We start from the raw sequence: 70,737 nt of genomic DNA on the forward strand, positions 1-70,737 counted from the left end.
CGGCCCCCGCGGCCCCCCGCACCTCCCGCGGTCGCCACCTGGGGGTCTCCGGCAGGGGGCGGGAGAGAGCGGCCCCCCGCAGCCCCCCGCACCTCCCGCGGTCACCACTCGGGGTCTCCGGCAGGGGGCGGGAGAGATTGGCCTCCGCAGCCCCCCGCACCTCCCGCGGTCGCCACCTGGGGGTCTCCGGCAGGGGGCGGGAGAGATTGGCCTCCGCAGCCCCCCGCACCTCCCGCGGTCGCCACCTGGGGGTCTCCGGCAGGGGGGCGGGAGAGAGCGGCCCCCGCGGCCCCCCGCACCTCCCGCGATCACCACGCGGGGCCTCCGGCAGGGGGCGGGAGAGAGCGGCCCCCGCGGCCCCCCGCACCTCCCGCGGTCACCACGCGGGGCCTCCGGCAGGGGGCGGGAGAGAGCGGCCTTCCTTCGGCCCCCCGCAGGGGATCCGTGTGGTTGCGGGCTCCGCCGCTAGGGGGCCCGCGGCCGGCGGGGCGGATGGTGCCCGTGTCCCGGCTTCATCCATTCATCCATCCATCCATCCATCCATCCGTCCATTCATTCATTCATTCATTTCTATAGATTGATTGATTTCTTTATTTAGAGTCCCGCTCCCGCCGCCCCCGCCGCCGGTCGCCGCCGGTCCTGCCGGCCCCTTTGCCCGCTCCATCCCCCCCAGCCGCCGGCGGCGGGGGCGGCGGCGGGCTGAGCCCCGGGACCCCCCGGGACCCCCGGGCCCCCCGGCGGAGGGAGGGAGGGTTCCGGAGGGGGGGGCGTCGGGGTCCGTCCCGGGATGGGGGGAGGGGCCGCGGCGGCCGCCTGCAGAAGCAGCAGCAGCAGCGGGAGGAGCCGTCGCCGCCGCCGCCTTAGCGGGAGCAGCAGCGGGAGGAGGAGGAGGAGGAGGAGGAGGAGGAGGAGGAGCAGCGGGAGGAGGAGGAGGAGGAGGAGGAGGAGCAGCGGGAGGAGGAGCAGCGGGAGGCTCGGCCGGGCCGGGGCCCGACCCCCGACCCCCGACCCCCGACGCCCGGGACCGGGACCGGGACCGGGACCGGGACCGGCCTCAGCCGCGGCCCAAGGACATGGGTGAGTCACCCAGACCGACCGCCCCCCCCGCACACACACACACACACACCCCGCACGCACACACACACACACACCCCCCGCACGCACACACACACACACACCCCCGCACACACACACACACACACACACACACACACACAGACCCGCGCTCACACCCCCCCCCCCCCCGCGCTCACACACCGCGCACGGGCCGGGGCCCGGCCTCCCCCGCCGCCGCCCAGACACACCTCCAGCCCTGCATCCCTCCAGCCCTGCATCCCTCCTGCCCTGCAGCCCTCCAGCCCTGCAGCCCTCCATCCCCCCATCTCCCCTCCATCCCCCCAGATCTCCATCCCCCCTCCATCCCTCCATCCCCTCCTGCATCCCTCCGTCCCGACCTCCCTCTCTCCCTCCCTTCCTCCCTTCATCTCTCCATCCCTCCCTCCATCCCCCATCCCTCCATCCCTCCATCCCTCCCCCATCAGTCCATCCCTCCCCCATCCCTCCATCCCTCCCTCCATCCCTCCCTCCATCCCTCCATCTCCCCCGCCATCCCTCCCTCCATCCCCCCCTTTCCCTCCCTGCCTCCATCCATCCCTCCCTCCATCCCCCCTCTTTCCCTCCCTGCCTCCATCCCTCCCTCCCTCCATCCCTGAATCCCCCCGTCCCTCCCCCGCCCCCCAACCTCTGCCCGGGCCCCGGCCCCCCTGACCACCCCCTCCGCTCTCCTGGCCAGAGCCCCGCGTCCATTCCCCTCCCCCCTCCGCCCCCGGCAGATTTTGGGGTGAGGGGCTGAGCAGAGGGACGTCCTCGGGGTAATCTCTCTTCTGGGGGTGCAGGAAAGGAGGACAGAGGGCTGGGCCACACTGGGGCCGCCCGCCGGGGGAGACCCCCACCCCACCCCACCCCAATCTCTTCCTTTTTCCCCTTCCCGCGGGGGTGGGGGGGAAGGGGCTGGAACCCCCCCCCCCCAAAACCTCCTCCCCATTAGCTGCTCCGACCACCCTCCCGGGGGTGGGGGGCTGTTCCTGGGGGAGACCCCTGACCAAACCGGGAAGAAGGGGAGGCTGGTGTCGACCCTCGGGACCCTCGGGACCCCCAGGCCTGGCAAGGCGGTGAAGCAGCAGCAGCAGCAAGGCCCGAGGGCCCCACACCTGCAGGGCTGCCAAGCCTGCAGCATCCCACGAGGGGCCAGGGGACCGGGGGAGGACAGGAGGACAGGAGGAGGGTCTCCGGGGAAACTGGAGACCCCCAACACCTTCACACCTTCCCCCATCCTCTTGCCCCTCACTGCTTCCTCCGCTTTCCGGGAGAGAGCGAGTGGTGAACCCCAGGCCTGGAGCCAGTGGGGTGAGGGGCAGTGACAGGGACTCATTTGTTGTATATCTACATTTACATGCGTATATATGCATATATATATATATATATATATATATATAGTTGTTCTGTAACAGGCTGTGTGTTTGTGTGCATGTGTGCGTATGACTCCCGGCGTCGCGAGAGCGAGGTTTGGGGTTAAAAGCTCATGAAGTAGGGGACCCGATGAGAGCATGCACGGGCTGGGGCTTGCTGGGGTTGGGCAGGGGGCCCTCATAATCCAAAGGCTGGCCAGTGAAGGGAAGACCCCTTCCCCACCGCCCCCCACCTGGACAAGGGGACGGGGGAGAGCCCAGAGGGGAGCGCAAGGTGCCCAGAACCATCTTGGAAACGGATGTGATCCAGGAGGGCGGGCCACCATCATCATCATCAATCATCAATCGTATTTATTGAGCGCTTACTATGTGCAGAGCACTGTACTAAGCGCTTGGGAAGTACAAATTGGCAACATCTAGAGACAGTCCCTACCCAACAGTGGGCTCACAGTCTAAAAGGGGGAGACAGAGAACAAATCCAAACATACTAACAAAATAAAATAAACAGGATAGATATGGACAAGTAAAATAAATAAATAGAGTAATAACTATGTACAACCATATATCCATATATACAGGTGCTGTGGGGAAGGGAAGGAGGTAAGATGGGGGGGATGGAGAGGGGGACGAGGGGGAGAGGAAGGAAGGGGCTCCCCTCCTCCAACCATCCTGGGCAGTCCGACCCCGGTGGGCCTCTGGTCTGACCCGCTATATCACTGCTCGTGGCCTCATCTATTCATTCATTCAATCGTATCTATTGAGCGCTTACTGTGTGCAGGGCATCTAGACAGCCACGGGTCTCTTCCCCCCTTCCACCCACCCCCCACATAACCATCCCAACCCTCCTCAGGAATAAGACCCCGGGGAAGGGATGAACTGTCCTCTTCCCGGAGGATGATACTTGCTGCTACTTGAGGATGAGGATGATGGCATTTGTTACGCACTTACTATGTTCAAAGCACTGTTCTAAGCGCTGGGGGGGATCCAAGGTGATCAGGTTGTCCCAGTCTTAATCCCCATTTTACAGTGAGGGAATTGAGGCTCAGAGAAGTTAAGTGACTGGCCCAAGGTCACACGGCTGACAAGTGGCGGAGCCGGGGTTTGAACCCATGACTCTGACTCCAAAGCCCGGGCTCTTTCCACTGAGCCACGCTGCTTCTCAACCCTAGAGGTGGCTGCCACCAGTCAGTCAGTCAGTCAGATGTATCCCTTCAAGGCCCTGCTGAGAGCTCACCTCCTCCAGGAGGCCTTCCCAGACTGAGCCCCTTCCTTCCTCTCCCCCTCGTCCCCCTCTCCATCCCCCCATCTTACCTTCTTCCCTTCCCCACAGCACCTGTATATATGTATATATGTTTGTACATATTTATTACTCTATTTATTTTACTTGTACATATCTATTCTATTTATTTTATTTTGTTAGTATGTTTGGTTTTGTTCTCTGTCTCCCCCTTTTAGACTGTGAGCCCAATGTTGGGTAGGGACTGTCTCTATATGTTGCCAATTTGTACTTCCCAAGCGCTTAGCTCTGCACATAGTAAGCGCTCAATAAATACGATTGATGATGATGATGATGATGTATTTATTGAGAGCCTACTGTGTGTGGAGCACTTGGCGCTTGGGAGAGTCCGGTATAACCACCACGTCCAGGCCCTGAGGTCATTCTCGCCTGTCCCACTGTCGACCCCTGGCCCGCGTCCTTTCCCTGGCCTGGAATGCCCTCCTTCCCTCTGCACATCCGCCAAGCTAGTTCTCTTCCTCCCTTCAAAGCCCTACTGAGAGCTCACCTCCTCCAGGAGGCCTTCCCACACTGAGCCCCCTTTTTCCTCTCCTCCTCCCCATCCCCCAGTCCCACCTCCTTCCCCTCCCCACAGCACCCGTATATATGCTTGTACAGATTTATTGCTCTATTTATTTTACTTGTACGTATTTACTGTTCTATTTATTTTGTTAATGATGTGCATCTAGCTTTATTTCTATTTATTCTGATGACACCTTTCCACATGTTTTGTTTTCTTGTCTGTCTCCCCCTTCTAGACTGTGAGGCCGTTGTTGGGTAGGGACCGTCTCTATATGTTGCCAACTTTTACTTCCCAAGCGCTTAGTACGGTGCTCTGCACACAGTAAGCGCTCAATAAATGCGATTGATTGAATGAATAAATGAATGAATGAATGAATGAATGAATGAATTATCCCTCCTCTGGGGGCTGAGCGGAGCCAGTAAACCCCAACCATCCCTCCCGCCTAGGAACTTACCCTCGGAAATGGTTGATGCCAGCGTGCTCAGTTGTAGAAAATTGACCCCAGGAGATGCCACTTTAACAATTAGGCACAAGAGGCAGCTCCTCTAGGCCCTCTCCCTCCGAGGAGGGAGACTGTGAGCCCACTGTTGAGTAGGGACTGTCTCTATATGTTGCCAACTTGTACTTCCCAAGTGCTTAGTACAGTGCTTTGCACACAATAAGCGCTCAATAAATACGATTGACTGACTGATTGATTGATTGAGGGGCACCGGGGACCGCCCCCCTCTCCCGGGCATACTGACGTCTTTCCCCACCTTTACCCATCCCGCAGGCCCGGCCTTGTGCAAAAAATATCCCCAAACGGTCTTGGGGAAGAGGAAAGGCAGGCTCTGGAGAAGGTGGGAAGCGGCCCGGCATCTCGGTGTGCAAAAAGCGTTTTACTCCGAGACGCCTGTGAGTATCCTGCTCTGGTTGCAAAGACGCAGGGGCCTTCAGGGGCTCAGAAGGGAGTGGATGGACGGTGAACCCCAGTCATCATCATCATCATCAATCGTATTTATTGAGCACTTACCATGTACAGAGCACTGTACTAAGTGCTTGGGAAGTACAAACTGGCAACATATAAAGACAGTCCCTACCCATCAGTGGGCTCACAGTCTAAAAGGGGAAGACAGAGAACTAAATCAAACATACTAACAAAATAAAATAAATAGAATAGATATGTACAAGTAAAATAAATAGAGTAATAAATATGCACAAACATATATACATATATACAGGTGCTGTGGGGAAGGGAAGGAGGTAAGACAGGGGGGATGGAGATGGGGACGAGGGGGAGAGGAAGGAAGGGGCTCAGTGTGGGAAGGCCTCCTGGAGGAGGTGAGCTCTCAGTAGGGCCTTGAAGGGAGGAAGAGAGCTAGCTTGGCGGATGGGCAGAGGGAGCAGGGCATTCCAGGCCCAGGGGAGGACGTGGGCGGGGGGTCGATGGCGGGACAGGCGAGAACGAGGCCTAACGGTGAGGAGATTAGCGGCGGAGGAGCGGAGGGTGCGGGCTGGGCTGGAGAAGGACAGAAGGGAGGTGAGGTAGGAGGGGGCGAGGGGATGGATGGACAGCCTTGAAGCCCAGGGTGAGGAGAACCCCAATCCAGCGTGTTCCTGAGCTCTGGAGATGATATTGAGTAAGGGTACGCTTAGTGCAGTGCTTTGCACGCAGTAGGAGCTCAGCGAATTATATTGGAGGTGTGCAGGACAGCAGGTCAGGAAACCCTCCGGGCCAGGGGAGGTTCGGAGTCCTGGCGGGGGCAGGGGTTGCCCAGGGCGTGAGAGAGGTTGTGCTGATGCAAAGGTAATATGGGGTCCCCCTTTTCCTCTAGAGGGGAGGGCTTTTTTGATCCCGAGCTGCCTGCCAGCTCTATATGTTGCCAACTTGTACTTCCCAAGCACTTAGTACAGTGCTCTGCACACAGTAAGCGCTCAATAAATACGATTGATTGATTGATTGATTGGGGACGTACCTAGAGACGGACAGACCCCCGCTTATTTGTCCCGGTTGTCGACAGACCTTGATGTCGGTGTGACGGAAAGAAAGTTTTCTGGACCTTCAAGCCTTGAGAGTTCCATCCGGCGTTCCCACCCCCACTCCCTTGAATTTTGTTTCACGCTTTCATCTTTCCAGAGCGCTTTCCCACTGATGATCTTAAATTATCCTCCCAACATCCCTTTGGGTAGAAAGACGCAGTCATCATTGTGCCCGTTTTACAGATGAGGAAGGAGAGGCACTGAGAGGTTGTAGGTGATTTGGCCAGAGTCCTTCGGGAAAGCAGATCAAAGTCAGGAGTGATAGTAACGATGGTAAGAGTGGTATTTGTTAAGTACTACGTGCCAAGCACTGTACTAAGCGCTGGGGTAGAATCATGTTTGTACGTATTTATTACTCTATTTATCTTATTTGTACATATTCATTCTACTTATTTTAATTTGTTAATATGTTTTGTTTTGTTCTCTGTCTCCCCCTTCTAGACTGTGAGCCCACTGTTGGGTAGGGACCATCTCTATATGTTGCCAACTTGTACTTTCCAAGCGATTAGTACAGTGCTCAGCGCACAGTAAGCGCTCAATAAATACGATTGAATGAATGAATCAAGAAAATCAGGTCAGGCCCAGTCCCTGTTTCACATGGGGCTCCCAGTCCAAGTAAGACTGGGGCGGGTGTTGGGGTGGTGGGGGGCAAACGGTATCTTCTACCCTCCTCCTCACTGCAAACGCAAACATGGTCAGGGGCCCAGCTGTGTGTGGTGGAATCCAAGATGGTGTCCCCGTTCATTCATTCATTCAGTTGCATTTATTATTATTATTAATAATAATAATAATAATGATGATGATGGCATTTATTAAGCACTTACTATGGCAAAGCACTGTTCTAAGCGCTGGGGAGTTCACAAGGTCATCAGGTTGTCCCACGTGGGGCTCACAGTCTTAATCCCCATTTTACAGGTGAGGGAACTGAGGCCCAGAGAAGTGAAGTGACTTGCCCAAAGTCACAGAGCTGACAAGTGGCGGAGCCGGGATTCGAACCCCTGACCTCTGACTCCAAAGCCCGGGCTCTTTCCACTGAGCCACGCAGTGCTTTATTGAGCGCTTACTGTGTGCAGAGCACTGTACTAAGCACTTGGGAAGACCAAGTCGGCAACTTTCATTCATTCATTCAGTCGTACTTATTGAGCGCTTACTGTGTGCGGAGCACTGTACTAAGCACTTGGGAAGTACAAGTTGGAAACATATAGAGACGGCCCCTACCCAACAACGAGCTCACAGTCTAGAGGGGGAGACAGACATTAATACAAATGGAATAAACAATCAATTACAGATAGATATAGATAGATACATATGTGCTGTGGGGAGTCATTCATTCAGTCGTATTTATTGAGTGCTTACTGTGTGCGGAGCACTGTACTAAGCGCTTGGGAAGTACAAGTTGGAAACATATAGAGACGGTCCCTACCCAACAACGAGCTCACGGTCTAGAGGGGGAGACGGACATCAATACAAATAGAATAAACAATCAATTACAGATAGATATAGATAGATACATATGTGCTGTGGGGAGTCATTCATTCAGTCGTATTTATTGAGCGCTTACTGTGTGCGGAGCACTGTACTAAGCGCTTGGGAAGTACAAGTTGGAAACATATAGAGACGGTCCCTACCCAACAACGAGCTCACGGTCTAGAGGGGGAGACAGACATCAATACAAATAGATAAAACAATCAATTACAGATAGATACATATGTGCTGTGGGGAGTCATTCATTCAGTCGTATTTATTGAGCGCTTACTTAATGGCTGCGTGGCTCTCAACCCTGTTTTCATCCCCACCGCCACCACCAAGTACTCTTCCGCATCCAGTCCTCCGTTGGATGCTGAGAAGCAGCGTGGCTCAGTGGAAAGAGCCCGAGCTTTGGAGTCAGAGGTCATGGGTTCAAACCCCGGCTCTGCCAACTGTCAGCTGGGTGACTTTGGGTAAGTCGCTTCACTTCTCTGGGCAACGTATAGAGACGGTCCCTACCCAACAACGGGCTCACAGTCTAGAGCGCTTCCCCTCCCCAGCACCCCAGGAGTCAGAGGTCGCCTCCGGGGACCCCGGGAGTCAGAGGTCGGCCGTGGTGACCGTACCATCATCATCATCATCATCATCATCATCATCAATCGTATTTATTGAGCGCTTACTATGTGCAGAGCACTGTACTAAGCGCTTGGGAAGTACAAATTGGCAACATATAGAGACAGTCCCTACCCAACAGTGGGCTCACAGTCTAAAGGAGAGCAGTTTATTTTGATCCCTAAAGATATACGACTGCTGAAGGAGCTGCCCTAATGCAAGAGGGACTGTAAGCTCTCTGTGGGCAGGGAATGTGTCTTTTTATTGTTATACTGTAGTCTCCCCAGCGCTTATTAATAATAATAATAGCAATGACTTTTATTAAGCGCTTACTACATGCACAGCGGTGTTCTGAGCGCTGGGAAGGTTACAAGGTGATCAGGTTGTCCCACAGGGGCTCACAGTCTTCATTTTCCAGATGAGGCCCAGAGAAGTGAAGTGACTTGCCCAAAGTCACACAGCTGACAATCGGCAGAGCCGGGATTTGAACCCATGACCGCGCTCTTTCCACTGAGCCACGCTGCTTCTGTTATTCTTAGTACAGTGCTTTGCACACAGTTAGCGCTCAGTAAATTCAAGTGAGTGAGTGAGAGTCGGCTGTGGTGACCCTGGGGGTCAGAGGTCGGTCATTGGAGGCCTTCCCAGACTGAGCCCCTTCCTTCCTCTCCCCCTCGTCCCCCCTCCATCCCCCCCATCTTACCTCCTTCCCTTCCCCACAGCACCTGGAGGAGGTGAGCTCTCAGCAGGGCCTTGAAGGGAGGAAGAGAGCTAGCTTGGCGGATGGGCAGAGGGAGCAGGGCATTCCAGGCCCGGGGGATGACGTGGGCCGGGGGTTGATGGCGGGACAGGCGAGAACGAGGTACGCTGAGGAGAACGAGGTACGGTGACATATAGTACTTCACTTCTCGGTGCCTCAGTTACCTCACCTGTAAAATGGGGATTGAGACTGTGAGCCCCACGTGGGACAAACTGATTACCCTGGATCCACCCCAGCGCTTAGAACAGTGCTCGGCACATAGTAAGCGCTTAACAAATACCAACATTATGATTATTTTTATTATTATTCCCCGCCTTCGCTCCCACAACCCACACCCTTTCTCCCACTTGGAATGCCTTCCTCCGTCGTCTTCCTACTTGCCCTCACAATTTCATGGGTGGATTTTTGCTGTGAGTCTCCCATTTTGGTTGTGTCTCGAGGAGAATGACCATGTTGATTTAATAATAATAATAATAGCGGTATTTATTAAGCACTTACTGTGTGCCAAGCACTGTACTAAGTGCTGGGTTTCTCCTTTCGTATGTCCCCCCAGTGCCCGGGATGCCTCTTTAGCCAGACAAAATTCCGAGTTTGATGAGGAGGGAGCGAAAGGAGGTAGCCTTCCCCTAAGCCCTGCCCCACCAACCCTTTTTATGTTATTCTTTAAGCGCTTACTATATGTCTGGCACTGTACTAAGCGCTGGGGTAGAGACAAGGTACTCAAGTTAGATATAGCCCATGTCCTACATGGAGCTCACAGTCTTAATCCCCATTTTACAAATGATGGAACTGAGGCAAAGAGAATGGAAGTAACTTGCTCAAGGTCAAACAGCAGACAAGTGACATGTCCTAGTGGATAAAGCCCAAGCCTGGGAGTTAGAAGGTCATGGGTTCTAATCCAAGCTCTACCACTTATCAGCTGTGTGACCTTGGGCTAGTCACTTCACTTCTCTGGGCCTCAGTTACCTCATCTGTAAACTGGGGATTGAGACTGTGAGCTCCACTTGGACAGGGACCGCGTCCAACCCAAGTTGCTTGTATCCACCTCGGCACTTATACAGTGCCTGGCACATAGTAAGCGCTTAACAAATACCATCAGAGAAGCAGCGTGGCTCAGTGGAAAGAACCTGGGCTTGGGAGTCAGAGGTCATGGGTTCAAATCCCAGCTCCTCCAATTGCCAGCTGTGTGACTTTGGGCAAATCACTTCACTTCTCTTAGTTCCCTCAACTGTAAAATGGGGATGAAGACTGTGAGCCCCCCGTGGGACAACCTGATCACCTTGTATCCTCCCCAGCGCTTAGAACAGCGCTTGGCACATAGTAAGTGCTTAACAAATGCTATCATTATTATTATTATTATTCTCTGTGCCTCAGTGACCTCATCTGTAAAATGGGGATGAAGACTGTGAGCCCCCCGTGGGACAACCTGATCACCTTGTAACCTCCCCCGTGCTTAGAACAGTGCTTTGCACATAGTAAGCGCTTAACAAATGCTATCATTATTATTATTCTCTGTGCCTCAGTGACCTCATCTGTAAAATGGGGATGAAGACTGTGAGCCCCCCGTGGGACAACCTGATCACCTTGTAACCTCCCCCGCGCTTAGAACAGTGCTTGGCACATAGTAAGCGCTTAACAAATGCTATCATTATTATTATTCTCTGTGCCTCAGTGACCTCATCTGTAAAATGGGGGTGAAGACTGTGAGCCCCCCGTGGGACAACCTGATCACCTTGTAACCTCCCCTGCGCTTAGAACAGTGCTTTGCACATAGTAAGCACTTAACAAATGCTATCATTATTATTATTATTATTCTCTGTGCCTCAGTGACCTCATCTGTAAAATGGGGATGAAGACTGTGAGCCCCCCGTGGGACAACCTGATCACCTTGTAACCTCCCCCGTGCTTAGAACAGTGCTTTGCACATAGTAAGTGCTTAACAAATGCTATCATTATTATTATTCTCTGTGCCTCAGTGACCTCATCTGTAAAATGGGGATGAAGACTGTGAGCCCCCCGTGGGACAACCTGATCACCTTGTAACCTCCCCAGTGCTTAGAACAGTGCTTTGCACATAGTAAGTGCTTAACAAATGCTATCATTATTATTATTCTCTGTGCCTCAGTGACCTCATCTGTAAAATGGGGATGAAGACTGTGAGCCCCCTGTGGGACAATCTGATCACCTTGTAAACTCCCCCGCGCTTAGAACAGTGCATTGCACATAGTAAGCGCTTAACAAATGCTATCATTGTTATTATTATTATTCTCTGTGCCTCAGTGACCTCATATGTAAAATGGGGATGAAGACTGTGAGCCCCCCGTGGGACAACCTGATCACCTTGTAACCTCCCCCGCACTTAGAACAGTGCTTTGCACATAGTAAGCGCTTAACAAATGCTATCATTATTATTATTCTCTATGCCTCAGTGACCTCATCTGTAAAATGGGGGTGAAGACTGTGAGCCCCCCGTGGGACAACCTGATCACCTTGTAACCTCCCCTGCGCTTAGAACAGTGCTTTGCACATAGTAAGCACTTAACAAATGCTATCATTATTATTATTATTATTCTCTGTGCCTCAGTGACCTCATCTGTAAAATGGGGATGAAGACTGTGAGCCCCCCGTGGGACAACCTGATCACCTTGTAACCTCCCCCGCGCTTAGAACAGTGCTTGGCACATAGTAAGCGCTTAACAAATGCTATCATTATTATTATTCTCTGTGCCTCAGTGACCTCATCTGTAAAATGGGGATGAAGACTGTGAGCCCCCCGTGGGACAACCTGATCACCTTGTAACCTCCCCAGTGCTTAGAACAGTGCTTTGCACATAGTATGTGCTTAATAAATGCTATCATTATTATTATAATTATAATTACTATTATTATTATAATTAGAATACAGGTCTTTCTGACTCCTGAGCCCGAGCTCTACCCATTAGGCCACACCGCTTCAGCTCCTCACAGCCCGGCTCTGGTCTTGACTCTGATGGGGCCCGGAGAGGAGAGCCCCTTCAGCCCCTAAGGACTTTCCAACCAGAGGGCCTGGAATACTATTGGGACTTCCCAGTCCCGTAGGGAGGATGAGGCCAACCTGATTCCTTGTTTGCTTTAAATAAGTGTAGGGGCTCTTGAATCTAAAAAGTGGGTTTTTTTTCCCATTCAGAGTTTGCCGTGACCCGGTACCTGAAGTTTTAGTTCTCCATTCTGAGTCAGTCAGCCGTTTCCCTCCTCTCCCTCAACCACCAATCAGGGCTGGGGGTTTCCAGGATTTCGGGTCCGGTACTGGGAAGCAGAAGGACGTGGGAGTCAGAAGGCCTGGGTTCTAATCCTGGCACAGCCACTTCTTTGCTCTATGACCTTGTGCAAGTCACTTTACTTCTCTGTGCTGGCATTTCCTCATCTGTAAAAATGGAGATCATCATCATCATCAATCGTATTTATTGAGCGCATACTATGTGCAGAGCACTGTACTAAGCACTTGGGAAGTACAAATTGGCAACATATAGAGACAGTCCCTACCCAACAGGGGGCTCACAGGCTAAAAGGGGGAGACAGAGAACAAAACCAAACATACTAACAAAATAGATATAAGATACCTTGTTCCCTCCCACTTAGACCGTGAGAGCCCCAAATGGGTCAGGGACTGTGTCCGATCTGATTGCCCTACGTGGGACAACCTGATGACCTTGTGTCTCCCCCAGCGCTTAGAGGAGTGCTTGGCACAAAGTAAGTGCTTAATAAATGCCATTTAAAAAAGATAAACGACACAAAGAACCCATCCGTGGGCCTGTCCGGGCTCCTTTTCTTCCCCACAGCACCTGTATATATGTTTGTACATATTTATTACTCTATTTATTTTACTTGTACATGTTCTATTTATTTTATTTTGTTCACATGTTTTGTTTTGTTCTCTGTCTCCCCCGTCTAGACTGTGAGCCCACTGTTGGGTAGGGACCGTCTCTATACGTTGCCAACTTGTACTTCCCAAGCGCTTAGTACAGTGCTCCGCACACAGTAAGCGCTCAATAAATACGATTGAATGAATGAATTATATTGTATCTATCCCAGTGCTCTGCTCAGTATTCATTCATTCGATCGTATTTATTGAGCGCTCACAGTGTCCTAAGCGCTTCGAAAGTACTTAGCATAGAGTAAGCCCTTAACAAATACCACCCAGTAAGTGCTTAACAAATACCCAGTCAGCCAGTCATTTGTATTTATTGAGCGCTTACTGTGTGCAGAGCACTGTGCTAAGCGCTCGGGAGAGGACAATCCCACAAGAAACAGACACATTACCTGCCCACAAGGTTATTTTGTTAATGATGTGCATCTCGCTTTGTTTCTATTTATTCTGATGACTTGACACCTGTCCACAGGTTTTGTTTTGTTGTCTGTCTCCCCCTTCTAGACTGTGAGCCCGTTGTTGGGGAGGGACCGTCTCTCTGTGTTGCCGACTTGTACTTCCCAAGCGCTAAGTACAGTGCTCTGCGCACAGTAAGCGCTCAATAAATACGATTGAATGAATGAACGAATGAGCTTACAGTCTAGAGCTGGGGGGAGACAGACATTAATATAAATAAATAAATTACAGTTATGCACGTAAGTACTGAGTACTGAGTCTTCTAGACTGTGAGCCCACTCTTCTAGACTGCGAGCCCACTGTTGGGTAGGGACCGTCTCTATATGTTGCCAACTTGTGCTTCCCAAGTGCTTAGTACAGTGCTCTGCACACAGTAAGAGCTCAATGAATACGATTGAATGAATGAATGAATACTGAGAGGGAGTGGGAGGAGGGGTTACCATTATCATTATTAGCACCAATTGGCATTATTAGTATTATGATCCAAGGACGCTTGTTGTCTGTCTCCCCCTTCTAGACTGTGAGCCCACCGTTGGGTAGGGACCATCTCTATATGTTGCCAACTTATACTTCCCAAGCGCTTAGTACAGTGCTCTGCACACAGTAAGCGCTCAATAAATACGATTGATTGATTGATTGATTGATTGATTGATTGAGAGGCAAGAGGAGAGGAGCAGAGACCCTTTCTCCTTGCCCCTAACTTCCTCTGGCCCGATAGCAGTTTGCGTGCTCAGAGTTATTTATTTGTATATAGAATTTGCGTCTCCCCCTCTAGACTGGGATCTCATATTGGGTAGGGAATGTGTGTTTTTATTGTTGTTGTAGTGTACTCTCCCAAGCACTTAGTACCGTGCTCCGCAGACAGTAAGCGCTGAGTAAATTCATTCATTCATTTATTCAATCGTATTTATTGAGCGCTTACTGTGTGCAGAGCGCTTGGGAAGTACAAGTTGGCAACATATAGGGACGGTCCCTACCCAACAGCGGGCTCACAGTCTAGAAGGGGGAGACAGAGAACAAAACAAAACGTATTAACAAAATAAAATAAATAGAATAAATATGTACAAATAAAATAAAGAAATCGAGTAATAAATACATACAAACATATATGATTGAGTGAATGAATGGCCCAGCTGGTTTTGCTCAGCAGATAGGGCTCCCACAGCAAACTGCAGCCTTCTGGTCTCCGGGTTGGACCGTGGAGTTGGCCAGGACCAGCCTCGCCTCTCCAGTGTCCCAGCCCCGAAGTTTTTTCGCTTTGTTTTTGGTTTTTATTTAATGGTATTTGCTGCATGGCTCAGTGGAAAAAGCGTGGGCTTGGGAGCCAGAGGTCATGGGTTTGAATCCCGGCTCCACCTCCTGTCAGCTGTGTGACCTTGGGCTTGCACTTAATTTCTCTGTGCCTCAGTTACCTCATCTGTAAAAAAAATGGGGATTAAGACTGTGAACCCCCCGTGGGACAACCTGATCACCTTGTAACCTCCCCAGCGCTTAGAACAGTGCTTTGCACATAGTAAGCGCTTAATAAATGCCATTATTATTATTATTATTATTATTATTATTATTGTATCCCCCAGTGCTTAGAACGGTGCTATGCGCATAGTAAGCGCTTAATAAATGCCATTATTATTATTATTATTATTATTGTATCTCCCAGCGCTTTGAACGGTGCTTTGCACGTAGTAAGCACTTAACAAATACCAGTATTATTATTATTATTATTATTATTATTATTATTATTACTATTATGTGCCAGACCCTGTGCTAAGTGCTGGGGTGGATTACAAGTTGATCAGATTGGACGGGTAGGGACCATCTCTATATGTTGCCAACTTGTACTTCCCAAGTGCTTAGTACAGTGCTCTGCACACAGTAAGTGCTCAATAAATACGATTGAATAAATTGAATGAATGAATGACACAGTCCGTGTCCCGCGTGGGTCTCACGGTCCTAAAGCCCATTCTTCAGATGAGATAACTAAGGCACAGAGAAGTGAAGTGATTTGCCCATGGTCCCACAGCAGACAAACGTCAGAGTCGGGATTAGAACCCAGGTCCTAATGACTCCCGGCCTGTGGACCATCCACTAGGCCATGCTGCTTCTCAACTCTTGACTGTAAGCTTGTTGTGGGCAGGGAATGTGTCTACCAGGTCTGATATATTGTACTCTCCCAAGCGCTTAGTACAATGCTCTGCACACAGTAGGTGGTCAATAAATACGATTGATTGATTGGAAGGCCCTGGCAGGGCCAGGATTATTACTATCCCTTCTAGACTGTGATCCCGTTGTTGGGTAGGGATTGTCTCTATCTGTTGCTGAATTGTACTTTCTAAGCGTTTAGTACAGTGCTCTGCACACAGTAAGCGTGGCTCAGTGGAAAGAGCCCGGGCTTTGGAGTCAGAGGTCATGGGGTCGAATCCTGGCTCTGCCAATTGTCAGCTGTGTGACTTTGGGCAAGTGACTTCACTTCTCTGTGCCTCAGTTCCCTCATCTGGAAAATGGGGATTAAGACTGTGAGCCCCCTGTGGGACAACCTGATCACCTTGCAACCTCTCCAGCACTTAAAACAGTGCTTTGCACATAGTAAGCGCTTAATAAATGCCATTAAAAATAAATAAATATGATCGAATGAATTTAATGAGTGAATTATTATCACCATCATTATTGTTAATAGTGATGATAATAATTGTGGTATTTGTTAAACACTGTGTGCCAAGCACTGTTCCCAGCACTGGGGTAGATACAAGGGAATCGAGTTGGACACAGTCCCTGTCCCACATAGGGCTCACAGTCTTAATCCCCATTTTACAGATGAGGTAACTGAGACCTAAAAGAGTGAAATGATTGCCCCAAGATCACACAGCAGACAAGTGGCAGAGCTGGAATTAGAACCCAGATCCTCTGACCCCCAAGCCCGTGCTGTTTCCTCTAGGCCACACTGCTCCTCATAGAAGCTCTAGAAGCTCTAGACTGTGAGCTTCTAGACTGTGAGCCCACTGTTGGGTAGGGACTGTCTCTATATGTCGCCAACTTGTACTTCCCAAGCGCTTAGTACAGTGCCCTGCACACAGTAAGCGTTCAATAAATACGATTGATTGATTGACTGATTAAAAGCCAGGCGCCAACCTTCTGCTCCTTGGTTTTGGTGCCAGGGAAAGGGTCGTTGGGTAAGGACCATCTCTCTATGTTGCCGATTTGTATTCATTCATTCATTCAATCGTATTTATTGAGCGCTTACTGTGTGCAGGGCACTGTACTAAGCGCTTGGGAAGTACAAGTTGGCAACATCTAGAGACAGTCCCTACCCAACAAGTGGGCTCACAGTCTAGAAGGGGGAGACAGAGAACAAAACAAAACGTATTAACAGAATAAAATAAATAGAATAAATATGTACAAGTAAAATAAATAAATAAATAGAGTAATAAATCCGTACAAACATACATATTCATTCATTCACTCAATCGTATTTATTGAGCGCTTACTGTGTGCAGAGCACTGTACTAAGCACTTGGGAAGTCCAAATTGGCAACATATGGAGATGGTCCCTACCCATCAGCGGGCTCACGGTCTAGAAGGGGGAGACAGACAACAAAACAAAACATATTAACAGAATAAAATAAATAGAATAAATATGTACAAGGAAAATAAATAGAGTAATAAATACGTACATTATTACTACATGGGGTGGGTCGCTTCTCTGTGCTGCATTTTCCTCGTTTGTAAAATGGGGAGTAAATATCCATTGTCCCTCCCTCTTACACTGTGGGACAGGGAAAATGTCTCATCTTGGCTGCTGTATGGACCCCACCGCTCAGCACAGCGCTTGGACGAAAGGAAGCGCTCAAATACCAATATCATCATCATCAATCGTATTTATTGAGCGCTTACTGTGTGCCGAGCACTGTACTAAGCGCTTGGGAAGTACAAGTTGGCAACATATAGAGACAGTCCCTACCCAACAGTGGGCTCACAGTCTAAAAGGGGGAGACAGAGAACAAAACCAAACATACTAACAAAATAAAATAAATAGAATAGATATGTACAAGTAAAATAAATAAATAAATAGAGTAATAAATATGTACAAACATATATACATATATACAGGTGCTGTGGGGTAGGGAAGGAGGTAAGATGGGGGGATGGAGAGGGGGACGAGGGGGAGAGGAAGGAAGGGGCTCAGGATGGTAACGACTAAAGATCAAACAAACAGGCATACTATATACAGGTGCTGTGGGGAATCAATCAATCAATCAATTGTATTTATGGAGCGCTTACTGTGTGCAGAGCACTGTACTAAGCGCTTGGGAAGTACAAGTTGGCAACATATAGAGACAGTCCCTACCCAACAGTGGGCTCACAGTCTAAAAAGTGGGCTCACGGTCTAAAAGAAGGGAAGGAGGTAAGGCGGGTGGGGGGGGGGGGGATGGAGAGGGGGAGGAGGGGGCTCAGTCTGGGAAGGCCTCCTGGAGGAGGTGAGCGCTCAGTAGGGTCTTTGTCCTTCCCAAGCACTTAGTACAGTGCTCTGCACACAGTAAGCGCTCAATAAATACGATTGAGTGAATAAATATAGGAGCTGGCTTCTGGAACAGCTGGTCGACTAGGGTGCGGGGAGGGGTGACACTGGGTGTTAGTTGTCAGCCGTGCAAGGAAGACCACACATGCGGGGAGCCTTGCCCTTCTAGGGGCTCTCCCTGCCTGTGCCTGGACGTTGGCCTGCCGTATGGGCATTTGCCTCGCCATCAGGGGGGTGGGAGGGCAGGGGAGCAAAATGGCTAGCAGTGAGCCTCACTTGCAATCTCCACCTCTCTTTCCTTTGTCTGCCTCTCGGCATCTCCGTTGCCCCCCTGCTCCTCCTCCGGCCCGGGGATTATGTGGGTGGCAGAGCAGGATTCTCCGCGTGGCTTTCCCGCCCCCGAGAAGGCTCTCACACTCTCTCTCTCTCTGTCTCCCTCTCCCTTCCCTCTTCCCCCCTATGATGGCAATTTTCAGCTTCTTCTGGTCCCCAATGCCCCCCTGAGACCACCGGACCGAGCCGACAGAAGTGGCGAGATCTGGGTGATGGGGGGGAGGTTGGTGGCGAGGCCAGGGCCTATCTTCCCCCGAGCTGGCCCGCTCGGAGATGGAGTGGCCTGCTCTCAACGAGCCCTTTGTACCGGGTTGGAGCCGGTGGCCGGTGCCCAGGACGGGCAGCGGGAGGAGGAGCGGAGAAAGGCTGGTACCGAGGGTGGCCCTGGGTCGGGGGGAGTCCTGGGGGGTATCGGCTCCCCCCGTCCGGATCCAAACCGGCCCCCGTGGCCCCCTAGGCCTAGGAGGGCAGGGTCCAGGGCCTGTGCTTCCCGTCCCGGGACCACTCCCCTGCCCCCTCCACAGTGACTGGCCCCGGCAGTCCCTGGGGGCCGGATCCTCCGAGGCTGGTCGGGGGCTCCCCAAGGAACCCCTGGCCTGGCTGGGAACAATCCAGGCTGCCCCGGTTTGGGTGTGACTAGGGGGCCCTTCCCCCCTCTCTGCCCCCCAAGAGAATGCCATCTGTGGTCAAGCAGTGCCCCAAGGGCTGGGGAAATGGAAAAATTCTTTCAATTGAGCCATTGAGGTCTCCAAACAAAGCTTTGCACACATCCTATCCCCCCTCCTCGCTGCCCCACACCCCCGCACTTAGTCTGTGTCCATTGCCTGGTGGGTCAGACCCTCAGATCCTCACTCCTGCCTCTGCCCTGGGGAGGATCCATCTTTCCCTCCCCGTCACCGGCCAACCCCTGGCCGGACTGGCGGCCTCTCTCTCATCTTCATTTATAATTTCCCAGCGGTCACGACCCCGGGGAGAGCAGCCGAGGCTCCGGCTCCTCATTTCCTCCACCAGCCATCCCTGGGTCTCAGGGGGAGGCCCCGGACCCCCACCTACAGAATGGGGGTCACAAGAAGTGGACGGGAATGATGGGAAGAAGTGGGGTCCGTGCGACTCGGCCAGGGCTCCACGCGGCCGGTTGTGAGGGGCCGGGGGCTTTCTGTGGGGAATGGTGGGTGTGGGGGCCGGAGATGAGCGCGGCGGGGACCCTGGGAGAGAGGGGGGCCGTTTTCACCGTGAATACCGTGCACGTGCTTAGCGTGAAGCTGCCGGGTGGGTCGCCTGGCCTCCCGGGAGCCTTTTAGGGTGGTCATCATCATCATCATCAATCGTATTTATTGAGCGCTTACTATGTGCAGAGCACTGTACTAAGCGCTTGGGAAGTACAAATTGGCAACATATGGAGACAGTCCCTACCCAACAGTGGGCTCATCCTTGGGATGGGGGCGGCAGGTGAGGGTGAGGAGGAGGATGGGGTAAGCACGACCATCCAGCACGAAGTAGCGGCTGAAACAAGGTTGCAGGCTGATGGAGGGTGGGGCAGCAGGGCCAGAGTAGCCAAGACTACTTGGTTATTTACTTTAATGGTATTCGGTAAGCACTTACAAAGTGCCAGGCACTGTATTAAGCATTGGGGTAAATACAAGATAATCAGGTTGGACACAGTCCTATGCAGATAGGGCACACAGTCTTCATTTCCATTTTACAGATGAGGTACCTGAGGCACAGAGAATTTAAGCGACCTCCCCAATGTCACACAGCAGACACATGGCAGAATTGGGATTAGAATCCAGGTCCCTTGACCTCCAGGCCCAGTCTCTTTCCACTAGGTCAGGCTGTTCCTCCTTTCTCACCAAATTCTATACTCCTTGAGTATAGAAGAAGTGCTGCCTAGTGGTTAGAGCACGGGCCTGGGTTCTAATCCCGAGCCCGCCACTTCTCTGCGGGATGACCACAGGCAAGTCACTTCTCTGAGCCTCAGTTACCTCATCAATCAATCAATCATATTTATTGAGCACTTACTGTGTGCAGAGCACTGTACTAAGCGCTTGGGAAGTACAAGTTGGCAACATATAGAGACGGTCCCTGCCCAACAGTGGGCTCACAGTCTAGAAGGGGGAGACAGAGAACAAAACCAAACATATTAAGAAAATAAAATAAATAGAATAGATATGTACCTCATCTGTACAATCTGTAAAATGGGGATTAAGACAGTCAGTCATATTTATTGAGTGCTTAGTGTGTGCAGAGCACTGTATTAAGGGCTTGGGAGAGGACAGTAGAACAATTAACAGGTACATTCCCAGCCCACAATGAGCTTACAGTCTAGGAGACATGGACTGGGGCCAACCTGATCAGCTTGTATCCACCCTGGTGCTTAGTACAGTGCTTGGCACACAGTAAGCGCTTAACAGATGCCTTAAAAAAAATCAGAATTGCCATCAAGCCGAACAGGGGTGGGGACGGCTAGGCCAACCAGGTCAGAATCCAGTGGTCCCAGGGGGGCTGAATAAGTAATAAATAATAATAATAATAACAATGGTATTTGTTAAGTGCTTACTATATGCCAAGCACTGTTATAAAGCACTGGGGTAGATACAAGGTTATCAGGTCATCCCATGTGAGGCTCACAGTCTTAATCCCCGTTTTACAGATGAGGTAACTGAGGCCCAGAGAAGTGAAGTGACATGCCCAAAGTCACACAGTGGCAGAGCCAGGATTAGAACCCACAACCTCGGACTCCCAAGCGCGTGCTCTTTCCCAATAAGCCACGCTGCTTCCCAAGAAGACCAGGATCTGTTCTCCTGGTGGACACGTTCTGGGATCAATCAAATCAATCGTGTTTATTGAGCACTTACTGTGTGCAGAGCACTGTACTACGTGCTTGGGAGAGGACAATATAACAGATTAATTCCCTGCCCACCACAGGCTTACAGTCTAGAGAGATGGGTAGAACCAGGCTTGCTGCCTTAGTTTCCCCCCTGGACTTCTGGTGGGCCTTGGGGAAGTCACTTGGCCACTCCGGGCCTCAGTTATCTTGGCTGTAAAATGAGAAGCTATTTCCTCCCTGGAGGCAAAAGAGATTATAATAATAATGGTATTTGTTCAGCCTCTTCTATGTGCTGAGCACTATGCTAAGTGCCGAGGTAGACAGAAGGCAATCGGGTCGGACGCAGGCCCTCTCTCACATACGGCTTGCAGTCTAATGGGGACGCAAAACAGGGGTCTTATCCCTGTTTGTACAGAGGAGGAAACTGAGGCACAGAGGGGTGAAATGACTTCCCTAAAGTCACCCAGCAGGGAAATGGCAAATGGCGGAACCAGGATCAGAACTCAGGTCTCCTTATCCCCGGGTCCGGGCAGGGAGAAACAATCAATCAATCAATCGTATTTATTGAGTGCTTACTGTGTGCAGGACACTGTACTAAGAGCTTGGGAGAGTCAGATATCGCAGAGTTGGTAGACATGTTCCCTGCACACAATGAGTTTGCAGGCTAGAGGGGAAGACAGACGTTAATATAAATAAATAAATGACAGATATGGATATAAGTGCTGTGGGACTGAGGGAGAGGGGAATAAAGGGAGTAAATCCAAGCGCAAGGGTGATTCTTTCTTTCATTCATTCAATCGTATTTATTGAGCGCTTACTGTGTGCAGAGCACTGTACTAAGCGCTTGGGAAGTACAAGTTGGCAACATATAGAGACAGTCCCTACCCACCAGCGGGCTCAAAGTTGCAGAAGGGAGTGGGAGAAGAGGAAATGAGTGTTTTCAGGGAAGTCCTCTTGGAGGAGATGTGCCTTAAATAAAGTTTTGAAGGTGGGAAGAATGGTCCAAAGTTTTCCAAATGCACCCCTTCAAATGAGAGCCCACCGTATCCCGTGATCCTCTGGGATGGAGCAGGGCGGGCTAGTCAATTTAGGGGGTGCCCAAGTCAAGTAAGGAGGGAGGCTCCCCTGGAAGCCTGATGGGTTTTCAGTCAATCAATCAATCAATCTATCAATCAGTGGTATTCTCATCCCAGTTCCCCTCTGTTTTGTCTCCTGAGGGCACGTTTCTGTTCCTCGCTATGGGCAGGTTCCACCTCTGTGGGCCAAGTTGGCAAGAACTGACCCCTGCCAGGAAGTGGGGCCTTCAGTGGGCTTTAGGAGAAAGAAACCTCCTTCTTTAGAGTGTTCAGGAGAGAATCAACCCTCCCTGGACCTATAAGGAGCTTAACAGGTAACCACAATTATTATTCTAGACTGTGAGCCCATTGTTGTGTAGGGAGTATCTCCATCTGTTGCCAGATTGTACTTTCCAAACGCTTAGTACGGTGCTCTGCACACAATAAGCGCTCAATAAATACGATTGAATGAATGACTTTCCCCACTTCAGGAGGAGAGATCTTATCTTGATCTCACCTGTTGGCACTTTCCAGCTGTGGATGAATTTATGGTGCCGTCTCTGACCGGAGATAAGGGCCCTGGTGAACTGAGAGATGCGGGTAGGCAGATGGCAGCTGAAACGGGGCTTTGCCTGGGTGGGGCCCTGCCCTGTTGAGGTGGGAAGAGCCAAGAAACCTTGAGCACAGAGAGAGAGAGAGACAGAGAGAGAGAGAGAGAGAGAGAGAGAGAGAGAGAGAGAGAGAGAGAGAGAGATCCTGCCTTCCTCCTCCTGGAGAATCCAAGAGACAGTGATGGCCACCCTGGGCTCTGTGAGCACCTAGTTGTGTCCATTCGGGGTTGGCCCTCCCGGGCACGAGGGGCCGAGCGGCAGAGGATTTATTTGCCCTCTGTGGCACCTGGCTGTCACTGTCCATCCTGGGGAAAGGGTTGGGAAGACCAAATTCAACGCTACAGCTCCTGCAGCTGCTCCCCGGATCCTCCATGCTGCTTGACAAGTAAGCCAGGGATGTTTCCCCCCCTTCGCCCCATCGCCTGCTCTAATTCAGTCAATCGGATTTATTGAGCGCTTACTGTGTGCAGAGCACTGTAACAAGCGCTTGGGAGAGTACAGTACTACAATAAACAGACACATTCCCTGACCAAGGTGAGCTTAGAGTCTCTTCTCTGCCTGCCCCGAAAATCCCTCCTGTGGGGTTCCAGACGCATTCCCCTTTTCCCCGGAACCCACTCTCAGTGCCCGGCCCGGGCTCTGGTGACCTGGAAGGCCTTCCACCTCCTCCAGGAGGCCTTCCCAGACTGAGCCCCCTCCTTCCTCGCCCCCTCGTCCTCCTCTCCGTCCCCCCCGCCTTACCTCCTTCCCTTCCCCACAGCACCTGTATATATGTTTGTACATATTTATTACTCTATTTATTTATTTATTTTACTTGTACATATCTATTCTATTTATTTTATTTTGTTAATATGTTTTGTTTTGTTCTCTGTCTCCCCCTTCTAGACTGTGAGCCCACTGTTGGGTAGGGACCGTCTCTAGATGTTGCCAACTTGTACTTCCCAAGCGCTTAGTATGGTGCTCTGCACACAGTAAGCGTTCAATAAATATGATTGATTGATTGATTGATTGATTGACCCCTTCTCTCTTGGAAGGGTCTAGGAGGGGTAGACAAAAGAAGGCCGGTGGGGGCATGTCAGGGACTGGGCTGGGGATAGGGAGAAAGAGGGGCGGCGGAGAGAAGGAGTACTTCCCAAGCGCTTAGTACAGTGCTCTGCACACAGTAAGCACTCAATAAATACGATTGATTGATTGATTGAGAGGAATGGGTTGAGAGGAGATAGAAGAGGGAGAGAGGTCTAGGCTCTTCCTCTGTGTTTGTTTTGTTGTCTGTCTCCCCCTTCTAGACTGTGAGCCCACTGTTAGGTAGGGACCGTCTCTAGATGTTGCCGACTTGTACTTCCCAAGCGCTTAGTGCAGTGCTCTGCACACAGTAAGCGCTCAGTAAATACGAATGAATGAATATATATGTATAAGGACCTTTATATATGTTTGTACATATTTATCACTCTATTTATTTTACCTGTACATATTTATTCTATTTATTTTATTTGGTTTATATGTTTTGTTTTGTTATCTGTCTCCCCCTTCTAGACTGTGAGCCCGCCGTTGGGTAGGGACCATCTCTATCTGTTGCCGACTTGTACTTCCTTAGTAGAGTGGTATGCACACAGTAAGCGCTCAATCAATCAATCAATCGTATTTATTCGTATTCAATACGATTGAATGAATGAATGAATGGGTGGGGTGGGCCGTGACCCCAGCCCCAAACAGCCCTGCAGAGTCAGGTGGGATCATAGGGTCCTTCATCAGAGGCATCTCTCCCTACGGCCTGGGCAGGGAGGGATCGGGGCAGGGGACTTTGCAGGTCCCTTGGCTGGAGAAGCAGCATGGCTCAGTGGAAAGAGCCCGGGCTTTGGAATCAGAGGTCATGGGTTCAAATCCTGGCTCTGCCAATTGTCAGCTGGGTGACTTTGAGCAAGTCACTTCACTTCTCTGGGCCTCGTTTACCTCATCTGTAAAATGGGGATTAAGACTGTGAGCCCCCTGTGGGACAATCTGATCACCTTGTAACCTCCCCAGTGCTTAGAACAGTGCTCGGCACATAATAAGCGCTTAATAAATGCCATTATTATTGTTATTAGCCGGAAGCGTGTCTGTCCAAGTAGGGGGCCGGTGGCCCTGGCCCACTGCCCGCTCCAAGAGCTTGGGTGGGATTCTGAGATGGAGGAGGAAGGTGAAGCCCCAGTGTGAGGGGAGGCCGGAAGGGCAATGGGGTCGGTTCCTTCAGGGGCCCAGGAGAAAAAGGGCCAGCGATCGCCGTGAAATTACCAGTGGGAGTGTCAGCGGCGGGGATGTGGGATTGTGGGGTGCGGACAGGCGAGCCGGCCGATTCCGGTCTGTGGGTCTTCCCAATCAGCTCGGTCCCGGGCTCCGGCAACGGGCGCCTAATTGTTTGAAGTATCACTGGTAGGGCAAAGCGTTCTCCGCTGTAACTTGTCACTGGGCCGAACATCGCGCGACCCAACGACACCCTCCCTTTGCCCTCGCAAATCAGAGCCCTGGGTGGGCCCCGGACCATCCCAGCTTGCTCTACCTGCCCTGTGACCCCAGCTCTTCCCAGTCTGGCCCCGTTTCTTGGGGGCAGGGAGGGGGCGTTTTCCAAATACCCGACCCAAGTCAGCAAAGGTCCCCGGACTCGAATCTTCTCCATCTTTCAAGTTTCAGTGCGGAGACGGAAGTCAGCTGTCCGCTTGGTGCCTTAGTGGCTTAGTCTAAGATTTAGACTAAGTGCCTTAGTCTTTTAGACTGTGAGCCCCTTTTAGACTGTGAGCCCACTGTTGGGTAGGGACTGTCTCTATATGTTGCCAATTTGTACTTCCCAAGCGCTTAGTACAGTGCTCTGCACATAGTAAGCGCTCAATAAATACGATTGATGATTGATGATGATGATGATGATGATGGAAACAGCATGGGCTTGGGAGTCTAGACTGTGAGCCCGTTGTTGGGTAGGGACCGTCTCTATGTGTTGCCAGCTTGTACTTCCCAAGCGCTTAGTACAGTGCTCTGCACACAGTAAGCGCTCAATAAATACGATTGAATGAATGAATGAATGAATGAATGAGTCAGAGATCGTGGGTTTTTGTCAGCTGTGTGACTTTGGGCAAGTAACTTGACTCCTCTGGACTTCAGTGACCTCATCTGTAAAATGGGGATTAAGACTGCGAGCCCCACGTGGGACAACCTGACAACCGTGTATCTATCCCAGTGCTTAGAACAGTGCTAGGCACATATTCATTCATTCATTCAATCGTATTTATTGAACGTTTACTGTGTGCAGAGCACTGTACTAAGCGCTTGTATCTACCACAGAGCTTAGAACAGTGCTTGGCACATAGTAAGCGCTTAACAAATACTATAATTTGAGAAGCAGAATGGCTTACTGGAAAGCGCATGGGCTTGGAAGTCAGAACTCGTCGTCGTCGTCTTCAATCGTATTTATTGAGCGCTTACTATGTGCAGAGCACTGTACTAAGCGATTGGGAAGTACAAGTTGGCAACATATAGAGACAGTCCCTACCCAACAGTGGGCTCACAGTCTAAAAGTCTAAAAGTCAAAAAGTCATGGGTTCTAATTCTGGCTCCACCACTTGTCAGCTATGTGACTTTGGGCAAGTCACTTAACTTCTCCGTGCCTCAGCTACCTCATCTGTAAAATGGGGATTAAGACTGTGAGCCCCACGTGGGACAACCAGACAACCTTGTATCTATCCCAGCGCTTAGAACAGTGCTCGGCACATATTCATTCATTTATTCAATCATATTTATTGAGCGCTTACTGTGTGCAGAGCACTGTACTAAGCACTTGGGAAGTACAAGTCGGCAACATAGTGAGCGCTTAACAAATACCATCATTATTGTTGTTATTATTATTCTCAGTTTGGCCATTCCAAGAGGGCCTGGGAGTCTCATCACTACAGCGTGGCGCAGTGGAAAGAGCCTGGTCTTGGGAGTCAGAGGTTTTGGGTTCTAATCCCTTTAGACTTTAGCCTAATCTTTTAGACTGTGAGCCCACTGTTGGGTAGGGACTGTCTCTATATGCTGCCAACTTGTACTTCCCAAGCACTTAGTACAGTGCTCTGCACACAGTAAGCGCTCAATAAATACTATTGATTGATAATCCCATCTCCACCTCTTGTCAGCTGTGTGACTTTGGGCAAGTCACTTAACTTCTCTGGGCCTCAGTGACCTCATCTGTAAAATGGGGATCGGGACTGTGAGCCCCATGTGGGACAACCTAATCGCCTTGTATCCCCCCGGCGCTTAGAACAGTGCTTTGCACATAGTAAGCACTTAACAAATATCATCATTATTATTACCTGCTCGCTACGTGGCTCTGACCTGCTTGGGGAGACAGACTCCTTGGCCGGACGGCCCCTTCGCAACCGTGTCCGGAAGAACGGACCGGGGCCGGTGGGGCGGGGGTCTGTCGGGATGTTATTATTGTGTTATTTATATCGTACTCTCCCAAGCACTTAGTACAGTGCTCTGCACACAGTAAGCACTCAATAAATGCGTTGACTGACTGACTGAGCCATCCCTGTGCGAGCTGGGAGAGTTGGACTTTGTCTTCCTGCAGTTTTTGATCCTGGCGGCACACAGTTAGTTTTATTTTAATGGTATTGTTAGGCACTTTCTACGTGCCAGGCACCGTTGTAAGCTACAAGCCAATACAATGCTGAATTGTACTTTCCAACCGCTTAGTACAGTGCTCTGCACGTAGTGAGTGCTCAATAAATACGATTGATTGAACGAATGAATCCCCGTCCCACATGGGCTCCCAGTCTTAATCCCCCTTTTGCAGATGAGGTAACCGAGGCACAGAGAAGTGAAGGGGCTCGCCCAACGTTCACACAGCGGGGAAGTGACAAGAACCCAGATCTTTCTGACTCCTGGGGCTGTGCTCTAGCCACCAGGACACACTGCTTCTTGTTCTTGTTTTCCAAAAGGCAGTTGAAAGCCAAGATGGTGGCAGGAGAGGGCAGGGGAGGCCTTCAGGAACTTATGGAGGGGCAGAGTGGGGAGAAGGAAGTGGGGGTTTGCTCCTTCCCAGCTGCAGGCTATTGAGAGATGGAGGGGGTTCCCTTGGGGGCCAAGAACTGTCCTAGATGCCCCCTCAAATGGGCTGCCCTTATACACAGAGGCCCCACCCGCCCCCACCTCCACCTCCCAGCGGTTCTGTCCTCTCCAACTCATGGGCTGTGCTGGTTTTTAGCATTTTTTTTAAAGGTATTTAAGCACTTACTATATAATAATAATGACATTTATTAAGCGCTTACTATGTGGCGGTTCTGTCCTCTCCACCTCATGGGCTGTGCTGGTTTTTAGCATTTTTTTTACAGGTATTTGTTAAGCGCCTACTATCTAATAATAATGGCATTTATGAAGCGCTTACTATGTGCAAAGCACTGTTCTAAGCCCTGGGGAGGTTACAGGGCGATCAGGTCGTCCCACGGGGGGCTCACGGTCTTAATCCCCATTCTACAGATGAGGTAACTGAGGCGCAGAGAAGTGACTTGCCCAAAGTCACCCAGCTGACAGTTGGCGGAGCCGGGATTTGAACCCATGACCTTTGACTCCAAAGCCCGGGCTCTTTCCACCGAGCCACACTGCTTCTCTTCTATGCCAGGCACTGTTCTGAGCACTGGGGAAGATGATGATGATGATGATGATGATGATGATGATGATGATGATGATGATGGCATTTGTTAAGCGCTTCCTATGTGCAAAGCACCATTCTAAGCGCTGGAGATACAAGCTGATCAGGTTGGAGACAGTCCCTGTCTCCACAAGGGGCTCACAGGCATCATCCCCATTTTACAGATGAGGTAACTGAGGCACAAAGAAGTGAAGTGACTTGCCCAAGGCCACACAGCAGAAAAGTAACGGAGTTGGGATTAGAACTCAGGTCCTCGCGCTCCCAGGTCCGTGCTCTTTTTGCTAGGCCATACTGCTTCATGAGTGGTGAGCCGGTTGATGAGGTGGCATGGGCCGGGATGTGGGGACTGATCAGGGAATGCCACCAGGAGGAGGTGGTTTTTCAGACGGATTGAGTTTCTCTATCTGTAAAATGGAAATAATCATATCTGCTGCTCCACGCCTCACAGAGCATTGTGTGGGGGAAATGAAGTAGCTCATGTAAAAGCCCTTTGGGAAGATAAAAGCAGTCTACAAATTACATCTATTACTGTCATCATCATCATTGTTATTATGGTTGCCACATAATCCCCTGGAGCCATAGTTTTCCCCATTACAGTTGGTGTTAAGTCCTCCTCTGATCCCTCTTGCTTCACCCCGGAGCAGTCACTGGGTGGATTGGGGAGAAGGCCGTCTTCAGGTGGTCAGGTGGCAGGGATGGCATGTTCTGCTTTTTCGGAGTGCTTCCTAATGCCTAGGACAGTGCGGATGGCATGTTCCGCTTCTTCGGAGTGCTTCCTATTGCCTAGGATAGTGCTCTGCTCTCAGCATACGCTCAGCCAACGCCTGAGAGGGGCCTGGAAGCCGGCTCTCGGACTGTTGAAAACGGCTCCCGTCTGAGGCGAGGTCCCCCTGGAAACGGGCTTCTTTTCTTCTGTCCCTCTGACTTTGGGGGTGGGGGAAGAGAGACAGAGACAGAGAGCCAGAAAATGGGCAGGGCCAGCCCCTCAGCGTGGGCAGGAACAGCCCAGGGCCCTGAAGGGCGCCAGGTTTGTGAGTCCCCGAGGCGGGGAGCCTTGGGGTGGGACTGGGGGCTGTGTCTGCTTCAGCGCCTCATAGAACCAGCAGCCCAACCGCCGCCCCTCGGAGCCCAGCTGGGCCCGAGGATGGGAACCGGCATTAATGGAGGCTCCTGGGAGGACTCCAGGTCCGGGCTCCGCGCACCGGTGGGTCGGGCCGGAGCTGCTGGCCAAGAGTCCGTTCCCCATCACCCCCCAGCCGACACAAGCCCACGCTGCCCAGATCCCCTTTTCCTCGTCCCTCTGGGGCCCCGCCAAAGAGCCGGAGCTGCCGGCTGAGGCGGGACCTGGGACGGAGATGTAAGGAAGGGTGGAGCGGGATGGGACGGGGTGGGAGAGGCTGGGGGGAGCTCACAACGTCTCCTCAGGGGATGGATGTGAGCACCTGTCCCTTGACCCCCAGCAGGTTTACCTCCCTCTCCCCAACCCCCTCGGCCCCCCAAGCTGGCCTGGCTCTAGCCCTCCAGTGATCAGGTCCCCCACTGGCCAGTCACACCGCTCCTTCCAGGACAGACCCCCATGCTCTAAGCTGGCGAGAGGCCTCCTCCTGAGGACTTGAGGACCTCAGCATCCCCGTTCTCCTCTCCGTGGCTGCTCCCCGGCCCTCTGCCTGCCCCATCCCTCTCTGCTGAGGCCCCTGGACCGTGGTGGAGGGGAGGGGGCTGGCCAACCTGTCCTCCGGTGGGTGGGGTAGGGGCTGTCTCTTCTCCCCACCTTCTCCCTCAGACCCTCATAGCAGGGTGCTGGTGTTCCCCTCACCCTCTCTTTCCACTTCCTCCCGCTAGCCGGACCTGTTTGTCTGGCTTTTTCACCTCTGCTCTCCACAGGCCGTCCCAACCCAACCCATCGGTGGCTGGACTGTGAGGATCTGGGGGAGGGACTGTGTCTCCCCACCAAGAAGGCCCGGGAGCGGGGGGCACTGGAGGGGCAGAGGATGATGGTGACAGCCAAGCTGGGGCTATGGGTGGGTAGGAAGGATGCAGTGGGAGAGAGTCGAGGCACCCCCCGGGTCAGGTGACTAGGGACGGATTGCAGGAGTTCCCTCGGCGGCTGGCCAGCAGCAGAACGTGGGGTTCCCCCACTGCTGTGACCTGGGGCTCAGGATGCAGTGGAGGTACATGATTGGCCAGTGATGGAGGGGGCCTAGTAAGTGCTTAACAAATACCATTAAAAAAATAAAAACTTGTTTTATCGTGATCTGTGCATCCCCACCTTCCTGGCTCTAGAGCTAAGGAGGCATCCAATAATAATAATAATGATGGTATTTGTTAAGTGTTTAGTATGTGCCAAGCACTGTTCTAAGCACTGGGGAAGATACAAGGTGATCAGTTGTCCCACATGGGACTTACTGTCTTAATCCTCATTTTACAGATGAGGTGACTGAGGCACAGAGAAGTGAAGTGCCTTGCCCAAAGTCATACAACTGACAAGTGGCGGAGCCGGGATTAGAATCCACAACCTCTGACTCCCAAGCCCGTGCTCGGACCTTCCATCTTGTTATGGCTTCCTCTTGAACCCGTACCTTGATGAGGTTCTTTCTTCTTCAGCCTGCCCGGCAGAAGCTCTTCTGATTCCCCTTGTCCTTGCGTTCCGGTCTCTCAATCAATCAATCAATCGTATTTATTGAGCGCTTACTGTGTGCAGAGCACTGTACTAAGTGCTTGGGAAGTACAAGTTGGCAACATATAGAGACAGTCCCTACCCAACAGCGGGCTCACAGTCTCCTGGCTTTGCGGGCCCCAGATTCCAGGGCCCGGCCCCTTTCTCTTCCCTCTTCTGGCCTCTCCAACGCCAGAGTATTCCCCGAGTGAGAAAGTCCGAAATGATTATCCTTATTTACCGTGGGGCTTAATACAGTCCTTGGCGCAGAGTGAGGATTTAACTCTCAGGTCCGCACTCTTTCCACTAGATCAACTCCGTTACATTGTTCTCTCCCAAGCGCTTAGTCTGGTGCTCCGCTCTCAGGAAGCGCTCAGTAAATACCACTGATTGATTGACTGAGCAGGAGGGACTTAGGTTAGAATTTAGGAAGAACTTCCTGTCTGGGCCGGGAGACCCCGGACTCTGAACCTGTAAGAATCCCGTTGCTATGGGAGAGTGTGGGGACTAAAAACCAGCAAAGGGACGGTGGATTCCCAACCTCCCCGGTGGGCAGGGATGGAGGCGGAAACGGATGTAGAGTTGGTGGGAGGGCAAGGCGTCCCGGCCCAGAAGATTACTCTGCAGAGATTGGGCAGCCCCCTCCCCACTCAGGTCAGGGCCTGGCCAACAATCAATCAATCAATCAATCGTATTTATTGAGCGCTTCATCATCAATCGTATTTATTGTGATTGTGATTATTTATTATACTGTGTGCAGAGCACTGTACTAAGCGCTTGGGAAGTACAAGTTGGCAACGTATAGAGACAGCCCTACCCAACAGTGGGCTCACAGTCTGAAAGGGGAGGGTACGACAACAAGCGCTTAGTACAGTGCTCTGCACACAGTAATCGCTCAATAAATACGATTGATGATGATGATGGCCGACAGCCGTTGTCCTTTAGGCTCTGGGCAGCCTCTGCCTACCTCTAGAGAAGTCTGGAGTGACTGTGGAATGGTTGACCTCCTGGTCATTCATCCTCAGAAATCGGGGAACATCACCCCAGGACTCACCCTCCCTCTTTTTTCCTTTTCTTCAACTCCCTGACTTGCTCCCTTTATTCATCTCCCCTCCCAGCCCCACGGCACTTATGACCGTATCTGTCATTTATCTATTTCCACATCCTCCCCCTGGCCTGGAATGCCCTCCCTCCGCACATCCTTCAAGCTAGCTCTCTTCCTCCCTTCTATCATCATCATCATCAATCGTATTTATTGAGCACTTACTGTGTGCAGAGCACTGTACTAAGCGCTTGGGAAGTACAAGGTGGCAACATATAGAGAGAGTCCCTACCCAACAGAGGGCTCATAGTCTAAAAGGGGGAGACAGACTGTGAGCCCACTGTTGGGTAGGGACTGTCTCTATATGTTGCCAGCTTGTACTTCCCAAGCGCTTAGTACAGTGCTCTGCGCACAGTAAGCGCTCAATAAATACGATTGATTGATTCAAAGCCCTACTGAGAGCTCACCTCCTCCAAGAGGCCTTCCCAGACTGAGCCTCCTTTTTCCTCTCCTCCTCCCCATCCCCCCACCCTACCTCCTTCCCCTCCCCACAGCACCTGTATATATGTTTGTACAGATTTATTACTCTATTTATTTTATTTGTACATATTTATTATTCTATTTATTTTATTAATGATGTGCATCTAGCTTTAATTCTATTTTTTCTGACGACTTGACACCTGTCCACATGTTTTGTCTTGTCTGCCTCCCCCCTTCTAGACTGTGGGCCTGTTGTTGGGTAGGGACTGTCTTTATATGTTGCCAACTTGTACTTCCCAAGCGCTTAGTACAGCGCTCTGCACACAGTAAGCGCTCAGTAAATACGAATTAATGAATATCTGTCTCCCCCTCTAGACCATAAGCTGGTTGTGGGCAGGGAATGTGTCTGTTCTTAGTACAGTGCTCTGCACACAGTAAGTGCACAATAAATTCGACTGATTGACTGACCCTGCACTCTTAACTTTATTGATAATAATAATAACTTTCCCTGTCATGTTCATTCATTCATTCAATTGTATTTATTGAGCGCTTACTGTGTGCAGAGCACTGGGAAGTACAAGTTGGCAGCATATAGAGACGGTCCCTACCCAACAGCAGACTCACAGTCTAGAAGGGGGAGACAGACAACAAAACAAAACATATAAACCAAATAAAATAAATAGAATAAATATGTACAAGTAAAATAAATAAATAAATAGAGTAATAAATCATCATCATCATCAATCATATTTATTGAGCGCTTACTGTGTGCAGAGCACTGGGAAGTACAAGTTGGCAGCATATAGAGACAGTCCCTACCCAACAGTGGGCTCACAGTCTAGAAGGGGGAGACAGACAACAAAACAAAACATATAAACCAAATAAAATAAATAGAATAAATATGTACAAGTAAAATAAATAAATAGAGTAATAAATATGTACAGTACAGGTGCTGTGGGGAGGGGAAGGAGGTAAGGCGGAGGGGATGGGGAGGGGGACGAGGAGGAGATGAAGGAGGGGGCTCAGCATATTCATTCATTCAGTCATTTATTCATTCATTCATTCAATCATATTTATTGAGCGCTTACTGTGTGCAAAGCACTGTACTAAGCACTCGGGAGAGTACAATATAAGAATAGACACGTTCGTAGCCCACCAGGAACCGCTCAGGCATGAATTCACCCCAGTCCCTCTCGGGCCTCCGGTTGTTTTCTGCAGGTAGCCTTGTGCTCTCTAATCTAAACGGGAGACTCTTAGTTAAAGTTTAAATCTTCCACTTTAATTTTCCATCTAAATCAATTTGAATTCCGGCCAGGGGGCATGTGGGTCCGCTCACAGTCCTTCGCCGAGCTCCGCCGGGATGGGGCCCGCGCCCGAGGTCACAGGCAACTGCTCTCCGCTCCGGGGTGGGTCCGGGCTTCCCGGCTCGGGGGATCCGAGGCGGTCTGCCTGAGGAGGTGAGGACCCCCTGGTCTGGAGAGGCCCCGTGAGGCTCTGTGAGTCCACCTTGTTGCTGTCTTCTCCTTTGGACCTTCTCCTGGCCATCTTCTCCTTCTTCTTCTCTCCTCTTTCTCTTCTCTTGCCTCCCTCCCCTCTGTGCCACCCCTCAACTCTGTCCCACCCCCCTCTCTTTCTCACCACTCTGTCTCACTACCCTCTGTCTCACCCCCATCTCGCCTCTTCCCTCTGCCCTCCCCCTTTCCCTGTATCCCATTCTGTCCTTCCTGCCCAACCTCCATCCCACCCTCTTCTCTGTCCCTCCCCTGATGATGATGATGATGATGGCATTTGTTAAGCGCTTACTATGTGCAAAGCACTGTTCTAAGCGCTGGGGGGATACAAGGTGATCAGGTTGTCCCACGTGGGGCTCACACTCTTAATCCCCATTTTACAGATGAGGTAACTGAGGCGCAGAGAAGTTAAGTGGCTTGTCCAAGGTCACACAGCAGACATGTGGCGGAGCTGGGATTCGAACCCATGACCTCCGACTCCAAAGCCCGTGCTCTTTCCACTGAGCCATGGTGCTTCTCTGCCTACCATAGTCTTCCCACCCCAACCCGCGGCTCCTCAACCGCTGAGGAGCAGGACCCCCCACCCTTGCTGGGGAGCCCCCCACACACATACCTTCCCTCCCACTCTCCCCCATCGTGAGGCTGAGCAGTGTCAGACAGACCTCTTTCCCCAGGAAAAGAGACCAAGAAGGAGGGGAAGATGGAGGAAACAAGCGAGGAAGAAAAATGGTTACAAGGTAGGACAGAAAGTAGGAGTAACTTCGAGGGAGCCAGATTGCTCAGTGTAAATGCAGAAGGGAACAGACCGGTTCAATCAGTTGTATTGATTGAGCGCTTACTGTTTGCGGAGCTCTGTACTAAGTGCTTGAGAGAGTACACTATAACAGAGTAGATGGCTTTTAGACTGTGAGCCCACTGCTGGGTAGGGACTGTCTCTATATGTTACCAACTTGTACTTCCCAAGCGCTTAGTACAGTGCTCTGCACACAGTAAGTGCTCAATAAATACGATTGATGATGAACAGAGTCGGTAGAGCCGTTCCCTGCCCACAATGAGCTTAGAGTCTAGAGGTTCCCCTTGGGCAGATCCGTACAAATGATGATGAAATGAAACGAAGTGTGTGGGGGAACGGCCGTTGGTGGGGGGGACCCCTTGAATGTCCTGGGCCACAGTCGGGGAGGGGTGTGTTGGAGGGAGGGGGCCAGGGAAGGAGAGGACCGTGGATTCATTCAGTCATTCAATCGTATTTATTGAGCGCTTACTGTGTGCTGAGCACTGTTCCAAGCGCTTGGGAAGTACAAGTCGACAATATATAGAGACGACAGGCGGTTGGCTTACCGGCTCATTTGAGAAGGGGGTGGTTCTGCATGAGCCTCTTGGGTTTGGATTGGAGCCGACTTGGCTTTGGGATCCCCGGCGGTGGGCTCAGGAGGCCCCCCTCGGTCTGAGCCCGAGCCCTTCCCCGTCCCCGCCCCAGGGTCCGGGTTCAGGAGCTCGGACCTCCCGGGCCTTGGGCCCCAGAGACACCCATCCTCCCTTCTGACAATCAATCAATCAATCGTATTTATTGAGCGCTTACTGTGTGCAGAGCACTGTACTAAGCGCTTGGGAAGTACAGGTTGGCAACATATAGAAACAGTCCCTACCCAACAGGGGACTCACAGTCTAAAAGGCTCTCCATAGGAGGCTCCCAGGCTCTTCCCCCTGGACCCCCCCCCCAGCTCTCTTCATCGTCTTCCACTCACCTCTCTCATTGCGCCCCTTGGGAAGTCGCTCACCGCCCTTCGCCTCCCCCAGCTGTAGCTGGAAATTCCCCCACGGTGAACTGGGCCTCCCAGACAACCGCGGGCAGAGGCTGGTGAGTGGAGGCTGCAGCCTCGTGCGGGTGAGGCGTGAGCAGCCGTGCCGCCGTGCGGAGGGCCCAAGGCCCCCGGGGAAGAGGCGAGGGGGCCTGGGAGAAGAGATAGGACCGGAACTGCGGGGCTGAGGAGAAACCAGAAACCAGATGATCGGGCTGGGGGCGGGAGGGCAGGGGCCGGGCTCTGAGCGGCGGGGTTAATAATAATAATAATAATAATAATGGCATTTATTAAGCGTTTACTATGTGCAAAGCATCCCTTTCTGGGGCAGAGGGGGGCAGGCTCCGCCAGGGCAGGGATCATGCCTATTGTTCTCTCCCCAGTGCTTAGAGCAGTGCTCAGCCCAGATTAAGCAGCGTGGCTCGGTGGAAAGAGCCCGGGCTTCGGAGTCAGAGGGCATGGGTTCAAATCCCGGCTCCGCCAGTTGTCAGCTGTGTGACTTTGGGCAAGTCACTTCACTTCTCTGGGCCTCGGTGACCTCATCTGTAAAATGGGGATTAAGATTGTGAGCCCCACGTGGGACAACCTGATCGCCTTCTATCCCCTCAGCGCTTAGAACAGTGCTATGCGCATAGTAAGCGCTTAACAAATATCATCATCATTATTATTATTAATTAAGCGCTCCGTCGAATACCGTCAATTGATTCGTTGATTCTACCTGGAATTTATTTGCGGGTCCGTCTCCCCGGCTAGATCGTAAGCTTGTCGAAGACAGGGGTCGGGGCCCGCTTACTGTATCGTAACTCTCCCAAGCGCTCAGTACGGTGCTCCGGTGTTGGGGTTGCTTCAGAACGGGGCTCCATTCCGCGGGTCCCGTCTCCACCGGTCCCCGCCGTTTCTGGGGCTGGGGCGAGGGGGTGGGGACGCGCGGCCGGCTCCGCTCCGACGGCCCCGAACCCCATGTGCCGGCTCTCCCTCCCGCGCAGGATGAAGATGAGACGCCACAAGCTGTTTCTGACCCTGTGTATGGCCGGCCTGTGCCTCATCTCCTTCCTGCACTTCCTTAAGGCCCTGTCGTACGTGACCTTCCCGCGGGAGCTGGCCTCGCTCAGCCCCAACCTGGTGTCCAGCTTCTTCTGGAACCACGCCCCCGTGACCCCGCGGGCCAGCCCCGAGCCGGCCGGGGCCCCCGCCGAGGCCCCGCGGGCCCCGCTCTCCTCCCACTCGCCCCTTCTCCAGCCCCTGCGGCCCAGCGGGGCGGGCGAGGAGCTCCACCGGCTGGACTTCGTGCTCCCGGAGGACACGGCCGACTACTTCGTGCGGACCAAGGCCGGGGGCGTCTGCTTCCGTCCGGGCACGCGGGCCCCGGAGAGGCCCCCGGCGGGCCGGGCGGACGACAGGGGGGCGGGGGCCTCCTCGGGGCGGCCGGGCCGCCGGCCGCTGAGCGGGGGCGGGGGCGGGCCCAGGCGGCGCCGCAAGTGGGTGGAGTGCGTGTGCCTGCCCGGCTGGCACGGGCCCAGCTGCGGGGTGCCCACGGTGGTGCAGTACTCCAACCTGCCCACCAAGGACCGGCTGGTCCCCCGCGCCCGGCCGCGCCGGGTCATCAACGCCATCAACGTCAACCACGAGTTCGACCTGCTGGAGGTGCGTTTCCACGAGCTGGGCGACGTGGTGGACGCCTTCGTGGTCTGCGAGTCCAACTTCACGGCCTACGGCGAGCCGCGCCCGCTCAGGTTCCGCCAGCTGCTGCGCAACGGCTCCTTCGACTACATCCGCCACAAGGTCCTGTACGTCTTCCTGGACCACTTCCCGCCGGGCGGGCGGCAGGACGGCTGGATCGCCGACGACTACCTGCGCACCTTCCTGACCCGCGACGGGGTGGCCCGCCTGCGCAACCTGCGGCCCGACGACGTCTTCATCATCGACGACGCCGACGAGATCCCCGCCCGGGACGGCGTCCTCTTCCTCAAGCTGTTCGACGGCTGGACCGAGCCCTTCGCCTTCCACCTGCGCAAGTCGCTCTACGGCTTCTTCTGGAAGCAGCCGGGCACCCTGGAGGTGGTGTCGGGCTGCACGGTGGACATGCTGCGGGCCGTCTACGCCACGGACGGCATCCGCCTGCGCCGGCGCGACTACTACACCATGCCCGGCTTCCGGCGCTACGAGAACCGCACGGGCCACATCCTGGTCCAGTGGTCCCTGGGCAGCCCCCTGCACTTCGCCGGCTGGCACTGCTCCTGGTGCTTCCCCCCCGAGGGCATCTACCTGAAGCTGGTCTCGGCCCAGAACGGGGACTTCCCCCGCTGGGGCGACTACGAGGACAAGCGCGACCTCAACTACATCCGGGAGCTGATCCGCACGGGCGGCTGGTTCGACGGCACCACCCAGGAGTACCCGCCGGCCGACCCCAGGGAGCACATGTACGCCCCCAAGTACCTGCTCCAGAACTATCGGCGGTTCCGCTACCTGTTGGACAATCCCTACCGCCGGGCGGAGGGCGCGGGCTGAGGGGGGGCCCCACCGGGCGCGACCGGGCCGCGCGATCTGGCCTCCCGAGGCCCCGCTGCGGAGGGGTCTCCCCGGGGGTTGGACGGCGGGAGGTCGGGGTGGGAGTGGGGAGAGGCTAGCGGGGAGGGACCGGGGTTCCTCCGGGGCCCCCCGTGTACCCGCTGTGGGGAGTCGAGACACCCCCACCCCGGCCACTCGCCCCCTGGGGCGGTTTTCCCCTGTCGGCTTCCCCGGGGTGCCCCGGGCGGAAGGCGTCCGACAGAGTGGACCGTGTCAGGAGGAGGGGCACCGGCAGGTCCAACGGGCTGGGGTCGGCGTGGACACGCGTAAGGACCTACGAAAGAGCGTACGCGTGTGAACACGTGAGAACGCACAGGTGGACATCCAGGACCCACGGGTGAGTCCGGGGCTCTTCGTCTGGGCTCTGTTCCGAGGACCCTCTTTCGAGTCCGCGGAGAAATCCCACCCCCTGCCCCCCAGCCCCAGGGCCCCAGACCCCGCCTCCGCCCAGGGGTCTGAGGGGTGGCAGGTGGGAGCGGGTGAGCCGGCGGCTGAGGGGACACCGGGGGATGGGGGGTCAGCGAGGGTGTGGACACACATGAGGAGGGTGACTGACGTGGGCCTGAGTGAACACGCTGGGGAATGAGCGTGTGGTCCCGTGGTCACATGTGTCTTTGGAGGGTGGCAGGCCTCAGGCGGGGGTGTCCTGCCTTCCGTGGGGATTTCGAGGCAGCCCCCTTCCCTGCTCAGAAGTCTTAGGAGAAAGGGGGATGGGGAGCCCTGTAAGCAGAGGTAACGGGGGCTCGAGGAGGAACTGAGGAGAGGACGTTTGGGAAGTACAGCGAGGAAGGAGCAGGCCAGGGGAGGGTCCCCGGTGTTGGAAGAAGAAAGGGATGCCCATCTTGTAAATCCCCCTACACCAAGCCCGATTTCAGAACAGGAGGGTCGGGGGCTGCTACTCTGAGGGGCTGGGGCGGGCCAAGGAGCTACCCGTGCCCCCTCAAACCCTTCTGGGAGTTTCGACTTCCTGTCCTTGTTTGTAGCCCCGACCCCACAGGATGGGAGTTTTCCATCTTTTTTCTGGGAAAATTTCTGGGGAAAGTCTCCAGGGAGTCCAGGAATCTCTCCGTGCCACCGGGCAGCCTCAAACCTGCCCCTGTCGTGTCGCGGGGCCGCTGCTCCTTGGGGTGGTGGGGCTGAGCGGGCACGGCTGCCGGGGCACGCCGGACTGGGTGACCTGAGACGCCTTCTCCCACCGCACCCCTTGGGAGACGGCCCTTGCTCTGAGACGCTCCCCCCAACCCCCCCAGCTTCCTCCTCCTCCGCCACCTGCTCTCCCCATCAAGACGGCGCTGCTCAGCGAGAGGAAGTACCAAGCTTGGGCCCTGAGCAGAACCGGCTCTGGGGGGGGCTTGGCTTTGAACTGATGAGGGGTCCGCAGGAGGAGTGAGGCACTGAGAGATCGGAGAGGCAGCAGTGCTGGCAGAAAGAGGAAGGGGTCAGTTGGTAGCAGGCGGGGGCAACCCTCTACCCCTTCCCTCTGCCCCCTGAGGGTCTGAGACAGAGAGGTGGGAGACAGCAGAGTGTGAGGAGAGGGATCTCCATCTCCCCCTCCCCTTTTCCTCGGTTGCTCCGCTGCTCTGCTTAGGTAGGCCAGCAGCAGATGGATGCAGGAGGGGCAAAAGAAACCCCTCCTTCTCCTGCACCCCTGCTCTTCCTGGCCTTGGACTTCCAGTCTTGGACTAGTGGCTGCTTGGCAAAGTCGTACTGGCCTATCGAGGGTTTCTATAAAATCACTCCCTTTCCCCCTTTCTCTCCTGCTGCCCCGATGAGGGGGGATCAGGTCTCCTAGCTGGATCCGAAGGGAATTCTTTTGGGCGGCTCAAGGATCCATCTGTGTCCAGAGTAACCCCGTTCCTCTCTCAGTCTCCCCTCCCTTGAAGGCAGGAACTGGAACTTAAAACCTGGCTTTTACAGAGAAGGGACTAAAATAGGAAATTTATTTATTTTTTTTTTTGCAATTGGTATTCACCTTCTTCTTTTAAAAATCTCCCCGTTTGAGAATCAAAACAAATATTTCTGTTATTTAATCTCCGAGGCTGAATCCCCAGCAGGTTTCCCCCCGCCCCCAACTGATTGTGTTTGTGATGCCCTGGAACTTCTCCCTCTTCCAGGGAGAGAGAGGGAGGGAGGAAACCTTTGAAAGTTGACTTTGGGTTTTGAGAGGATGATAAAATTCTCTCTTCCCTTGCCTTTCCAGGCTCCTAGGAAGGGGGAGAAAATATTAATTTAATCAGATCCAGCCAGATGATAGGGTGGGAAGGTGGAGGGGGGGTTGGAGAGAGAGGGAAAGAGAGAGATAAAACTTGTGTGTACTCAAGCCCAACTCAAAAAGAAACTTAACGAGGACCTTTAAAGCATCCAGCAGTGAACTCTGAGAGATCAGAGGTCTCTGACTAAACCTTGGAATCAAAAAGGGGCGGGGGGGGGGTCTTGGCAGAGTTGGGGAGGTGGCTAGCTGGCAGTGGGACAGAGGGGGAGTGATGCCAGGGGGAGGACCCCCGAGGTGGAAACTCACAGAGTCCCTTAGTACTTGCTGAGCTGTGGACCTCCAGGTAGTGTGATGGTGACTCTGCTGCTGCCCGGCACCATGACCCTCCTCCTCCTCCTCCTCCTCCTCCTTCTCCTCCTCCCTTTCCTCCCGCCTGCTCTGTCTCTGGTTCCTGTTCTGGGGACCCTCCTACCCGCAAAGAACCCTCTCTGCACGTCCAAACCTCAGTTCTAAACAACGGGTGAGAGCCCCTGTGGCATTTTTCTGAAGCGTCTACTGCCCTGGGACTCTGGTTTAGCTGGCCTCCCCACCCCACTCTTGCTGACCCCTCAGAGGAGGTTGCCAGAGGGTCCTGCAGGGGCCAGATTCGAGGGGCCCGACCACAGCCCTGAGCCCCAGCGGCCAAGGGCAGGCTCCTCCCGCCTCTGGCAGAGTGGGTGAGGTTGTCCCGAGGGCTGCAGGGAACTGAAGTCCTTGGGTGGTGCCAGTCCCCGTACCCGTGGCAGGGCCCCACGTCCCCTCGGGAGCCAGGGACCAACCTCTCACCTGTTCAGTCCAGGCTCCTTCCCGATCTGGGCACCCCGGTGGTCTGAGGGCATCTGCTGGTGTTGGGGGCCGGCTTGGCACCGGGAATCTGTCCACGGGGGACCACAGGCTGGCCTGGCCTGTGTGGGGCCTGGGATGCCAGGGGAGAACCCGGATCTTGGCCTGGCTCTAGAATGCGGCTGGCTCTTTCAGGGCTCCTTCGGCTGGGCGGTCACGGGGCCCCTGCCCTGGCCAGCCTCTCCCTCCTGCCGGCCGGGGGGAACAGGAAGGAGGGGGCTCTGAGTAGGAGGAGTCGGTGAACCCCATTCCTAAGGTTTCCCCCCCTTCTCCCTGCTGGAGCAGCTGAGGCTTTGGAGGGAGTGAGTAGAGGAGGAGGAGAGGCTAGCCTATTTGGGGGCACCCCAGAGAGAGGGACAAGTGTTTGTTGGGTCTGAACCCCCTGCGCAAAGCTGCCCTAGGAACCCTCTCCCCCTATACACAAACACACCCACACCCCGATTCGTTTTGCCTGGGATCGGAGCACTGGGCTCCTCCCCATCTCCTGGGCATCACCGTGAGTCTGAGAACCCGTGTCCTTCATCATTCTCTCCCCGCCCCGGCTGCTCTCCTTATGCACTGCCCAGGTCCTGAGCCGCCCAGCCAGGATCCTGTTCCGATACACTGGTTTGGGGCCGAGCAGCTCCCAGGAAGGCCCAGCCTCGCCCCGGCGGGAAGGTCAGGGGTCACCAATTCCCATCTGCCCTCCGGTTTCTGGTCCCCTCCTGCTGCGGCCCCCACTAAGGCCGGGAGCGGTGGGGATTCCACTCTCCCAACTGGGAAGGGATGGGGGAGGTGTGAGGCGTGAGGTGGAGAAGGGAAGAGGTTTACACACTGGCAAAGGGAATTTCGAATGCGATTCACGGATGTTGGGTATTCCGGGGGTGGGGGAGAGTGTCCGCCAAGCCCCGTCTCCCTTGTCTTCCCGGCCCCCTCCCAAAGGACTAGAAAGGGAAAATCCACTACAGGTTTAAACACTGTTCATTCCCCACCCCACGTCGGGTTGGGGGGCCGAAGGAGTTCTCTCTGGGGTTTTCCCAGAGTGGAAAGCCTGTTCTGCTTCCCAGAGTGGGTTGATAGTCCAAGGACGTTCCCTGGGGAATAAGGCCGAGGGCGGGGAGGGATTTGCCCCACGCGGGAGGAGGGGGAATCGAGGACTCTGGGATGTATGTCATTTAAAGACGCCGGTTATATTTTTTTTTTGTAAGGATAAATCAAAGTGTACATTTCTGAAATCATTTTCTCTGTAAATGGTTGGATTTCATTTCACCCTTAAAGGGATGTTTAAAGGAGAAGATAATATTAATAATAAAAACGTTGCAAAGGATGAAGGGGGACAAGTGTGTGTGTGAGAGAGAGCTGTTTGTTTCCCAGCAGAGGATGGAGGTGACAGAGGGCACCCTTCTCTGCAGCTCTTCCTCCCTATCTCTCCCCCTGCCCACCCCCTGGCCTCAGGGAAGGCATCTGTTGTTGTATTGTACTCTCCCGAGCGCTTAGTACAGTGCTTGGCACACAGTAAGCGCTCAAGAAATATGATTGAATGAATGAAAATGTGCCTCCCTCCAAAGGAGGCCAGAAGGGGGAGACAGACATCGGAGCAAGTGAACGGCCATCAAGAGCATCAATATAAATAAATAGAATTATAGATAGATACACATCATTAACGAAATAAATAGAATTATAAATATCTACCTATATACAGAGAATATAGAGAAGAATATATAGAGAGAAGCAGCGTGGCACAATGGAAAGAGCCCGGGCTCGGGTGTCAGAGGTCATGGGTTCAAATCCCAGCTCCACCACTTGTCAGCTGTATGACTTTGGGCAAATCACTTCACTTCTCTGTGCCTCAGTTATCTCATCTGTAAAATGGGGATTAATCAATCAATCAATCAATCGTATTTATTGAGCGCTTACTGTGTGCAGGGCACTGTACTAAGCGCTTGGGAAGTACAAGTTGGCAACATATAGGGACAGTCCCTACCCAACAGTGGGCTCACAGTCTAAAAGGGGGAGACAGAGAACAAAACCAAACATACTAACAAAGTAAAATAAATAGAATAGATATGTACAGTTAAAATAAATAAATAAATAAATAAACAAATAAATAAATAAATAAATAAGTACAAACATATATACATATATACAGGATTAAGACTGTGAGCCCCACGTGGGACAACCTGATCACCCTGTATCCTCTCCAGCGCTTAGAACAATGCTTGGCACATAGTAAGCGCTTAACAAATACCATTATTATTATTATTACTATTACATACACAAGTGCTGGGGGGAATGGAGGGGTAGAGCAGAGGGAGGGAATCGAGGCAATGCAGGGGGGAAGGGGAGCAGAGCGTAGATGGACACTCGCCTGGCTGGAATTGTCCTCCATCATCGATCCGTAGTATGTATTGAGTGCTTACTCTGTGCAGAGCACTGGACTAAGCTCTTGGGAGAGTGAAATACAACAGAGTTGGTGGACAAGTTCCCTGCTCTCAATGAGCTTACAGTCTAGAGGGGAAGAGGGACATTATTATTATGAATAAACAAATTACAAATATGGACAAAAGCCTGTGGAGCTGAGGCGGGGTGAATAAAGAGTGCAAAACCTGAGAAGCAGCGTGGTTTAGAGGAAAGAGCCTGGGCTTGAGAGTCAGAGGCCGTGGGTTCTAATCACGGGTCCGCCACATCAGCTCACCTTGTAACCTCCCCAGCGCTTAGAACAGTGCTTTGCACACAGTAAGCACTTAATAAATGCCATTATTTGAGAAGCAGCGTGGCTCAGTGGAAAGAGCACAGGCTTTGGAGTCAAGGGTCATGGGTTCAAATCCCGGCTCTGCCAATTGTCAGCTGTGTAACTTTGGGCAAGTCATTTAACTTCTCTGTGCCTCCGTTACCTCATCTGTAAAATGGGGATTAAGCCTGTGAGCCCCCCAAGGGACACCCTGATCACCTTGTAACCTCCCCAGTGCTTAGAACAGTGCTTTGCACATAGTAAGTGCTTAATAAATGCCATCAATATTATTATTATTCAATCAATCATATTTATTGAGCGCTTACTGTGTGCAGAGCACTGTACTAAGCGCTTGGCAAGTACAAGTTGGCAACATATAGAGACAGTCCCTACCCAACAGTGGGCTCACAGTCTAGAAGCGGGGGACAGAGAACAAAACCAAACATATTAACAAAATAAAATAGAATAGATATGTACAAGTAAAATAGAGTAATAAATATGTACATACATATATACAGGTGCTGTGGGGAAGGGAAGGAGGTAAGATGGGGGATGGAGAGGGGGACGAGGGGGAGAGGAAGGAGGAGGCTCAGTTTGGGAAGGCCTCCTGGAGGAGGTGAGCTCTCAGTAGGGCCTTGAAGGGAGGAAGAGAGCTCCAGCGCTTAGAACAGTGCTTGGCACATAGTAAGTGCTTAACAAATACCATTATTATTATTATTAAGTGCAGTCTTGCCTGAAGGCAGGGGCCTGGCTGACTTGACCTGACCTCAGCACAGCCCAGTGACAGTCAGAGCCCAACGAGTGATGAAGCCCCCGGCTGAAAAGGTGGATCGCTCAATCAATGGCTTTTATTGAGCGCTTACTGTATGCAGAGCACTGTACTAAGTGCTCGGAAGAGTACGCTACAACAGAGTTGGTGGACCCGGTCACTGCCATGAGCCGACAGTGTAGAGGATGGAGTCTCAGCCTTGCCTCTTTAGGACTGAGAAGCTACTGGAAGGAATCGATGGAATCGTGAGTTCGGTGGTTTGCGTGGTCGCCCACGTGCTCTTGGGTTTCGTCTCGGCCCGGACGGGTGGGTTCCCGCTGGGACCCCGAGTGTGATGAGCGGGGACATGGGCAGAGATGTGCTATGTGGCCAACACTCTATGTGAGAGGGTTTTGTTTTGTTTTTTGTTTTCAATTTGTTAAGGGCTTACTATGTACTGGGCACAGGAGTAGATACAAGATGATGATAATAATTGGGGTATTTGTTAAGCACTTACTATGTATCAGGCACTGTAGAGCAGCATGGGGTAGTGGATAGAGCCCAGGTCTGGGAGGGTCATGGGTTCTAATCCTGAATCTGCCCCTTGTCTGCTGAGTGACGTTGGGCAAGTCACTTCACATCTCTGTGCCTCAGACACCTCATCTGTAAAATGGGGACTGAGACTGGGAGCCCCACGTGGGACATGGACTAGGTCCAACCCAATTTGTTTGTAGTCTTTTAGACTGTGAGCCCAATGTTGGGTAGGGACTGTCTCTATATGTTGCCAATTTGTACTTCCCAAGCGTTTAGTACAGTGCTTTGCACATAGTAAGCGCTCAATAAATATGATTGATTGATTAACCAGCCCAGTGCTTAGTACAGTGCCTGGCACGTAATAAGTGCTTCACAAATGCCATCACTGTTATTATTCCTAAGCGCCGGGGTAGATATAAGTTGATTAGGTTGGACACAGTCTCTGTCCCACGTGGAGCTCACAGTCTTCATCCCCATAATAATAATAATGATGATGGCATTTAATAAGCACTTACTATGTGCCAAGCACTGTTCTAAGCTTTTATTGATGAGGCAACTGAGGCCCAGAGAAGTGAAATGATTTGCCTGAGATCACACAGCAGACAGGTGGCAGAGCCAGGATTCATTCATTCAATCGTATTTATTGAGCGCTTACTGTGTGCAGAGCACTGTACTAAGCGCTTGGGAAGTCCAAGTTGGCAACATCTAGAGACGGTCCCTACCCAACAGCGGGCTCACAGTCTAGAAGGGGGAGACAGACAACAAAACATATTAACCAAATAAAATAAATAGAATAAATATAAATAAATAAAGTAATAAATAAATATTAGTCTGCACTTGACAAATCCCTTCACAATGATGAGGATTGTGGTGTTGGGCCCCTCATTTCCCAGCGTGCCCTGAGCAGGGGGCAGATTAGAACCCAGGTCCTTCCGACTCCCAGGCCCAAGTGCTATGCACTAGGCTGTTCTGCTGTGAGCCAAGTGCTGTGCTAAACACTAATGTGGGTATGAATTGATCAGGTTGGACCCAATCCCTGATCCCCATGGGGCTCAGAGTCTCAGGAGCACTGCAAAGTCTATTGGCATCTGAGTGGAAGCCTATACTTAAGGAGTGTGGGCTTGTCGGTTTCCTTTCTGCCTGATTGCCAGGCAAGTTTGGGAAGAAGCGGGGGTCACCTTGACCCATCTTGGCTTTGAAATCGTCCCAGGGACTTAGACCCTCTAAAACCCTTCTTCTACCTGATTTCACTGTCTGAGTAGTAGTAGTGCTGGGAGTATTTATTAAGTATGTACTCTGTACAAAACACTGAGCTAAGTGCTGGGAAATCAATCAATCAATTGTATTTATTGAGTGCTTACTGTGTGCAGAGCACTGTACTAGGCGCTTGGGAAGTACAAGTTGGCAATATATGGAGACGGTCCCTACCCAACAGTTGGCTCACAGTCTAAAAGGGGGAGACAGAGAACAAAACCAAACATACTAACAAAATAAAATAAATAGAACAGATATGTACAAGTAAAATAGAGTAATAAATATGTACAAACATATATACATATATGTATATATATATATATATAAAAAGAAGATACACGTGGAAATTAGACATGATCTCTGTCCCTCAGGGAGCTGGAAAGTCCTATCCCGACTGGATTACTGCATCAGCCTCCTCTCTGATCTCCCATCCTCCTGTCTCTTCCCGCTTCAGTCTACACTTCACTCTGCTGCCCTGATTATCTTTGCACAGAAATGCTCTGGGCATGTCACTCCCCTCCTCAAAAATCTCCAGTGGTTGCCCCTCAACCTACGAATCAAGCAAAAACTCCTCACTCTTGGCTTCAAGACTGTCCATCATCTCGCCCCCTCCTCCCTCACCTCCCTTCTCTCCTTCTCCAGCCCAGCCCGCACCCTCCGCTCCTCTGCCGTTGCTAACCTCCTCACCGGGCCTCGTTCTCTCCTGTCCCGCCATCAACCCCCGGCCCACGTCCTCCTCCTGGCCTGGAATGCCCTCCCTCCACACATCCGCCAACTAGCTCTCTTCCTCCCTTCAAAGCCTTCCTGAGAGCTCACCTCCTCCAGGAGGCCTTCCCACACTGAGCCCCCTTTTTCCTCTATTCCTCCCCATCTCCCCCCCCCCCCCCAGGCCCTACCTCCTTCCTCTCCCCACAGCACTTGTATATATTTATACAGATTTACTCTATTTATTTTACTTGTACACATTTACTACTCTTATTAATGATGTGCATATAGCCATAATTCTATTTATTCTGACAGTTTTGACACCCGTCTACACATTTTGTTTTGTTGTCTGTCTCCCCCTTCTAGACTGTGAGCCCCTTGTTGGGTAGGGACCATCTCTATATGTTGCCGACTTGTACTTCCCAAGCGCTTAATAAATACAATTGAATGAATGAATGCATGAAAGAGAGCTGAAATTTTACATCAGTGCCCGTCTCCCTCACTCGATTGTCGACTCCTTGAAGACCAAGGTGGGCTCTCCTAATTCTAGTGTACTCGACTGTTTAATGTGGCCTTCATCAGATCCCGATTCTCTGACACGAGAATTTTTTGGAATTCCTCACCACCCCCAAAGGAAAGATGCTCCAGGATGGTGCCATGCTGTGATTTTTCCATCCCATCCATCGCTCCCTGGAGATCCCAGCTGTTCAAATCCAGGCAGCAAGACCTGAGCCGGGAAATCCGGCTCCCCGCAGGATCACTCAGGCCCCGCTGCAGGGCTGAGAGGAGGTGGAGAGGGGCCTGTTCCTTCCATGAAGAAAACCTGGTTTTCCTCAGCCCAACCTTGAAAAGCAGTGGGGCTTAGTGGAAAGAGCCCGGGCTTGGGAGTCAGAGGTCGTGGGTTCTATTCCCGGCTCCGCCACTTGTCAGCTGTGTGACTTTGGGCAAGTCACTTCACTTCTCTGGGCCTCAGTGACCTCATCTGGAAAATGGGGATTAAGCCTGTGGGCCCCGTGTGGGACAGCCTGATTACCTTGCATCTACCCCGGTGCTTAGAACAGTGCTTGGCACATAGTAAGCCCTTAACAAATACCATTATTAGTATTATTATTCAGCGCTTAGAACAGTGCATTGCACATAGTAAGGGCTTAATAAATGCCATTATTATTATTATTATTATAAGCTATTATAAGCTATTATTATAAGCTAGCTCTCTTCCTCCCTTCAAGGCCCTACTGAGAGCTCACCTCCTCCAGGAGGCCTTTCCAGACTGAGCCCCTTCCTTCCTCTCCCCCTCGTCCCCCTCTCCATCTCCCCCATCTTTCCTCCTTCCCTTCCCCACAGCACCTGTATATATGGATATATGTTTATACATATTTATTACTCTATTTATTTATTTATTTATCTTACTTGTACATATCTATTCTATTTATTTTATTTTGTTAGTATGTTTGGTTTTGTTGTCCGTCTCCCCCTTCTAGACTGTGAGCCCGCTGTTGGGTAGGGACTGTCTCTATGTGTTGCCGACTTGTACTTCCCAAGCGCTTAGTACAGTGCTCTGCACACAGTAAGCGCTCAATAAATACGATTGATTGATTGATTGATTAACCGTCCCTTGAGCTGGAGAGGAACTGAGGCCGTCACACCTCCGGCTGTCCTTCACAAACCGGCCAGCAGAGGGCGATGGGAACCCATCAGCCACCTTACCTAAGCCACATATCACGTTCCCCAAAACATTAATAATAATAATTATTATAACTCTGGTATTTGTTAAGCGCTTACTATGGGCCAAGCACTGGGGCAGATACAAGGTAATCAGGTTGGACACAGTCTCCGTCCCATATGGGGCTCACCGTCTTAATCCCCATTTTACGGATGAAGTCACTGAGGCGCAGGGAAGTGAAGCGACTTGCCCAAAGTCACCCAGCTGATAAGTGGCAGAGCCGGAATTTGAACCCATGACCTCTGACTCCAAAGCCCGGGCTCTTTCCACTAGGCCACGCTGCTTCCCTCCATCCATCCATGCCTTTGTCTCGCTTCGAACGCAGGGATGCTGCATCCTGGCCCAGGGAAGGTTGAGAGAGGGTGGGGACCAGCTCCTGCCCCTGAGGAGAACCCAGACCCCAAAGCTTCTAATAGTAATAATAATTGTCGTATTTCATTCATTCATTCATTCATTCATTCAATTATACTTATTGAGTACTTTGTGCAAAGCACTATACTAAGCACTAGGGAGACTACAATATAATAATAAACAGATACAGTCCCTGCCCACAGTGAGTTTACAGTCTAGAAGGGGAGACAGGCATTAAGGAGGAGGAGGAGGAGGAGGAGGAGGAAGGGGAGAAGGAGGTATAGAAGGAGGAGAAGGAGGTGGGGGAAGGGGAGAAGGAGGAATAGAAGGAGAAGAAGGAGGAGGAGGAAGGGGAGAAGGAGGAATAGAAGAAGGAGGAGGAACAGAAGGAGGAGGAATAGAAGGAGGAGGAGAGGGAAGAGGAGGAGGAATAGAAGGTGGAGGAGAAGAAAGAGGAGGAGGAGCGGGAGGAAGGGGAGAAGGCAGAATAGAAGGAGAAGGAAGAGGAGGAATAGGAGAAGGAAGAGGAGGGAGAGGAGAAGGAGGAATAGAAGGATAAGGAGGAGGAGGAAGGGGAGGAGGAGAAGGAGGAATAGAAGGAGGAGGAGGAAGGAAAGAAGGAGGAATAGGAGATGGAGGAGAAGGAGGAGGAGGAGGAGGAAAGGAAGAAGGAAGAATAGGAGATGGAGGAGAAAGAGGAGGAGGAGGAAGGGAAGAAGGAGGAATAGGAGATGAAGGAGAAAGAGGAGGAAGAGGAAGGGGAGAAGAAAGAATAGAAGGAGAAGGAGGAATCGGAGAAGGAGGAGGAAGGGGCGGGGGTGAAGGAGGAGAAGAAAGAGGAGGAGGAGGAAAGAAGAAGGAGGAATAGGAGATGGAGGAGAAGGAGGAGGAGGAAGGGGAGAAGGAGGAATAGAAGGAAGAGGAGGAGGAAGGGGAGAAGAAAATAGAAAGAGAAGGAGGAGAAGGAGGAATAGGAGAAGGAAGAGAAGGAGGAGGAAAGGGGGGAGAAGGAGGAATAAAGGGAGGAGGAGAAGGAGGAATAAAGGGAGGAGGAGAAGGAGGGATAGAGGGAGGAGGAGGGATAGAGGGAGTAGGAGGAAGAGAAGAAGGAGGAGTAGAAGGAGAAAGCGGAGGAGGAGGAGGACTAGAAAGAGGCGGAGGATGAGGCGGCGAAGGAAGGGGCGTGTCGGCAGTCCCGTGGTCGGGGTTGTCCCCGGCGGTGGCCCGGAAGCTGGGTGTCCATGGCGGCGGTGCCCTCCGCCGCCCCACGCCCCCGCTGACCCCGGCCCCGGCAGACCCCCTCCCTCCCTCCCTCCCACCGTCCGTCCGTCCGTCCGTCCCTCCTTCCCTCCGCCCCTCCGGCGGCCGTTGGTCGGGGGGCTGCGGTGGTGGGGGGCCGTCCCGGATGGAGGGGCCGAGCCGGCGGGCCGTGCTCAGCCTCTACCGGGCCCTGCTAAGGCGGGGCCAAGGCCTGCGCCTCACCGACAGGGACTTCTACCGGGACGCCCTCCGAAAACAGTTCCGCCGGCCCCTGCCCCGGGACCGGCCCCAGGCCCAGCCCCGGGACCGGCCCCCGCCCCAGGCCCAGCCCCGGGCCCGGGCCCAGCCCCAGCCGGTCCTGGAGCTGCAGCTCCGCAAGGCCCGGGCCTTCCTCGCCTCCGGGCTCGGGGGGCTCCTCTAGGCCCCCAACCCAAACCATCCCCCGAGGGGGGACCCCAGGAAAACGGACCCCCCACCTCCACCACCACCACCACCACCACCACGAGGAGGAAGAAGAGCAGCCCCCCAACCCCCGCCATCCCAGATGCACTGAGAAGCCCGAGGTAGGCCCCTCGCCGGCTGAACGCTAGCCAGTTGATGTATCCTAATAATAGTAGTAATAGTAATCATAATCATAACGATGGCATTTGTTAAGCGCGTATAATGATAACGGCATTAAGCAGAGAAGCAGCCTGGCTCGGTGGAAAGAGCCCGGGCTTTGGAGTCCGAGGTCGTGGGTTCGAATCCCAGCCCCGCCACACGTCTGCTGTGTGACCTTCGGCATGCCACTTCACTTCTCTGAGCCCCAGTTCCCTCATCCGTAAAATGGGGATTAAGACTGAGAGCCCCACGTGGGACAGCCTGGTCACCTTGTATCCTCTCCAGCGCTTAGAACAGTGCTTTGCACATAGCGCTTAACAAATGCCATCATCATCATTATTATTGTTATTATTTGTTATCTCACCCCACCAGCCCACTGGCTATTGGTTGTTGTATTGTAACAATCCTAATAATAATAATAGTACGTTTGTATTATTATTAATAATAATAATAATGGTGGTATTTGTTAAGCGTTTACTATGTGCAAACCGCTGTTCTAAGCGCTGGGGGGGGTGGTTACAAGGTGATCAGGTTGTCCCACTTGGGGCTCACAGTCTTAATCCCCATTTTACAGATGAGGTCACTGAGGCCCAGAGAAGTTAAATGGCTTGCCCAAGGTCACACGGCTGACAAGTGGCGGAGCCAGGATTCGAACCCATGACCTCTGACTCCCAAGCCCTTGCTCTTTCCACCGAGCCACGCTGCTTCTCTATCTTCCATTACCGGGTGAATAATGATGGCATTTGTTAAGCACTCACTATATGCAACAAACTGTTCTAAGTGCTGGGGAGGTTACAGGGTGATCAGGTTGTCCCACGGGGGGCTCACAGTCTTCATTCCCATTTTACAGATGAGGTCACTGAGGCCCAGAGAAGTGAAGTGACTTGCCCAAAGTCACACAGCTGACAATTGGCAGAGCCGGGATTAGAACCCATGACCTCTGACTCCAAAGCCTGGGCTCTCTCCACTGAACCATGCTGCTTCTCTATGCAAGCAGGGTGGCCCAGTGGCTATTTGTTGCTGAATTGTACTTCCCAAGTGCTTAGTACAGTGCTCTGCCCACAGTAAGCGCTCAATAAGTATGATTGAATAAATGAATGGATAGAGCATGGATTTGGGAGAAGGACTCGCCTTGAAGCAGAGTAGTTTAATAATAATAATAGCGATAATGATGTTGGTATTTGTTAAGTGCTTACTATGTGCCAAGCATGGTTCTCAGCGCTGGGGTAGATACAAGGTGATCAGGTTGTCCCACGTGGGACTCACAGTCTTCATCCCCATTTTACAGATGAGGGAACTGAAGCATAGAGAAGTTAAGTGACTCGCCCATAGCCACCCAGCTGACAAGTGGCAGAGTCGGGATTAGAATGGGAAGAGCCCGGGCTTGGAAGTCCAAGGTTGTGAGTTCTTATCCCACCTCTGCCCCTTGTCAGCTGTGTGACTTTGGGCGAATCACTTCACTTCTCTGGGCCTCAGTTACCTCATCTGTAAAATGGGGATTGAGGGTGGAAGCCCTACGTGGGACAACCTGATCACCTTGTTTCTACCCCAGAGTTTAGACCAGTGCTTGGCACATAGGAAGCACTTAACAAATATCATCGTCATCATTCCAAGGTCACGGTCGTATGCTCTAGTCCCAGCTCCACCACATGTCTGCTGCGTGATCTCAGGCAAGTCACTTCAGTTCTCTGTGCCTCAGTTCCCTCAACTGTAAAATGGAGATTAAGGGGATTAATGATGGCATTTGTTAAGCGCTTACTCTGTGCGAAGCACTGTTCTAAGCACTGGGGGATACAAGGTGATAATAATAATGGTGGTATTTTTTATGCGCTTACTATGTGCCAAGCACCGTTCTAAGCGCTGGGGAGGTTACAAGGTGATCAGGTTGTCCCACAGGGGGCTCACAGTCTTAATCCCCATTTTACAGATGAGGGAACTGAGGCACAGAGAAGTTAAGTGACTTGCCCAAAGTCATCCAGCTGACAGTTGGCGGAGCTGGGATTTGAACCCCTGACCTCTGACTCCAAAGCCCGGGCTCTTTCCACTGAGCCACGCTGCTTCAGGTTGTCCCATGTGGGGCTCAGAGTCTTAATCCCCATTTTACAGGTGAGGTAACTGAGGCCCAGATAAGTTAAGTGACTTTCCCAAGGTCATACAGCAGACATGTTGCGGAGCCAGGATTAGAACCCATAACCTCTGACTCCCAAGCCCATGCTGTTTCCACTGAGCCACGCTGCTTGGCACAGAATAAGCGCTTAACATGCTACAATCAATCAATCAATCATATTTATTGAGCGCCTACTGTGTGGAGAGCACTGTACTAAGCGCTTGGGAAGTACAAGTTGGCAACATATAGAGACAGTCCCTACCCAACAGTGGGCTCACAGTCTAAAAGGGGGAGACAGAGAACAAAACCAAACATATTAACAAAATAAAATAGAATAGATATGTACAGGTAAAATAAATAGAGTAATAAATATGTACAAACATATATACATATATACAGGTGCTGTGGGGAAGGGAAGGAGGTAAGATGGGGGGATGGAGAGGGGGAGAGGAAGGAGGGGGCTTAGTGTGGGAAGGCCTCCTGGAGGAGGTGAGCTCTCAGTAGGGCCTTGAAGGGAGGAAGAGAGCTAGCTTGGCAGATGGACAGAGGGAGGCCATTCCAGGCCCGGGGGAGGACGTGGGCCGGGGGTCGACGGCGAGACAGGCGAGAACGAGGCCTAACGGTGAGGAGATTAGCAGCAGAGGAGCGGAGGGTGCGGGCTGGGCTGGAGAAGGAGAGAAGGGAGGTGAGGTAGGAGGGGGCGAGGGGATGGATGGACTGCCTTGAAGCCCAGGGTGAGGAGTTTCTGCCTGATGCGCAGATTGATTGGTAGCCACCGGAGATTTTTGAGGCGGGGAGTAACATGCCCAGAGCGTTTCTGGACAAAGACAATCCGGGCAGCAGCATGAAGTATGGATTGAAGTGGGGAGAGACAAGAGGATGGGAGATCAGAGAGAAGGCTGATGCAGTAGTCCAGACGGGATAGGATGAGAGCTTGAACGAGCAGGGTAGCGGTTTGGATGGAGAGGAGAGGGCGGATCCTGGCAATGTTGCGGAGCTGAGACCGGCAGGTTTTGGTGACGGCTTGGATGTGAGGGGTGAATGAGAGAGCGGAGTCGAGGATGACACCAAGATTGCGGGCTTGTGACACGGGAAGGACGGTAGTACCGTCAACAGAGATGGGAAAGTCAGGGAGAGGGCAGGGTTTGGTGGGGGAGACAAGGAGTTCAGTCTTGGGCATGTTGAGCTTTAGGTGGCGGGCAGACATCCAGATGGAGATGTCCTGAAGGCAGGAAGAGATGCGAGCCTGGAGGGAGGGGGAGAGAGCAGGGGCGGAGATGTAGATCTGGGTGTCATCAGTGTAGAGGTGATAGTTGAAGCCGTGGGAGCGAATGAGGTCACCAAGGGAGTGCGTGTAGATCGAGAACAGAAGGGGACCAAGCACTGAACTTTGGGAAACCCCCACAGTAAGTGGGGGGAGGAAGAGCCTGCAAAAGAGACTGAGAATGAATGAATGCTACAGTTATTATTTGGTTCTCGGTGAACTTGAGAACAATTAAGCCACTCTAGCCTTCTCTGTTTGAGGCTAAATGACCCCAGTTTATTTTACCTTTGTGTATAAGGACTTGTTTTCCAATGCCTTGATCATCTAGTAATTATAATTGTGGTATTTGTGTAGCGCTTACTTTGTACTAATCACTCTCCTAAGCACTGGGGCAGAGACAGACTAATCAGGTTGGACCCAATCTCTGTCCCACTGGGGGAGCACCCAGTCAGAGTAGGAGGGTATTGAGTCCCCCTCTTTTGATGAGGAAGCAAAGGCACAGAGAAGTTAATTGACTTGCCCAAGGACATAGAAAGGGCAGGCAAGTGGCAGGGCCAGGATTAAAATCCGCGTTCTCCGACTCCCAGGATTGTATTTATTCCCCTGGGCCCCACTGCCTCTCTCTTCTCTACTCCCTCTAGTTTTTCCACTTGCTCCTTTTAAATGAAATTGGGTTAGCACAGGCAAATCAGGTCCTGGCTTTTGCCCATTTCCCAGCCCCCGTAACGCGTCCTTATTTCCGTGTTAGTTTTTTTTCCCCTAGCAGTGCGGGGCTGCCACCTCAAATTCGGCCTGTGGCCCAGGCCCTTTTCTTCCTCCCTTTATGCCCGGCCCCTGATTTGAGGTTGGGCTTCTCTGCCTCCAGATCTCCTTCTTCCCTCCTTTTATCAAGGCATTTCATTCCTTTCTCCAAAGTTTTATGGTGCTTGCAAAATGAGTGAGCGTGCTTTCCGTTCCTCTGTCCGGTGACCAGTCAACAGTGCCTGGACCCTGGCTGTCCCGTGGCTGGGCCACCTCTCAGGAGGACTTGGAGCCATCCGTGCCACCGACCACCTGGGGATGGCCGGGACCGCCGTGGCCCGTTTTCATCCCCGGCTTGGTTTCCGCCCGCCCCAGGCCCCCACTCTTTCCCCACCAGTCTTGGGTCTTCCCTGCTGGCAGAGGGAGTCAGCCGTGAGCCCTAAGGCCTGACACAGTCCCACCTTCTTCCGAGCCAATCAGTCAATCCGTGGTATTTATCGAGTGCTTACTGTGTGCAGAGCACCGTACTCAGTGTTTAAAAGAGGCCGATACAACAGAGTTGGTAGACGCATTCTACCAACTGCTGCAGAGATGGTGAGGGAAGGTGGTCCTATTCCCTAACGGTGCCCTCGGATGTGGGCCGCCCCGTGACCTTCCAGGGGATGGGGGACAAAGGGGGAGCAGGAGCAGAGGGGGCTTCTGGGCTCCTTTCTCCCCTGGGTTCGGGGCAACCGGCCTGGCCATGGGGTCCTCCTCCGGGCCGAGGCTCGGACCAGCCCGGTGCCCTTCATCGGGGAAATGACAAGGCGGGTGGAATCCAACGGCTTCCTCAAGTCTGGGTGGGTGACAGGTCCCATTCCTGCCTGTCAGAAAAGGGAAATTGAATTGGCTGGGCCCAGTTTGCCCTTCAGGAAGCCCTTGAAGGTTTCCCCGGGTGAGTGCAAGTTCACGGTTGGATTTGTTCGGCGTCTCTCCGGCCTCTAAAGGGAAGCCGCCTGGGCTGGAAAGAGCAGGGTCTCCCGATGGTCCTCAGGGGCCTTCTGGCCCCCTGGGTTCAATTGATCCAGCGTGGCTTAGTGGAAAGAGCACGGACTTTGGAGTCAGAGGTCATGGGTTCAAATCCCAGCTGTGTGACTTTGGGCAAGTCACTTCTCTGGGCGTCAGTTACCTCATCTGTAAAATGAGGATTAAGACTGTGAGCCCCCCGTGGGACAACCTGATCACCTTGTATCCCCCCAGAGCTTGGAACAGTGCTTTGCACTTAGTAAGCACTTAATAAATGCCATTATCATTATTATTATTATTGTTTATCGAGGGCTTACTTTGTGCAGAGCACTTGGGAGAGGACAATACCATGGAATTAGCAGACACGTTCCCTTCCCTTAATGAGCTTACAGTCTAGAGGGAGCTTGGCGTCTCACAGAACAGTTCTACCACGCACGGCTCAGCTAAGGCGCGGGGCCGTAGGCCCTGCAGTGGGCACTCTGGTTAGGTAGTCTTCGTTCCGGCCTTGTTTTCCAATCTGCTTTGGTCAGCTTTCATATTTAGTCTTCTTTTGAAAAGATATTAAAAGCCTCCACCTCTCCACTACATTAATAATGATAGCATTTCTTGAGCGCTTGTTATGTGTCATGCACTGCGCTCACAGACATTGGGGTTAGAAAGGAGATAACGGGGGGACCAGTCTCCATCCCACACAGGGCTGTCAGTCTAAGAGCTAGGGTGTCCCCATTTGACCGATGAGGAAACTCAGGCCCTGAGAGGTTGAGGGACTTGTCTGAGGTCACACAGGAGGCCAGGAACAGAACTGGCATCAGAACCTGGCTCTCTTGACGCCCAGGCTCTTTCCGCTAGGCTGCACTGCCTCATTCTGGTGTCCTCTCTTCATCATCATCATCATCATCAATCGTATTTATTGAGCGCTTACTATGTGCAGAGCACTGTACTAAGCGCTTGGGAAGTACAAATTGGCAACATATAGAGACAGTCCCTACCCAACAGTGGGCTCACAGTCTGAAAGGGGGAGACAGAGAACAAAACCAAACATACTAACAAAATTAAATAAATAAATAAATAGAGTAATAAATATGTACAAACATATATACATATATACAGGATATCTTACCCGATAGGATTAAAGAGTGTTTTTCACCTTATGTTAACAGAATTTCCTTTCGAACTTTTAAAAGCCTTTCACTCATTCCACCAACCAACTGCTGGTATGTATTGAGCATTCACTCTGTGAAGAGCACTGTTCTAAGCGCTTGGGAGAGGACAGTAGAATTAGTAGACACAAACTAGGCTTTCTAATCACTTTCTTCATACCGCTGGAGATTTTTTGCCTTTTTATTCCCCTCAGTTACCTGCCTCTCCACATATTGCAGCTGGGGAAACAGACACAGTGGAGGTCAGTGCAGAGTGATTGATTCTCCAGTCCAGGAATCCCACTTCTAGGTCAGGGCTGCCTTCCTCCTCTTCCTCCTCCTCGCAACCTGATCCAGGGCTCTGGGCTGCAGCCCAGGCTTCTGGTATAAGGCAGAAAGCCGATAAGCAGGCCTCCCCGAAAAAGTGGAATCTGCTTTTCTAGAGGAGGGCAGAATCAATAAGCAGGGCTCCCGGAAAAAGTGGAATCCACATTCCTTAGTAGATCTTGGCAGTTTCCTCCAAGTTACCAGGTGCACGAATTCTCATCTGGTCAGGAGCTGTCAGCAGGGATGGGGATGGGGGTGTCACCGTTTCACAGCCGACCCTCCTTTCTCCTTAGGTCTTAGGCCTGGGCTGGTGTTAGATTTGAAGTCCTGTGGTTTATAAGCACTTCGTGGGCAAAGACTGAGTGTTTTGCTTCTGTCATGCTCTCCCAAGCGCTTAGAAAATCATCTTCCTCATCATCAGTGGTACTTATTGAGCACCTGCTGTGTGCAGAGCACTGTTCTAAATGCTTGGGAGAATTCAGGAGCCTTAGTAAACGTGATCCCCACCCTCAAGAAGTTTCCAGCCTAGAGGAGGAGACAGACACCAAAATGATTTGCAGAGAGGAGGAAGAAGGAAAAGGGGATATGTATATGAGTTTGTTGGTGCTTGCTTAAATAATAGGGTATGCAAGGTATGTGCCTAAATGCTTCAGGGGTTGTGAGTATGCCGGTGTGTGGGTGGCCCAGGGGTTCTGGAGCGACAACTGGGGGCAGGTATAGCCCGGGGAGATGAACGAGAAATTTATTGGAGAAGGTCTCCCGGAGGAGGTAAGCTTTCCGAAGGGCTTTGAAGATGGGGAGAGCCCCGTCTGCCTCACGGGGAGAGAGTTCCAGACAGCGGGAGGGTGTGAAGAGGAGGTTGGCCACGGGAGAGATGAGAACAAGGTGCTCTGGGTTGATTAACTTGATAGGAATGCTTTCCTGATAGAAGGTGCTCAATAAATACCAGTGTGTGTGTGTGTGTGTGTGTGTGTGTGTGTGTGTGTGTGCCCGCCGGGGGTGGGGGGTTAGAGTGGTATAATTACGGAGCAGCAGACTGAGGTCTCCGGCTCGGTATTGGCTGAAATCTAGGTGCCCGATCTCTATTTTTGGTCTGAGGCAGTCACCCATCGTGGGGAGGTCTTTCCTGACCTAAGTAAGATCTAAAAACAGATACAAAGCCTGACTTCATATTCAGTCCCGTCCGCAGTTCCCCGCCCCCCTGCACAATCGCCTCTTCCTTCAGGATCCTCCTGGAGCCAAGGGGAAAGTTCTCCTTTTTGCTGCCGCTCACGTCTGAATTCCTAGGTTTTGGGCTGTCCTGGGTCCTAAGACCTCAGGCCTGGCTCACTTGGGACCAAAGGCTGCCCTGGCTGGTCAGAAGTCTCCAAAGACCAGTTCTACTGGGGAGGAAAAGGAAGGGAGACGGAGTCTTCCTGGCACCCGGCTCCCAGCCACTTCCCTGAGCTCCCTGTTTTTAGACTAAGCCGGCGGTGGGGACCCTGTTTGAAAAAGACCAGCAGCGGGAGTTTCCCAGGATACCGGTCCCGCTGGAAGCCCGGAGCCCGTAGGAGCACAGTGGGGCCGGAGAGGCCGGGGGTCACGCTAGCCCTAAAGATGCCTCCTTGGGTGGCTGGAGGAAGATGTTCCTACGGCCTGAGGGAGACTGGCCCAAGACAGCTGACCAGCAGCTTGGAATTCTTTATTTTGGTTCTTGTCTTTGTCGATATTGTCCTCTACACCTCCCCCATTAGCGTGTAAGTTCTTTGAGGGCGGGGATCAGGGCCCTTCTTTGTTTTGTATTTTCCCAAGGACTTAGTAGAGTGCCCAGCACCCGGTTGGCAGTCGGTAAATAGAATTTCTGCTGCTGCTACCACCACTGCTATGCCAGCTTTTCCTGGGTGCTTGCTGGGGTTACCGACCCGCGGTCACCCGGAAAAGTCTGCTGAGGCTCAGGGAAGGGACGTGACCCCTTAGGTCCTCTAGGGTTGGAAAAGCGGCACGTCCTTTGCCGGGGGGAAGGTTGTGAATCTCCGTGATCTGAATAAATGCAGCGAAACGGGCCGAGGCAGCAACGGAACCCAAACCTCCGGCCTCTGTCTAGGTCAGATTAAGTTCTGGCTCACGGGGCGATCTCTTCCACTTGAGAGGAGCGGTAGATTGCATCCAATGAAAAAACTACACATGTCGAACCCAAGGACGGTTGAAGTCTGAGGAGAGAGGGTGGGCTGGCCGGGCACCTTGGAGACGCTTGTTTGTGGAGGGGCTCTGGACTAGGGTGGGACTGGCATGGTTTGCTTTGCCCAGGAACCCGGGCAGTGCCTTTGCCTTCGATGTCCACAGCCTGCTGCCCATCTCCCTGGAATCCAGGTCGGCTTCTCTTCCCCAGAGAAAGGATAGCAATCAATAGTATTTATTGAGTGCTTATTGTGTGCAGACTGCTTGGGAGAGTCCAACACAACAATCTCATCAGTAAATAGCCTCCCCGGCATCTGGAAGTTTCCAGGAATGGTTTCCTAGTGTCCTGGGTTCTTGTAAACTCATTAAGGGCAGGGGACATGTCTGCTCATTCTGTTGCAAACACTTAGTACAGTGCTCTGCACATAGCATTCAGTAATTACCACTGATCGATTCCCTCCCGGCACCAGTGCTGACGGACCTCTCCGGGGAACGGGCCGGGTGATCTTGGGTTCGGTTTCTTTTAGAGGGATGAGCCTCCAGAGCTTCCCGTGGGCCACTTGGCGGTTGTCCCTGGGCTGGGCCTCGCTGGCTCCAGCACGGTTCTCAAACCCAGAGGCAGAGGGCTGCGGCTGTGGAGGGATTGTATTGGGTGGGCGGGGAAGACGCGGAGAGACAAAACATTTTCAGCGAGATGAATCAGTTGGAATCTTAAAACGGATGAATGGAGAGGTCTGTGGCCTCCCAGTTCCAGCCCGGGGTGAGCCGGATTTGGGTCTTCCCACAGAGCACCGGGGGACCGGGGCGGGCTGCATGCCCGGTGGAGCCGGTCCACAGACGGCGCGCTTTTGTGATCTTCCCGTCTTCAGGGGAGCCATGGCGGGCGCAAGCGAGCGCAAAGGCAAGAAAGACGACAACGGCATCGGCACCGCCATCGATTTTGTCCTGTCCAATGCCCGGCTGGTGCTTGGGGTGGGTGGCGCCGCCATGCTGGGCATCGCCACCTTGGCGGTCAAGAGGGTAAGTGGGAGCACCGACGCGGGGAAGGTGGAGGGTAACAGGGCTGGGCAGCCTGGGGCTGGCTGGGGTGGGGCAGGCCGTGGCTTCCCCCCGTCACCCAGGGGCCCGACTGGGTGCCATTCCAGATGTACGATCGAGCGATCAGTGCCCCCAGCAGCCCCACGCGCCTCAGCCACGCAGGAAAAAGGAGCTGGGAGGAGCCCAGCTGGATGGGCTCGTCGCGACTGCTCAACCAGGATATGAAGACCACCGTCAGCCGGTCCCTGCAGACCCTTCCCACTGACCCCTCGGCTTTTGACTCGGGTAAAGATCGCGGTCCCACCCTGGCTCTACCCCCGGGCCTCCCTGGAGCAGAGGGACATCTTGCCCCTTGGCCAGCCGGCCAGCGGGGCTCACGTGCACGGTGACCCTGGGAATCTCAAACGGAGTGGGGTAAGAGGCAGACACACCCAGAAACAGAACAACCTATTGGAAAGAACCCGGACTTGGGAGTCAGAGGTCCTGGGGCTAATTCCGGCTTTGCCACTTGCCCGCTGGGTGACCTTGGGCAAGTCACTTCACTTCTCTGGGCCTCAGTTCCCTCATCTGTAGAATGGGGATTCGATCCCTGTTCTCCCTCCCCTCTAGACTGAGCCCCAGGTTTGACAGACTGAGTCCCTTTCTTCCTCTCCCCCTCGTCCCCCTCTCCGTCCCCCATCTTACCTCCTTCCCTTCCCCACAGCACCTGTATATATGTATATATGTTTGTACATATTTATTACTCTATCTATTTTACTTGTACATATCTATTCTATTTATTTTATTTTGTTAGTATGTTTGGTTTTTTTTTCTGTCTCCCCCTTTCAGACTGTGAGCCCACTGCTGGGTAGGGACCGTCTCTATATGTTGCCAAATTGTACTTCCCAAGCGCTTAGTACAGTGCTCTGCACACAGTAAGCACTCAATAAATACGATTGATGATGATGATGATGACAGGGATTGTGCCTGGAGCGATTATCTCGTATCTACCCCGGCCCCGAGTACCTGGTGCCTAGTGAGCGCATAGCAAATCCCATCATCACCGTGCACTCACAGGCGTTTTCCTCTCCCCTTCCCGGACAGATGGGTTCTGCACCCCGAGGCCAAAGCCGTCGGCCAAGAGGAGCCAGGTGGACCTGAAGAAGGCCCGGCTGCGCCTGTCCCTGCAGGAGAAGCTGTTGACCTACTACCGCGAGCGGGTGGCCATCCCCGCCGACGAGCAGACCCGGGCCAAGCAGGTGGCCGTGGACATCTGTGCGGAGCTGCGGAGCTTCTTGCGGGCCAAGCTGCCGGACATGCCGCTCAGGGACATGTACCTCAGCGGCAGCCTCTACGACGACCTGCAGGTCAGGGCCCTCACCCGCTTCTCTAACCTCTCTGCTGTCCCGGCCTGCTGATGATTTTTGCCCCCTCTTTCTTTCTGTTGACCGCCTTCTGGGCTTTTTTCCTCAGGGCCTTGCTCCTTCTCCTCCTCCTCCTCCTCCCCTGACTTCTATAATGATAATAGTAATAATGATATTTGTTAAGGGCTTCCTATGTGCCAGGCACCATGCTAAGCGCTGGGGTGGATACAAGCAAATCGGGTTGGAAACAGGCCCTGACCTACGTGGGGCTCACAGTCTCAATCCCCATTTTACAGATGAGGTAACTGAGACCCAGAGGAGTGCCTTCCCTTCTTCAGCCCCGTCGCAATCTCGCTGAGCCCACCCCTCGCTTGGCAGAGCAGATGGGTAGCTGGGTCAGGTTGGGTATTGTGGACAGGCGTGGGCTCTCGGTCAGTTAGTGGTATTTACTGAGCCCTCACCGCATACAGAGCACCGGGCTACCAAGTGCCTGGGGGAGGACAATACAATATAATCATCATCAATCGTATTTATTGAGTGCTTACTATGTGCAGAGCACTGTACTAAGCGCTTGGGAAGTACAAATTGGCAACATATAGAGACAGTCCCTACCCAACAGTGGGCTCACAGTTTAAAAGGGGGGAGACAGAGAACAAAACCAAACATACTAACAAAATAAAATAAATAGAATAGATATGCACAAGTAAAATAAATAAATAAATAGAGTAATGAATATGTACAAACATATATACATATATACAGGTGCTGTGGGGAAGGGAAGGAGGTAAGATGGGATGGAGAGGGGGACGAGGGGGAGAGGAAGGAAGGGGCTCAGTCTGGGAAGGCCTACAGTACAGAGAAGCAGTGTGGCTCAGTGGAAAGAGCATGGGCTTTGGAGTCAGAGATCAGGGGTTCTAATCCCTGCCCTGCCAATTGTCAGCTGTGTGACTTGGGGCAAGTCACTTCACTTCTCTGGGCCACAGTTACCTCATCTGTAAAATGGGGATTAAGACTTTGAGCCCCTCGTGGGACAACCTGATCACCTTGTAACCTGCCCAGTGCTTAGAACAGTGCTTTGCACATAGTAAGCGCTTAATAAATGCCATCATCATTATTATTATTATGGGGGGAGATGGGAAAATCAATCCCAGCTAGGGGAAGCAGCGGAGGGCCGTGACGTGGGGGTGGGAGGAGGTGTATGAGCAGGAAAACCTGTGCGGGGGCGGGGGTCAGGGTGAGAACGAGAGAGCACGCGGGACTCTCCCCCTCTAGACCGTAAGCCCGTCGTGGGTGGGGAATGTCTGATTACTGTCGTACCGTCCTCTCTCAAGCTGTCGGTACAGTGCTCCGCGCCCAGTAAGAGCTCAGTAAATAGGACGGACTGACTGACCGAGTGACTTCTGCTCCCGCCCCGGCGGGCCAGGTGGTGACGGCGGACCACATCCAACTGATGGCGCCCCTGGTACTGGAGCAGAACCTGTGGTCCTGCATCCCCGGCGAGGACACCATCATGAACGTGCCCGGCTTCTTCCTGGTGCGCCGAGAGAACCCCGAGTACTTCCCGCGCGGGAGCAGCTACTGGGACCGCTGCGCCGTCGGGGGCTACCTGTCCCCCAAGATGGTGGCGGACGCCTTCGAGAAGGTGGTGGCGGGCTCCATCAACTGGCCGGCCATCGGGTCCCTGCTGGACTACGTGATCCGCCCCGCCCCTCCTCCCGCCGCCCTGACGCTGGAGGTGCAGTACGAGCCCGCCCGGCGCCTGCTCATCGACTTCCTGCCGTCCGTGACCCTGGGCGACGTGGTGCTGGTGGCCCGCCCTCACCGGCTGGCCCGCCACGATACCCTGTGGCGGCTGAGCCTGCGGCCGGCCGAGACGGCCCGCCTCCGGGCCCTGGACCAGGGCGACGCCGGCTGCCGCTGCCTGTGCCTCAGGATCCTCAAGGCCATCTGCAAGTCCACGCCGGCCCTGGGCCGCCTCACCGCCAGCCAGCTGACCAACGTCATCCTGCACCTGGCCCGGGACGAGCCCGACTGGGCGCCGGAAGCCCTGGCCGACCGCTTCCTGCAGGCCCTCAGGGCGCTCGTCGGCTACCTGGAGGCGGGGGTGCTGCCCAGCGCCCTGAACCCCAAGGTGAACCTGTTTTCGGAGCTCACCCCCGAAGAGATAGACGAGCTGGGGTACACCCTGTACTGCTCGCTCTCGGAGCCGGAGATGCTGCTGCAGACGTAGCGGGCCCGAGGGCGGGCGGGTGGGCGCCCCGTTCTCCGCGGCGGGCTCAGGGGGCACTCCTTGGTTACCTCGGGGCCTCGGCCGACCCCGAGGCCGACGCCGTCTCCCTCCCCCCGCCTTTCACCAAAACACTGTGCGCCCCTCCGCCCACGGCTCTGTCCCCCGGCTAGGCTCCGGCAATGCAGTGAAGCGGGGGCGTCTCCGGGCGGAAGCGAGCTGCCCCAGACCCAGTGGCCATCGACCCTCGGGCCCGTCTGCCCCAGCCTCCTCTTTTCTACTCTTCTGGGTTTCTTTCCTTTCTCTCTCGCTTTCCCCTCCCATCCCCCAACCCCCAAATCCATTCTCTGTCTGGCTCCTTTCCCCGGAGCGTATGTGCCCGGTCAAGATGCCTTCCTCTAGCTGATGGTTGTGCGTAGCTGTGATGATGTATTCTCCACCGAATTCAGGATGGTCAGTTCTTAGACAGTATTAGGACTGGGCAGTGTGGTGCCGAGTTGGAGGTCTCTAGAGGGTTCAGGGAGGGAGCACCCGGTCAGGAGCCCGGCGTCCACGGAGTCACCATGCCGGGGTCTCCTGAGACCGGGGCTGTTGCCCATCGAGTCTCCTCGTTGACTGGGAGGGGCGGAGGAGCGGTGGGTGGGCCTTCCTCGCCCCCGCCCCGAGTCAAAACCAGGCAAGGGAACCAAGGCAAGAGATGGGAGCTCCTCACTGGTTCCCTGGGTCCCTTCCTCCATTGAGATGAGGCCTGTGGGAGCCTGGTGTTCTCCAGTTCCCGCTGTTGGGGTGGAGGGATCTCCCAGTGGCCGGGGGGCCTCTGCTGCTGCTTTCCACGGTGGACTTGCCTGGTGGGAGGGAGTGGCAGTCTTTCCTCAGGTGGTGATGGAGGTACTTCTTTCAACCCATGCCTCCCTCCTGATGACTGGGGCTGACCGGGAGGTGCCACGTTGGAAGGGGCGATGAATGGAGAATATATTCAGGAGGGGAGTATGGACTGAAGTTCCCTCTTTCTCCCCGGCCCCCCGTCTTCTGCTGCTAAAATTGCACTGTTCAGTGCAGTGTCAAGTCATCCTGGGGGGTCGACCACGTCTTGTTTCGTTTTTCTGTCCGGAAGGAGAGGGGGCCAATGGTTCTGTTTTCTGTCCTGCCTGTCGAATCTCGGCATTCAGCATCTCCTCTCCCACTGCCCTCACCCATCAGATTAGCTTTTGGCCCGGTCCTGCCCCAGGTGGGCTTCCTGCACTGCGCTGGGGAAGTGGGCCTCAAGACTTCCCCAAGCCCCCCGGTTCCCAGGGCGAGGGCCAGACGGTTCCCCTAGCCTTTCTTTGGCTGCTTGGGAAAGGCTGGCAGGATAAAGGCTCAGTTCACGGCCTAGGGAGTAACTTCCTCCAGGCGCATCCCTGCCTCTCCTCCCCCGGGATGCCCCCTTTTCTGAGGGGATCCTGGTTCTGCCCTTTCACCATCCAGCAAAATGGGGAAAGAAGACCGGAGGGGTCGAGAAATCCTTCGGACCCGGGCGAGGCTCTTCCCTGATCTGGGACTTAATGACCTGCAGCTTCTTCGGGGCGCCTGAGGTGGAATTTAAGGTACAGTTTTTCACAGCTTTAAGAAACACTAAGTCAGCTATAGGGAAATGCCTAGCATGAGGGTAAGCGAGAGCTTACCTTCTATTACGGCTTCTTTAGAAAGGAGTCACGATTGTGTTTTATTCTGTCCCCTGGCGAGAAATGCGAACTGGGAAAACCCCGGCCCAAGATGTGTGTCCGGGTACGCATCCTGGTTCGTCCCCTGGCCCGGGACCTTGGAAGTGTGGCTGTTGTTCCCGAGGCTCCCCTATCGCAAGCTCCCGCCCCCGTCAACACAACAAGGGGTTGCGGGGGCCTCTTTCCAGACCCATCCCCACAACTTCCCTCTTCCTGGCCAGGAGGAGGTGGCACTTGCATTTTGCATTCATCTCCAGTACCTTCTTTCCACACTTTCAAATGGGTTTTGGCCTTCCGTAACGGCAGATGATCTTTTCTATCCTAGGAAATGTCCCTGTCCTAGTTTCAGGGCTCTTCCTTCCCCTCCTCTTCCTTCTCATCCTCCTCAACGGATCCGTTCCGTCGTGACCTGGGCTCAAATAAAATCAGCTCAGCCACCCCCCTACCCCGAGTGATCCCATGAACTGGGATTTCTTTCTAGAAGGAGGACCTCCCTGGGCTGCCCGGAGACATGAGTTTGGGACAGCGCGAGGGTGTGCTCACTCCACTTGCTTTGATGTGAAACTATGAATTAAAGGAAAGAAACTTCTATGTTATTTTTATACCCCATTTTCGGAGATAATTGTGTTGGGGGCAAGGCGGCCGCCTGCGTCTCAGCCCTAGTTTCCCAGGAGGTAATGATGACCGTCACCACTGCCACACTCTCCCTGCCCACTTAATTGGCTCGCAGGCGCTGCTTCATTGAAGGGATCAAAGACTTGGTGGTTCATGGGAGAGTGAGCGTGGGGCCTGGGGGAAGAGCCGCCGCCCAGAACAGGCGTGGGAGATGGGGACCTGGGTGGGTGGGTAAAGCCATTTTCTCATTTCTGGGGTCATACAGGGAGCAGGGCAAAAATCTGGCCTTGGGAATAATAATGATAATAATACTTGTTAACCATTTACTGTGTGCATTAAGCACCTGGGCGAGGATACAAGCAAATCGAATTGGTAGTTGTTAACCGCTTACCAAGTGCCACACACTGTTTTAAACACTGGGGTAGAGATGAGATAATCAGGTTGGACACAGTCCCTGTCCCACATAGGGAAGCAGCGTGGCTTAGTGGCAAGATCCCGGGCTTGGGAGTCCAGAGGTGGTGAGTTCTAATCCCAGCTCCGCCACTCATCAGCTGTGTGACTTTGGGTAAGTCACTTCACTTCTCTGTGCCTCTGTGCTTAAGATGGGGATGAAGACTGTGAGCCCCACGTGGGACAACCTGATTACCTTGTGTCTCCCCCAGTGCTTAGAACAATGCTGGGCACATAGTAAACGCTTAATGAAATACCATTATTATTATTAATCCCCATTTTACAGATGAGGTCACTGAGGCCCAGTGAGGTGACTTTCCCAAGGTCATGGAAGGAACCCGTGTTGGAGCCGTGTGCTTCTTTCAGCACTGAGAGCAATGCTAGAAATGTACTAAGCGCTTAACAACTACCGTCATGATTTGGGCGGTCGCCCGGAGCGGGGAGCAGGGCTGGCTTGCAGCCCGCCGCCCTTCATTTGTCCCAGATGTTGGGCTGGCGGATCCTTGGGATCCACCCTTGGATGAAGCATTTGGATTAAGCACAGCTCCCTGCCCTCAAGGAGCTGACAATCTAGTGAACTGGGATTGAGGTGACTGGAGTAGTCTGACGCAGCTGGAGTTTGGCTCCACCTCCCTGGAGGATTTAGCCCAAGATCACGGGCTCAACTCCCTCCCCGAACAAGCACTTTCGGTGGTGGTTTCTCATCAGGGTGGTGGACAGAGCCCCCTCAGGGTCCCGGGCCCGTGCCTACCCGCTGCTCGCCCGGTCCACGTCCGAGCGTGGGCCACCGAGACCACCGGCCCCGAGGTTATGACATCAGCCACCTTTCTCCCATCCCACTCCCCTGGAAGCTGGGAAGCTTCAAGGGAAGGTGATGGTCTCGTGCACTGGGGAAGCGAGGGGAGACTTGAGGGGAAGGTGTACTGGGGAAATCAAGTTTTTTGTGGTTGTTTTTTCCCTCCACTGGAGCTGGCTTGCTTGTGTTGGATCACACCATTTCGCTTCCCGTGTATCAATCAATCAATCAATCAATCGTATTTATTGAGCGCTTACTGTGTGCAGAGCACTGTACTAAGCGCTTGGGAAGTACAAGCTGGCAACATATAGAGACAGTCCCTACCCAACAGTGGGCTCACAGTCTAGAAGGGGGAGACAGAACAAACCCAAACGTATTAACAAAATAAAATAAATAGAATAGATATGTACAAGTAAAATAGAGTAATAAATATGTACAAACATATATACATATATACAGGTGCTGTGGGGAAGGGAAGGAGGTAAGACGGGGGGGGAGATGGAGAGGGGATGGAGGGGGAGAGAAAGGACCAAAGGCAATGGGTGGCGTAGATATAGATGTCAAAAGTAAGCCATTGGTCAGTAATAATAATAATGATGGCATTTATTAAGCGCTTACTATGTGCAAAGCACTGTTCTAAGCACTGGGGAGGTTACAAGGCGATCAGGTTGTCCCACGTGGGGCTCACAGTCTTAATCCCCATTTTACAGATGAGGAAACTGAGGGCCAGAGAAGTTGTGACTTGTCCAAAGTCACACAGCTGACAAGTGGCAGAGTCAGGATTTGAACCCATGACCTCTGACTCCAAAGCCCAGGCTCTTTCCACTGAGCCACGCTGCTTCTCATAGGTAACTCAGTAGGTAACTCAGTCACGTCCATGAGTGTTGAGGTGGCTCACAGGGCGGCAGACATGAAGCGGGGAGGAAGTCCCATGTAAATTGAGGACGTGCAATTGTGCCTCACCCTATGCCAAAACAGCAGAATTGTGTGTCTTTCCCGCCCCCCACCCAACATACACACACACACACACCTCCCAGCGCTCAGCACCCCTCCCTCCCTGCTGCTTCGGGCCCCTGCACAGCAGTCCCCAGTTCATTCATTCAATCATATTTATTGAGCGCTTACTTTGTGCAGAACACTTCTAAGCGCTTGGAGAATCCAATACACCGTCAAATAGACATATTCTCTGGCCACACGTGACCTGGCGGAGGCCTGACGGCCTTCTGGCTTTGACGGTTAAGCACTTAGTACAGTGCTCTGCACACAGTAAGTGCTCAATAAATACGATTGGTGATGGGAAAGTCGAATCAGGCGCCTTTTGCCCTGACGTCTCTTCTGCTTGGGGAACTGTGGGCTCAGAGCTTCCGCTCAAGTGGAATCCCCTCTCTGGGGGAACGGTGAGGGAATCTTTTGATTGCGGCAGTGTCCCCTGAAAATGGGGTCAGCGAAGAATCCTGTGGAGGGGCCGGAGCTTGGGCCCCACTTCTTCCTCACACCAGAGCTGCTCCCCAGTCCTCAGATGGCCGGGTGATTCAGTCATTCATTCATTCAATCGTATTTATTGAGCGCTTACTGTGTGCAGAGCACTGTACTAAGCGCTTGGGAAGTCCAAGTTGGCAACATATAGAGACGGTCCCTACCCAACAGTGGGCTCACAGTCTAGAAGGGGGAGAAAATATTTGTTAAATGCTTACTATGTGCAAAGCACTGTTCTAAGCGCTTGGGGGGGGTGATTGTGGGATGCAGCCAATCAGTAGCCTTTATTCAGCACCTGCCATGTGCAGAGCACTGTGCTAAACCTTTGGAAGAGGACAATGATAGACATAGTCCCCGTCTTCGGGTTGGACACAGTCCCTGTCCCACATGGGGCTCCCAGTCTCACTCCCCATTGTACAAATGAGGTAACTGAGGCTCAGAGAATGTCTTGTCTGTTTCCAATCCAGAGTTTAGAACAGTGCCTTGCACATAGCGCTTAACAAATGCCATCATTATTATTATTAATAATAATATATAATATAATAATGATGGCATTTGTTAAGCGCTTACTATGTGCAAGGCACTGTTCTAAGCACTGGGGAGGTTACAAGGTGATCAGGTTGTCCCACGGGGGGCTCAGTCTTAATCCCCATTTTACAGATGAGGTCACTGAGGCCCAGAGAAGTGAAGTGACTTGCCCAAAGTCACACAGTTGACAACTGGCGGAGCCAGGATTTGAACCCATGACCTCTGACTCCAAAGCCGTGCTCTTGCCACTGAGCCACGCTGCTTCTCACATTGTCCCGCGTGGGGCTCAGCGTCCTAATCCCC

General features: G+C 52.9%; 2 protein-coding genes across 2 annotated transcripts; both read left to right on the forward strand.

Moving 5' to 3' along the window:
* Positions 1–1,006: 1,006 nt before the first annotated feature.
* MGAT3 (beta-1,4-mannosyl-glycoprotein 4-beta-N-acetylglucosaminyltransferase) lies at positions 1,007–38,548 on the forward strand. Its single transcript, XM_038756559.1, has 2 exons — positions 1,007–1,077; positions 36,958–38,548. The coding sequence occupies exon 2, from the start codon at positions 36,959–36,961 to the stop codon at positions 38,477–38,479; it is 1,521 nt and encodes a 506-aa protein (XP_038612487.1). The 5' UTR covers positions 1,007–1,077; position 36,958; the 3' UTR covers positions 38,480–38,548.
* A 12,703-nt stretch (positions 38,549–51,251) lies between these two features.
* Positions 51,252–64,884, forward strand: MIEF1 (mitochondrial elongation factor 1). Its single transcript, XM_038756732.1, has 5 exons — positions 51,252–51,481; positions 61,128–61,278; positions 61,404–61,581; positions 62,380–62,642; positions 64,063–64,884. Exons 2-5 carry the CDS (start codon positions 61,135–61,137, stop codon positions 64,867–64,869), a joined length of 1,392 nt encoding a protein of 463 aa, XP_038612660.1. The 5' UTR covers positions 51,252–51,481; positions 61,128–61,134; the 3' UTR covers positions 64,870–64,884.
* Positions 64,885–70,737: the final 5,853 nt, after the last annotated feature.

This window comes from Tachyglossus aculeatus, chromosome 14 (genome assembly GCF_015852505.1).
Source record: "Tachyglossus aculeatus isolate mTacAcu1 chromosome 14, mTacAcu1.pri, whole genome shotgun sequence".
Classification (NCBI taxonomy): Eukaryota; Metazoa; Chordata; class Mammalia; order Monotremata; family Tachyglossidae; genus Tachyglossus; species Tachyglossus aculeatus.

Coding starts and splice junctions, on each gene's coding strand:
- MIEF1 (XM_038756732.1), top strand. CDS start 61,135: ATGGCGGGCGCAAGCGAGCGCAAAGGCAAGAAAGACGACAACGGCATC. Junction 61,582..62,379: donor CCCCTCGGCTTTTGACTCGG/GTAAAGATCGCG, acceptor CTTCCCGGACAG/ATGGGTTCTGCACCCCGAGG. Junction 62,643..64,062: donor GCCTCTACGACGACCTGCAG/GTCAGGGCCCTC, acceptor CCGGCGGGCCAG/GTGGTGACGGCGGACCACAT.
- MGAT3 (XM_038756559.1), top strand. CDS start 36,959: ATGAAGATGAGACGCCACAAGCTGTTTCTGACCCTGTGTATGGCCGGC.